This window comes from Bidens hawaiensis, unplaced genomic scaffold (assembly GCF_021521415.1).
Source record: "Bidens hawaiensis isolate Kalapana, Puna unplaced genomic scaffold, B.hawaiensis_p1.1 tig00028766_1, whole genome shotgun sequence".
NCBI classification, from domain to species: Eukaryota; Viridiplantae; Streptophyta; class Magnoliopsida; order Asterales; family Asteraceae; genus Bidens; species Bidens hawaiensis.
In genome coordinates, this window is record NW_027494713.1 from 111,765 (window position 1) to 183,853 (window position 72,089).

General features: G+C 36.8%; 1 protein-coding gene and 1 pseudogene across 1 annotated transcript; both read left to right on the forward strand.

The window, feature by feature from the left end:
- The first annotated feature begins 9,432 nt into the window (after window positions 1–9,432).
- On the forward strand, window positions 9,433–10,382 carry LOC143577686 (uncharacterized). The gene is made up of 2 exons (XM_077061450.1): window positions 9,433–10,049; window positions 10,305–10,382. Exons 1-2 carry the CDS (start codon window positions 9,495–9,497, stop codon window positions 10,380–10,382), a joined length of 633 nt encoding a protein of 210 aa, XP_076917565.1. The 5' UTR covers window positions 9,433–9,494.
- Window positions 10,383–11,993: 1,611 nt separating this feature from the next.
- LOC143577687 (carboxylesterase 20 pseudogene) lies at window positions 11,994–31,489 on the forward strand (annotated as a pseudogene).
- Window positions 31,490–72,089: the final 40,600 nt, after the last annotated feature.

The following is a 72,089-nucleotide window of genomic DNA, read 5'->3' on the forward strand; positions in this document are numbered from 1 at the left end:
GGCACCTTGGAGTTGATCAAAGAGGTCGTCAATACGCGGTAAGGGATACCGGTTTTTAATGGTGAGTTTGTTCAACTCGCGGTAATCAATACACATGCGAAACGATCCATCTTTCTTTTTAACGAACAACACCGGAGCACCCCAGGGCGAAGAGCTAGGGCGAATGAATCCTTTAGCAGTCAACTCTTGAAGTTGGCTTGCCAATTCTTGCATCTCAGCGGGCGCAAGACGGTAAGGAGATTTAGCTACGGGGGAAGCACCAGGGACAAGATCAATACGGAACTCGACTTCACGAGCGGGAGGGATACCAGGAAGATCATCAGGAAAAACTTCAGGGAAATCACGCACAACAGGGATATCACGAAGCTTCTTCTCTTCAGCAGGTTTAACCACATGGGCTAAGAATGCAACACACTTCTTCCGCATGAGTCTTCGGGCTTCGGCGCAAGACATAAGTTTAAGACCGCGGGAGGGTTTCTCGCCGTAGATATGAAGATCACCATTTTCTCGAGGTATGCGAATCATCTTCTTGGCGCAAATAACTTCGGCGCGATTCTTCGAGAGCCAGTCCATACCAATGATAACATCAAAGCTTCCAAGAGGCATGGGGATGAGGTCGATCAGAAAATCGTTTTCGTTAAGGTTAAGTGTGCAATCTTTAATCACCGAGTTAATTAAAACAGTTTCACCGTTAGCCAATTCAACTGAAAAATTTTCTTTTAAATCGTTGCGCGGTCGCGCAAGCTTCTGCTCGAAGGCGCGAGAGATAAAACTTCGATCGGCGCCAGTATCAAAAAGTATAGAAGCATAAAATCCGTTAAGCAAAAATGTACCATTAACTACGTCATTATTCGCTTGCGCTTGGTGCGCGGTTATGTTAAAAGCTCGTCCACGCGTCACTTGGTTCGAAATCTGGTTCACCGGATTTGCTTGTGTGATTTGCACTTGTAGTCTCGGGCACGCGTTCCGGAAATGACTGGGATCACCGCAGTTATAGCACGACCTGGGTCGTGGGTTTTGGTATGTTGGTTGTGGGTTCTGCGGGTAAACTGGTGGTGTTGGCGCAATTGGATTGGCGGGAAGGATTTTACAGAACTCAGCAGAGTGACCAACGCGGCCACATCGGTTACATTGACGACACGGGGTTTGGGTTGGGTGGTGAAGTCTACAGGTTGGGCAAAAGGGTTGATTTCCTGTGTAAGGTTTCTTAGGTGGCAGGGCAGGGAGTGCTGGATTGGTTAGGGCATAGTTGTGAACTACAGGAGGTGTTGGGTAGGCTGTCAGTGGGTTAGGCGCGTAAACTGGAGGTTGGTATGCGGGTTGCTGGACAATGGGCGGGTTGGTAAGCGCATAGGCCTTGCGCCTGCGCTTGAGGTTGTTACGGTTTGAGGGTTCAGGTTTGGTTTCTGTTGGTTCAGGGGCAGTCTTGGTGAGTTTGGTCTTCTCAGTTCCCCGCAGGAACAGGGTTCCTGCTCTGACATGGTTGTCGCTGAGCACAGCGGCCAACTCAATGGCGTCAGAGAGGGTAACTGGGTTTCTGGCCCATACAGAATCTTGAATTTCCATGGGGAGTCCCCCAAGGAATTTCTCGATTGCTCGGCGTGAAGGGGTAACAAGGTGAGGGACAAGCAAACTTAGTTCATGGAAGCGCGTCGCGTACTCGCGCGCTTCACCGCTGTACTGCTTAAGATTCCAAAATTCCTCCTCCAGGCGCTTAACTTCGTTGGGAGGGCAGAATTCTCGCGTAAGAATTTCCTTAAATTCCTCCCAGAGCATGCTGGAAGCAGCTTCTGCGCCACGCGCATGAGCTACTCCATTCCACCACGTAAGCGCTCTGGATTCCAGGACACTGGAAGCATATAGGGTTCGTCTGTCTGAGGGGCATTGGGTATGGAGGAAAGTGTTTTCAATCTTTTCGAGCCATTGGAGCATCACGGTGGCTCCTTCAAGACCTGTGAACTTTGGAGGGTTACCCGCGTTAAAGGACTTAATGTTATAACTGGAGGTATTATTTTGGCTCAAAGCTTGGGCTATTGCGGCGGCCATTTCCTGGGAACGTTGCTGTCTACGCATGCGCGAGGCTTCTCTTCTCTGAAATCGGCGAGATAGCGGAGGCATTCTATAAAAATTTTAATTTTAGTTAATATCTTGGTTTTAGCGCAAAGTTTTAATCTTATAAAGCTTGGTTTCACGGAGTCAGTTACAGTCAAAAGTTAAAGTAAAATAAATGATCCTAAATGCAGACTTAATAAAGGTAACAAATTCGAATCAAGAATCGACAATTCATGTATCACCATGACTTTCCGAATTCCCAATTTAAAATATACGAGCAAACGAGTATTGGAGATTGACGATTCATGTATCACCATGACTTTTCAATCTTCAATATAAAATATACAAGAAAATGAGTATTGGAGGTTGACAATTCATGTATCACCATGACTTTTCAAGTCTCCAACCTCAGAACATAATCGCAAATGGAAATTGAAAATCAACTATTCATGTATCACCATGACTTTTCGGATTTTCAAGTCCGACAAACGAATATGTAAGTAAAATCAATAAAAATCGAAATTCAGCAAAAATCGAAATATCGCGAAATAAAACATAAAATCATATACTGCGCAAGCGCGAGCATATTCATAAATAACGAGTAATTAACAATAAGCGCGCAAACATGAGATTTCTCTCATGCGCGAGAAGGGACTCTTAGGTATTCTAGGCCGTTACGTCTAACCACCTATCCTAAAGTCAACGAGCTCTGATACCAATCTGTAACACCCCGACCAAAGGCGGATTATACATCGGGGCGCCACATATTGTTTCATTACTCGTGACACTATTGGGTGTCAATATTTAATAAATACATTCATTCGCGCACGCGCAGGGTAAACAAGAGAACATAAATCATCATAAATCAATATATTATAAATCATAATATTCGAACAGCAATAACTTGTCTTGATACATTTTAATCTAGGTCCAAAATAAAGAAAACTTCCTATGTGTCCACAAGCTCCAAAACAGCTACTGCAAACCTGAACATGTGTTAAAATAAACGTCAAACACTTGCGTGTTGGTGAGAAATCAAGTTTAATACAATACATAGATAGCAATAAATCTGCGCGCAACATGTGTATGTCTGGTGTTTAACAAGGGTGCAATCAGATTGTGATCAAGCCTAAATAGATCATAGCTCATAGTTCATAGTTCAATCCGTGCTCCCAATTGAGCACAAAAACGAGAAAACATCTGTGCAAGTGTAAACAAAGAAAACCGTAAACGATAGGTCTCCCGTGTTCATCTAATGGATCCATGAAAACTGCGGAATAGGCCGAACAAAGCGGTTAATGATACACACATACAAATAAACAGCCAAGTAAACGTCCTCAACACATGGGATACTGCGCAACTAAAGTTCATAAACAAGTTTAAGACTCTAAGTTTGTACGAACACATGAACATCCCAAAACATTAAAAGTAAAAAGGGATTAGATACGAGATTACTCACTTGATAAAGATGCGATGATAGATAAAGCAAGAACCAAACAAGCAAGTTAGCCTATAAGTAAAGATTATTGTTTTAATGATTTGTTTTAAGTCTTGATTATAAGTTAGCATAATTAATAAGTTATTATATATAATATATTACCGGAAAACAGGGCAGAGGAGAGGAGAAAACGGAGGCAAGAGAGGAGGGAGGCGGCTGAAGAACAACGGCAGAGAGCAAAAAGTAAGTGTAGTGTGTGAAGTGTTAAGAAAATAGTACTATATATAGGCAAACCCTAGGGGACACAAACCCTAGAAAAGATCTCCAAAAGTAAAAGAAAAGATATCAACAGTAAAAAGTTCTGAAAAGTAAAGATATCAAAAGATATGGTAGCAGGGAAAAAGAGGAAAAGGCTGACAGGATTCAGAAAAAAGGCATGGGAGAGGACAGATAAAGTTACTGGTTAAAGCATGGCAAAAGCAGATCTCAAAAGATAATGTCAGTCACTTTTTCTACCAACCAATGGGGTTGGTACGCATGCTGCGCCGAAAGTAACTATTCAGACATTAGATAGGTTAGGTCAACAGCTCAGAAGAAAAGACATTTACAAAAGCAAACGGCTAGAATAAACAGAAGATACAAGGGTTAAGCGCGGGAAGGCTGAGTGCGCGAGCGCGAAGGCTGGCACAACAATCCTTAGCGCACTGCGGGAAGAATCACAAATTCTTAGCGTGCTGCGTGAAAAACTAGAATTCTAAGCGCATCGCGGGAAGAACATACATTCTTAGCGCATTGCGGGAAGAACATGCATTCTTAGCGCGCTGCGAGAAGAGTTCTCTTCACGCATCGCAGGAACAAGATGTCTTCACGCAGGCTTCCATGTAAGGAGTCTGGCGCGTGGAGCTGCAGACATCCTTAGGCGGGAAGAACCAAAGGACAAGCAAAGAGTTAGAAGAAAAAGAGGGAAACAAGGCGTAAGGGCGGGACGGCGACAAGAGGGAAAAGAAGGCGGAAAGAGAGAAGGAAGAGGGAGGGGACGGCGGAAAGAAAGAGAGAGAAAGAGGCGGGAAGGAAATATATATTATTATTATTAAAAATAAAATATAAGTACAAATAAATATTAAATCATAAAAGAAAGAGATCGGGTCAGAGAAACGGGTACCTGGGTCGGGTCGGATCGGGCAGATGTCACACCCGAGGCGGTTCGCTTCTTGAAGCGGGTGCAGAAGGTGGTCCACAGTGACTCTCAGAGCCCGAGGAACCAAGGATTTATATTTAATAGAATAGGCTTTGCGATTCAAAAGGGGATAGCGGCGCAGCTTGTTGCTCGCTTACCCATTATCTAGATGTAGTTCGGTTTGTGTTATATATAAAAGGATCAATATTTTACGTTAACATATTTTGTGTCCTTTATAGTTGTGGTTTTCGACCCCTATATGTTTGTGGTGCTGTTATCCAACCATACATACACGGCCAAGCAAGTAAAGAATATAATGGTTTCACTTGTCCGTATTGAGAAGAAGCTAATAGTTACAATGAGTGCAATCTAGTAGCGACACATCAGGCGCTCACAATGGGATGTCAAATGGCATCATATAACCGTCCCCATGCTTGGTGGCGTTTCAACCACGTACGATTATGACATGTAGGTTTTTATAGATCATGTTAGTTTTTCGATCCTAGTGCACAACGTGGTAATTGATATCATATCACATGACACAAAATTGAAGAAAAGAAAAGTAAAGGAAAAAGGATGTGTTCTAAGAACACGTGTAGTGAATGAAGCTTTCATGTGGCATAACGTTACCATAGGGTAGAGGATTTATGACTACAATTAGAGTAGTGAATGGGAGTCCATCCTAATCATTACCTCATTATTAGTATTTTATTTTTTTATTTAAAATAATTCAAATAAATTTCATTAAATAAAATAAATTAGAAAAACTACATAACATATAAGATAAAAAGCAGAATGTCGGTGCCACATAATCTCTCTGGAATATTAAGAGTTTAAATGAAATAATTGTCAAAATTCACAAGCCTAATCGTGTCAAAATTCACAAGCCTAATCCATTGTTCTGGTGGTGAGGTGCAGGGTTTTAAACGTTTGGCATGCTCTTCTCTTCTGGTTCGAATCATGTTGTGTTTTCTATTCTTTTTTTAACCATTTGTTTTGATGTTTTAAAATATACTGGTGGATCTATGAACTCACTCATTTTCAAATCTGAGTTTCCAAGGATGTGCACAAGCATCTTAACAAAGGTTTCGCGTCGACATGGCTACCTTAACGCTCAGTTTTCACCAATATTCGGGTTTACCGACCGAATAAACATTCTTATATATATATATATATATATATATATATATATATATATATATATATATGTATGTATGTATTTTAATTTGACGAATTTATTTTTTTATTTAATTTTGGTACCAAAATGAACGTAACCGATACCTAACTTTTTTTTGGTTTGTCACGAGTTTTGTTGCTGATTTTTTTTGTTTAGTTATATATATATATATATGTATGTATGTATTTTAATTTGACGAATTTATTTTTTTTATTTAATTTTGGTACCAAAATGAACGTAACCGATACCTAACTTTTTTTTGGTTTGTCACGAGTTTTGTTGCTGATTTTTTTTGTTTAGTTACGGTGCCAAAAACCAATACCAATGTATGTTTGAGAAACATTGATATATAAGCGGTAAACATTTTGTTTCATAGTTGCAACAAGTGTAATTCTTGATAACTTCCTTATTCACTTTACAATAATAAGTAAAATATATGACTAGCTAGCATGTTTATGTTTAAAATCCCCAAAACATGGTGGGATATCCCCTACCAACTTATAGGGAAAGAGCCTAACTATAGGCTAAGTTTACATATAGTCACGTAATTAGCTTTTGTAGACCCATTGTGAGAATAGATGGTTTTCCTATATGGTAATAATTTTATCACATATGACATCTTATTCTAGTAAACTATTTATTACGTCAATGCCTCGATACCCAAACAATAAAGTATTATAATTTTTATTCTTAAGAACTATTTATTATGTCAATGCCTCGATATCCATACAATAAAGTATTATAATTTTTATACTTATGCTTGAAGTCATAGGATAATTAGAATCATCCACTGCAAATCAATTAAAATCAAACTTTTAATATATTCATTGGATTTATTGAACGTAATAATAGATGATGGATGCAAATTGCAGGGGAGTTTCGGATGACATAGAGGGGGAGGGGGTTGCAATCAAGATATACCTACCGGTTTGTTAGCGTAAATCATGCTCTGATATGAGTAGTTGAAGAGCCTGAATATGGCATAGTAGTAATTGATTGTCCAACACGCAGATGAGACGTAAAGCCGCAAAATTGTTGTATATGACTATAACATGCAGTTTGACTTTACCCGGTCAAACTGCACAACTTTACCACTTTGTCAAACTATTTATAAATCTTCAATCCATTACCCTTCATAACAAAGACAAAGTGTTTAACTTATGTAACTAAGTTACTGTATCAAATATAATGAACATTTTTTTATAATTGTAACTAAAACATTAATGACATTAGATCTATCACCTGACCCATCATCTCACAAGTCAATTGTTGATTACATACTAGTTTTTTACCTCGCGTGTTGCGTCGGGCTAGTTGATAAAACGTGGTAAAACCAAGCATTACAAGTCATAAGTGTTGAGGTGGTAAGTCGACGTGAATACGGTCGGTTTTGATTACTTGTGTTATTGTACGGGAACTAAAACCAAAAAGTAATAAAAATTGAGATTGATCAATTTGGTGGCATCAGTTGGTAAAACTCAAGGGTTGTTGATCCCTGATGTTGATGTGGTGAGTCTATGCAAATTCAGTTGGTTTTTTCACGTCCGTTACGAAACCGGAAACTAATAAAAATTGGCATTCAGTTGGTTTTCGTTATTCATTAGGGTACTGGAACTAAAACAAAACGCGATAAGTCTACGCAAATTAGGTCAGTTTCTATCACGTTCGTCACCGTATCAAAACTAAATTAAAATAAATAAAAAACATAACAAAATTGATTAGAAATATAACTATCTAACAAGAAAAAGAAAAGCAAATTAAAAACCAAAAATTATATAAAAAACCTTGGCCTAATAAAGCATTGCCAAGTTAACCAATTATGTATCAACGTAACCAAACTTCTTTATATATATATATTAGTAATCGTAATATATAGTCATTAATATTGATGCAATGTTATTTGGGCGAGTCAAGTGATTGTGTAATTTTACCCTAAACTTTTATTTACTTTAATTGGTATATAAGGCTATGTGTCACTTGGCCACGTGTTAAAATATAAATTTCCTTTAAATTCCTTTTGTTTATGAAAAATGTTTCATTCAAGTCTAATACGTCAATCCTCTCATTTTTATTGAGTATAAATACACATGTTCTCTTGTGTGATTATACCATTAAATATACAAAATCATTAGATGTGTGTCACCTGAAAATATAAATTATAATTTGTTGTAACACGCAAGAGGCAAAATAATAAAAGAAAATAGACGTTGTATTCTTGTGTTGTAGCGAAGACTTTTTCTTTCTCTCTTTTGTCAATGTCTTTAAATTTGAATTTATAATGTTTCTTATATTTAAAATATGAATTAAAACGGGTGGTTTGTGTAACTTCCCTCTTAAGATATTCAACGTTTCAAACGTCCATCACTTTTGAAAAAGATTTTAATATGTTTAAATATTTTTCATTTATGTGATTGGAGAAGCATGAATCGAATAAAAGATGACTTTTGTACGTTCATTTGCATGCCTAAAAGATCAAACCGGAATCACATGTATATACTTTTTAATGGTATATTTGATATTTTAAAGTTTGATGTTATGAAATCAGCAAATTCTAAAATGTATATATATTTGCATGCAATTCTTCCTTTTATCGTATTTTTACCGGCCAATTTTAGTCACATATTAACCTTGCTTGTTCAAAAAAGATAACCTAAGATTAGAAATGACGTTTTAGGTTCAGTTTGAGATGAAACGAGCTAGGAATCAGTTACTAAACCAACTTTATAACTTATAGACTAATAAACGTTACACAATGACAACAAAATAAAATGATAAAAAATTAACCCGTGCACATGTCATTTTATTCTTTATCTATGAAATATTAATGTTATGATTTGTCATTCATGTGGTAAAAACACTTTTTAGATTGTTAACATGCCTAAAATTGTACTACACTTTGGTATTATTTCATAATGCATGTTTGTCGTTAACTATGCACATTCATCTGAATTACTAAATACAGAGTAAAACATATGAAAGATGTTTATTAAAGGACCTATACAAGTTTTGTGAATACATCAATTTCAAAGATGAACCAACCACCTATTTTTATTCTTTTGGATGGATGAACCAGCTACATGATTATAATTAATGTGGGCTTATGACCGTACACGTTAAAAAACGATAAAAAATATAAAAGTTGTTGGAATTAGAAGCATGGGTAGCCATTTTAAACACGACTTGCAATTGAAAATGACAAAATAATTATAATTAAGTTTCGGTTACCATATCAAAGCTATTTAGGTTTTAACCCGTTTAGTTAAACATGTCAACTCTAACCATTTTATGACTCGTTTCCTATTTCATTTCAACCTGATTAACACGTTCTGATACTATTATTACCCGTCAACCCGTTTTCACACTTAGATAACTAGATTAAACGAGTATCATTCGAATTATACAATTAACTATCATCAAGTCAAAGATGATTATTTTAGCTTATCAACTAAACACGATTATCTTATGACAACGAAAATAAAATCACCAAAATTCAACATGACCGTAAAAATCAAATCTCATGAATAACTCACGTGACTCTATTGTGTGCGTCTCTTTCTCTTAATTAAAGCCATTACATACTCACACCAAACACACCTTCACTTCCATTAACTCACTCATTCAGTTCTACTAGAGAGAGAACCCAACTCAATATGGGCTCCTATTCAGAACCCGACCCGTATTATATTCCGAGACTCTCACTCTTCTCCATCACAACCCACATTCCCGAACCCTCGGGCACAAAAACACCACCGCTGCAACCCGCGGCCTCGGTCCCGTTCCAGTGGGAAGAACAACCCGGCAAACCCCGACCCTGTACCGACATAGTCGTGGCGTCTACCCAACCGAATAAACGGTTGGATCTTCCGCCGCGACTAACCATGACGGACTCCACTAAACCGTCCTTGAGGTCGCCAACCACCGTCCTCGACGGGCCTGGCGACCTCGGGGGCAAACCGTCTTCGTTTCGGGAGTCGTTCAGATTCCCAAAACGCCGACGGAGACAAAAGTCACTTGATAGTAATTTCAGCGACCCGTGGAGTCCGTCGTGGTTACCCGGTGAACAACAGCTACAGCGGCTGCTGTTACCGGGTAGCAAAATTGATTCGCCATTGATGACGCCATCAATGGATGCAGGTTTTGTTGAGGGGAAGACTAAGATGAGGAGGAATTCGAGTATGTCAAAAGTTAGTGGGTCCCACATTTGGGTAAGTTTATTGACTGGGTACAATATTTGATGAATAATGTACAAGTGTGTGTTGCAGGAGAGTCAGATAATAATTTAGGTGGGCTCAGTTTAAAGTGAGAATGTCTTATATTATGTCTGGTCATTATGAGCCGACGACAATACGCCATGCATTACACGCCGGCTATATTTATAGTTGTGGTCCTTTAGATATATTGTTGAATACATATTCGTCCTTCACTATTAATGTTTTTTTTTTTTAAATTAATTTGTGTAGGCAAAGATTTATGAAGGATTTAAGCGAGTGGTGATTCCATGGAGAAAGAAGCCTAAGATGGAAAGCTTTATTTTTTGACTAAGAGGCAGAGGGTCGAACCTGGACCTGGTACTGAACCGATGGTTAAATTTTCTATTAATAGGAGTGAACTTTATGGTTTTGTTTTAGTTTGTCCCGCAAATTGTAACGTATAGAATAGTTGATGTGAATATTTTGATGTAGTGTATGTATTATTATGTAGTTTATGATTTTCAATATTATTATGTAGCTTATCTGCTTTGAGAATTATTGACATTTTGAGGGTATCGTCACACCCCAACCTAAGGCGGAAATGTCGGGGCGTGATCTGATTGTCACAGCTCATAAGGTTACTATCATGCAACATTAAAAGTTTCAATATCTATTTAATAATTTCAAATAAACAATTATTCATTACAATATCTCAAAACAAACACAAATAAAATTCATAAAATTAATTGTCTTATTGAATTTCTTCTAGCATAAGTCCTTAAACGATCTCTAACTTCAACTACATCATACGTTGACCTGCATATGCGTTGAAAATAAAATAGATTTTTGTCAACATGAGGTTGAGTGAGTAAAACACCAGATTTTCATGATTATATAATAATAATAAATAAGAGAGCAGACTGTGTCAAGTGATAAGCAATTTAACCAAGCATATAAACAATTCAATCAAACCATAAAGAAAGGGCTAAACCGCTGCCATGCGAATGGGTATTGGTTACCAAAAATGAGGTGTCGGTGAAACCATTGTCAATGCGTCGGACGCCGGCCACTACGATGGTCGTATGATCATACTATACTGAGATTATGTTGGACCTCTCCGAATGCGAAAGCATATAAAGCAAGTAAGCACATAAACAAGTAAGGTATAAATTGTTAAACACAAGTGACAACAGTTGCAAGTTGAGTAATATATAGAAATAAAATAAATAGAACGCATATGTCCCCAAAACAGTTAAAAGGGGGAGTGAGATACTCACCTGATCGGATGAACGAAACAAAAATGATGATGTGAGAAAGATAAATTCTTCTGGATATACCATCAAGGACTCCTTATAGTGTTACGAATTGAAGATAAACAAAAGCTAAACCCAGCGGCCATAGACGCGTTACAGAACACATATAAACGAGCTGTTATAACACAATTCGATGTGGGGTTTTTGTTGGCGATCCTCGTAACATGGTGCAGACTTGTTTAATTGAAATCTTATGAACCTAGGTGGTAAATCGCTATATGGGTATAGACGGTTCGTTAAATATGACAATACGTATCATAACTTATCGCGTTTCCTAATTAACTACGTCGGTGGAGTCGTTTTGGCAAAGTGTAATCAAAGGCGTGATTCAATTACCAATATCGCAACGAGAATTAAGGGCCAAGAAAGAAAACGGGTATGCTAGTTACGGGTCACGGGTTTCTAGTTATGGGTATTGGGTTGGAAGATGGGTTAAATTATCATAATGTTGCAGATTAGTCCCTATAGAGTGTAAATGGAATCACAATTGGGCAAAACTTTAGTTTAGGTAATTTTTATCATAATTTGAAAGTTATACATATATCTTATATAAATAATTAAACAAATATAATAATAATTAACTTACTCGATAAATGTGATATTTTTATTGATAAAATTTTTCTAAAAAGAAAACGTGTCGAGTAATATGAATTGCAAAGACCGAGTTGTTACAGGTATAATTATGATTTCCCTTTTTGTTATCAATTTCAATTTCAATTTCAATTTCAATTTCATGATATTAGGAGTGAAAAATGGTTGAAGTAGTAGACGATTTTGGGCAGCTGCTGATAGGCCAACTCGGCCATAAATTTTTGTTTTTTTGTAAAAGGTCCAATTTTGGGCCATGCTAAGCTGGCCCTTTTAGCAAATAGAACTACATAAAGAGGCCTCGTTTAAGATTATTTCAAATTTTGTATCATGTAAAAGCTATAAATTATATAATAAGTTTGAAAATATCAGTCATTTCATTCAACTTTAATAAATTTGAATGTAAGTAAAGAAAGTTAAGACTATTCAAATCTTTGATTATTTAATAAAAAGGTAGCTTGAGAAGAATATAAAATAAATAAATCACAAGGATGAGTCCTTTCTACTTTTCTTGTTCATAATTATGGCTTAAAACGAAACGTTTGATATTATACAAAATAAAATAAGGCAGAAGAGTTAAAATAATACATTCTATATTGTTTCAATTGGTCCATAACTTGTGAGATTAAACTATTTGACACTCATATCATACCCTTAATAAATATTTGTTATTACACTGTAGTTATCTATTATTAGTCATGCCATAAAACCTTGGGTGCTTAAATTTGTAATCAACGTTGTTCGTGTGTAATCATCTATTCATCTTGTCAGTTCGAATTTTTTATATGATTTAATGTGATTTATTTAACGTCACATTCTTATTTGACTCGTTTTTCTACCAAAAGTTATGAGAAATTATGAATCCGTCCTGAATCTCCTCCCTCCCTATTGTCTCCTTGGTATGCGGTGCCCTGAATCCTTCACACCTATCAATGCCTCTAATTTTTATCAAATTAGAAACATTTGTGTCAGCATTGACTTTTCATTGAATAGTGATCCGAATGCTGATCCGAATGCTGTATGTGAAGCATGCCAAACAAATTATGATCATATGAAGCAAAACCTTTTCACAAAATTGAACAGGTTAACCTGTTTTTTTGTTTTTTTTTTTTTGTCAATTGAAAAAGTCGAGAAGCCCCCTAATCTTATCAAAATCTTTTACATGATGTAGCTCAAAATTATTATTATATGATAAATATTCTCCGAAATTAGTTCATAACAATTTCTTTCGATTATACATATATGATTCTGAGAATAAATTTTCAATAGATGGAGTGTTCTCTGGTATGCTTTTGCACATGCGTTATTTTTTTTATTAAGTTCATTTTTTTTTTGGAAAAATTCATTTCATGATATAAATAAAATCAATTTATGTATAATGATAGAAACATATATGTAATACATTTTCTATATACATTATGTATTGTTTTATTTGTAACTTAATTATTTAGTTCATCATGTGCGTTACACGTACTCTAAAGCTAGTAAAATAAATATGCAAATACATAAACGTCTCTTCACACGCTATATCAGGCGCAGCGGTGCACCACGTATTATATTTTTACAGTTCCCATAATTTTATTCCTAAAATTAGCTGTACCAAAACGCATTTCATCAAACTAATGCATGCAAAGATCGACCAGAAAGATCACAAACATGAGCAATTTCAAAGTTCAAGCAACTATCTACATATGAAATGCCAAGTTAAGTATCCAAATTTGTACACTATTAACAAAACAACTAAACAAGCTTCCAACACTAAATCAACATCCATCCAATAGTCCACCCAAGAACCAAACTGGCATCAACAATCCCCAATTCAACCACAAAAACAACAAATTTTCCCGAACCACGTTCATATAGCCCAGACCCATGTTCGGTTCGTATCTTTACCCTTCGTGGGTCCCACCATGTGACATTCGTCAATTTCGGGTCCTATTTGTATTCGTTTATCATGTAACTCGACCCGTTTTGTAAACCGAAACCTTCGATATAATCAAAATGATGGATTTTATGTTACATTATTGTTTTATAATTGTCGGATCTCAAAAACACCCTTTTCGGTCCCTAAAATACCTTTAAAACGCTTAAAACCAACTTCAGGGACCAAAACTGCCATTTTACAAAGTTTGAAATGCCTGGCCGCCCACCCCATCACGATACGCAATAGGTGAGGACCCTCTAGGTAGTGTGGCGCGATGGCTTGCAAGTCAGCAACATGTTTTGTTCTTATTTGTGCTTTACAAAGTACTAAAAACGTAAAAATAAAAATAAAAATGAAATTAATGCAAAATTCAAGTGCTTTGAAATCCATACTATTGTTGTAAGAACTAACTATCCTGTTAAGAATGTGCTTAGAAAATCAGAAATGTCAGGTAGGATGGCCAAGTGGGATGTGAAGTTGAGTGCATATGATATTCAGTATGAGCCTAGAACAGCCATTAAATCACAAGCCCTTTCAGACTTCGTGGCTGATTTCAGTAGTGACATGCAAAAAGAAGCTGATCTAGAGGTCCAGCAACTAGAAGAAACCAAGGATCCTTTGATCCTCTTCACAGGATGGTGCATCAAATGTAAGAGGAACAGGACTAGGCATTCTACTAAAATCGTCACAGAGGGATATAATACCCCAGTCCATTGCCTGTGAATTCCAAGCTACCAACAACGAGGCAGAATATGAAGCACTTATTGCAGGTTTACTTTTAGCTAAACAAATGAGGATCATGTATCTTCAGGGTTTACATAGACTCATTACTTATAACTAACCATTTTAGCGGTTCTTACACTATAAAAGGTCAAAATATGATCAAATATTTAGAAATTGTGAAGGAGTTAGCAAAATCCTTCGAAACGTTTAGTATTGTTTAGGTACTAAGAGAAGAAAATGTTGGGGCAGATGCTTTAGCAAACTTAGCATCATCTTTAAAGATTCCAGATAACATAAAGATACCCATTATTCACATACTATCTCCGGAAATTGCGGAATATGACATTGCGGAGGTAACAACGGATTGTCCTGAAGGTTCTAAATGTCCTTCATCCTGTCCTGAAGTAGGATCCTGGATCCTTCCAATCAAGAAATTCCTCCAAGAATGAGAGATATTTGAAGGGGAAAATCCCAAAGCTTTCAGAATTAAGGTATCGCAATTTATTATTCTACAAGATACTGTGTTTAGAAAATCTCTTGCAGGTCCCTACTTGAGATGCATTGAAGATCCAGAAATACAAGAAGTGCTCAAAGACTTTCACGAAGGTGATTGCAGTAACCATACAGGAGGTAGAGCGCTGTTCTCCAGGATACTTAGAACATGTTACTTCTGGCAAACGATGAAGAAGGATGTTATGGAGTATTCATGGAAATGTGATGCTTGTCAAATACATGAGAACATTCTTCATCAACCAGGTATACCTATTTATACTATATTTTCATCATGGTCTTTCATGAAATGGGGAATAGATATTGTAGGCAAGGTCTTCATGATTTCTATGACAGATTACTTCTCGAAATGGATTGAAGCATAAGCATTTGTTCAAGTCTGTGAAAGGGAAGTTATATCCTTCATTAAAAGAAATATTATAACTAGATTTGGTATCCCATTTAATATTGTTTATGATAATAGATCCCTATTAATTGGGAAAAGAACTAATAACTTTTATGATCACTTCTACACAAGTTCATCCTCAAGCCAATGGTCAAGCAGAGTCAAGCAATAAAATTATCATCAACTTGAAGAAGAAGCAAGGATCCAAGAAAGGCAAGTGGGCTGAGAAACTTCCTTATGTTCTTTTGGTTGATACAATAACACCCAAGAATGCAACATGTCAAACACCCTTTTCATTGGTGTTTGGAACGGAAGCTGTGATTCCTACAGAAATGATGGTTCCTACTGCCAGAACAAGCATTCGTGATCCTTAGGCCAAAGGGATATATTATAACAAAGTTTTAGTGTTGTTGATTCCTAGGTGTAGTGCTTCTTCCCCACTGCTGCCTATTGGTATTAGTGGACTAGGATTGAAGGTTCATTAGTTTCATTTTATGACATTTATTTACTTTTTTTTGTCATTCTTTATGGTTTTCTGATTTCATAAATTTGAAACAAAAAATAAGGTGAAAGTCTTATCCAGGATCTAGATATTATTGATGAGCTCAGAGACTTAGCAAAGATCAGGATGGCTGCTTATCAATAAAGGATAGTTGGGGCATACAACAAGAACATCAGGATTCGAAAATTTCAAGAAGGAGATTTTGTCCTAAGGAAATCTTTACAAAAGACAACTAATCCTGCAGATGGAAAGCTAACACCTAAGTGGGAAGGGCCCTACTTGATTGAATCAGAAGCAGGGAAAGAGCCTGGAATGCCATCCATCTTAAGAAATACTTCGTTTAATCAGGATCAAAGATTCTTAAAGGATCAAGTATCCTAAAGTTGGTATAATTTTATCTTATTATTTATTTATTTCATATCTTTATTACTAACCAAAGGAAACAATATTCTTAACATTTACTTTTGCCAAGTTTTAAGTTTATGTAGACAATGCGGATTTCAATAAGGAATTCAACGATTAAGGGGTTGGCCACCTCTCTCCCACGTTTAAGGTATAATCCCTGTGATTATACCTTCTAAGGTTGAAAGGTTTTTCACCTTTCTCACGAATTAGAGTTTATACACTCTCGACTACAACGCACGCTATCCAAAGTATATTTCTGGGCAATGGGATCGGTACACGCGTAGTGGCTGACAATTTCATTACTTTCGGCTATATGGAGGATCCTACGAATTAATGGTAGACGTACTATACACAAGGTTTCTAACATTTTCATGTTAGCTCAAGTCCAAGGTTTCTAACATTTTCATGTTAGCAAAGGTTTTAGCATTTTCACGTCACTTACGTTTGGGCTAAATCTTGGTTTTAACATCCGTATCTTTGGGCCAAACCCCAGTTTGGGCCTGACCCCAGTTTTTAGGCTTGTCCCCAGTTTCTTTAAGTGTAACATTTGTATATTTGGGCTTGTCCCCAATTTGTTGGGCATGTCCCCAGTTTGTTGAGTTTAACCCCAGATCATATAATTATATAACTTAAAATCCTAAGATATTTGCATCAGGTATCCTAAGTCCATCTACCCGCATCATGGAAACTTTTGTGGTAACTTAGGTCTAATCAAACCTTATGGTATAATCTTTACTTATTAAGTTACATTTATTCAGATTATATCTTTAGAAATCGTTATATTCAAGGATCCAAGATGCTTAATCTATTTTTACAATGATAATTTATCTTTAAAATTTTTCAAAAAAAAACAACATAACAACTATGCTTTCAAAATGATAAACAATCAGCAAATAGTCAAAATATTTAAGTTATTATTAAAGATCACATGGATTTACCAAAAACATTAACCCGGATTTCACCATTTAAACATGGACCATCCACCCGGGTTAATACAGGTGTTACTAGTTGTTCATGATTTGCAGGGAGAATAAAAGGTGTTGGATATATAGTCGGAAGGGAAGTTCTCAAGGAAACTCTATAGATATATGATAATTATACCTAGCTTGTCAAATCTCATATGTTTTTGTAGGAAGTTTGAATTTAAAGGCAAAATGACAGCTGTGATCTTAACCCAACCGCCATTTTTAGGGCAATTTTTAGGGCACATAAATTTGACACTATGAATACGTTATCCTGGCATATGTTCTGGATCAGTTATCCTTAGCATGTGTTCAGGATTCTGTCAAGATCAAGGATCCTCAGTGCTTATTATTTACTAACGATTGTTCTCTTTGTTATATTGATATTTTGGCAGATACAACAGATAAAGACTTGGTCTGACCCACTATTTCGCAGTCCAAGTGGTCTAACACGTGGTCAAATGCAATGGCTATAGTGGAGTAGTGGCATAAAAATAGGACTTTTAGTTATATTATTTTTGTATTTGAAGGAACTATGATCAGTTAGGAACATACACATTACACACAACACACATCATACACGACACACTTCACAGAGATTATTCTAGTTGTATTCACTTGCACTCAGATCCATTGTATTCGCTGATCATAAATTCCACCTTTGTAATATCCTTTCTTGATCAATATAGTGGTGATAGACGATTTGTCATAACCCGGGGGTTTTGTGCCAGCGATTATAATCCGATCAAGGGATTTTCCTCATAACAATTCTCTATGTTCATCCTTATTTTAGTCACATAATTATCATTATTGTACAAACACTCTACCTCACAAAATCATATTTTGTTACATTATCCTTAAACCGATTTTTGACAAAAAAAAAAACAGTAATGACGGTGTGTATATTAAAGAAATCGAGATCATTTTTTATTATAATTTATAATTAGATTGTCTGTGTGAGTTGTTTATCCATTATCAACGATTTTAGGCGATCTTCCAATTATACAATGAGGATCACAGTACAAGGTATTAAACGGGTAAACGAGTTTGGGTTTGAAATTCGGGTTACGGGTTGGGAAGATGGATGATGATATAATAGTTTTCAAATCTTGCATTTTAGTTTTCAAAGTAAGTTAAAGTGTAGTTTAGGGTTAAAAAATATATATACATGAAAGTTATTTATGAATATTAATTAAACATATTAAACAATAATAATAAAATAAAATAATAGCTCGATAAATGCGATGTGTTGTTGATTAAAAATTACCCAAAACGAAAATAGGCTGTGTATTGGCTATTAATTTATTAAGTGACAACCCGAGTTGTTACACACCCCTTACGTCCATGTGCCTTTAGTCGAGCCTGCTCCGATAGCAGCGCGTCCCTTAACACCGCCACCTACTTTTGACCACGAGGTGAGCACGTCGGGTGTTAGGCGCGGACGAGGAGATGACGCCGGTCAGTGATCGGTCGTTAGGCGCATGGCCGACGACCACGTCGATGTTCAAGATGCGACGTTTACGGCCTACGACATCGACGACACCCCCATTTTTATAGTTTGTATATATTTTGTGTTATTTTGTACAAACTCAATGTTTTGTATATAATAATGTTTTGGTTTGGAGTATATATGTGTTTATTGTTTTGTTTTGAAATAGTTTTGTTATAAAAACACATCTTTAAAAAAATTATTATATAAAAAAATAAATAATGAAAATAGATGAATAAAATTAAAACATAACACATAAAAAGAAAAGGAAAAAACATAAAACATATTTAAATAAAAAACATAATAAGACAAAATGATAGGTTTTTCTAAAAAAAAACCTTCAATATGCCGCATAGAGTTCTATACGCGGCCTACAGAGGGGTTTTTTTTAGAGAAAAAACCTCATGGTGTCCTTAGAAAATGTATATCAATAAGATTATATTAGGTTTTTAGGTAAAAGATATCAATGTCGGTTGTAGCCCGTTGTTAAAAGTTTTAAACACTGGTTAGTTGCCCGTTCTAATTCTTTCTCAACAACGTCAATGTTTCGTTGTATTTAGTTACATTATAACAGTTTTCTAACGTTGTAATTTACCAATATATACACCGGTTTGAGGCCTGATGTAAATTTTTGGTAACCCCATTAAGTGTTAACTACCGTTACATATAATACACCGGTTGTTGAACCATTTTAAATATTAGATTTCATCTTTTGCATCGTAAAATCTATAATATATATAAACGAATACATAAAAATCATATGTGTCGCGATGTGGTCGCTTCCCCTATTTTTGGAGTCATCAGATTTGCTTGATTTTTGAATGGAGTCTTCTCATGCATTTGACCCGAATTTACGGGTATGGGTCTTACCAAACCCATATATTTCTTAAACGGGTTATAACATCACATTAAATTAAAAATTATTCTCACCAAATTATTGATGTGAAAATCTATAAAATAGGATATACTAAAAACTATTATATGATTTTTTTTATAAAAAAATATTGTTTATAATTAAGAAACAATTTTATAGTATAAAAAATAAGTGGGTCTTGGGTCTTATCAAATCTAGATAACTTTTAAACCGGGATATAACATCTTAGTTATTTGTGAAACCTTTTTATCATCAAACTCTAAGTATATTATAAATTTTATTACAATAAATAAAATTAAACCCAAAAAAGTATATAAATATTAAAAACGAGTAATATAAAACAGTTCTGTAATACGATGGATAAAAACTAATATATATATATATATATATGTTTTCAGACCGTTCCAAAAACCCTAAATAACTGTTTTAAAATTGTCATTTTCTGTAATAGTGAAATACTAATTTAGATAAAGATAATTGAATAGCTGGGTATGCGTGATTATTAGATAGAGACAACGAAATCAAACTCCTAACCCACATGCAAAATAATAAAAGATTAAACAAATGTATTATGTAAAACAAAATTAATAGTTTGGTGTGTTGGTAGCTGGCAATAGTGTGACACTGTTTTAAATAATTATATACATAAATAATTATAAGACGTTGAATCTATTAAGTGGTTTGGTTATTTAAGCCAACTTATCATCCCATTCATCTCCATTCTCAATATCAGTCCAGATCAATGTCTGATCAAACCTTACTAGCCGGTTGAAGAAACACTAATTGACCCCGGGCAGATTACAGATAATCCGTGGGTTAAATAGATGTTTCCCACGAGGGTTAGTTCCGGCAAAGATAGTTGTTCTTCTGATGACCTGCAAAACAGACCGTGAGCTCGTCACTGAGAAGGGGGGGGGGTACCTCCTTGTGACCACCCTGCGGCGTGAGAATCAGACTAGATTGCTCTTGAATATAAGTGTATATTAAGAGAAATGACTAGAGCAGATATGATGGTACGAGATGAGATGATAATACCGTTCCAAGGTGTTGGAGTATTTATAGCCGAAGGTAGGTTTCCAAGAAGATACAGCCGGCTGAATAGTATTCCTGTTCTGCCAACTGTGGGCTACGCACGTGCCATGCTGGTGGTTGGTGGGTAGGCAGCGGCTGATAGTGACCAGGCCGGCTGTGTACTATTCCTGTTCCACCAACTGCAGGCCACGCACGTCCTCCGATAGGTTGGTGAGTAGGCACCGGCTGATAGTGATACAGTACAAGAGCGTGCTGCTCGTCATACTGTTGTCAGTGAGCTGTCGTATCTTTGGTCAGATCTTTTATCCATACCTCGTCAGGTACAGTACAAAAGATCCTCCAGTATCGTACGGACTGGCTCATTTGTGCGGGAGTGTCCCCGGCTTTGTGCGGGAGTGTCCCCAGCTTTGTGCGGGAGTGTTCCCGGCTTGCTCACTCCTTCTTCAGGTGACATTACTGAATTATTTAAGAGTTAAGTGCCTTGTGCGTGTAGCCTTGCTGCGCGGGTAGCCTTCCCTGATGGCTAGTATCCGTTGCTGCGGGAACAGGTGGAGTACGTCGACCATTGGGAGGCTTTTCCTGCGGGAACAGCTTGCATACTGCGCGTAAGGACGTCACGTCTCTGAGCATGGTGGGTCTTGTGGATCCAGTTGGTTTCTGCGCAGACGTCTCTTCAAGGTGAGTTGCGAGTTTAGCCTTTGCGCAGACGTCCCTGTTGAAGGTGAGTCTTGCGGGTTCAACGGCGCAGACATCCCTCTTTAAGGTGAGTCTTGCGGGTCCAACTGGGCTCTGCTGGGACCTACCTCTTCAAGTCCCCCCAGTCCAATGTTCTTCTCATGAATTGTTAATAAGTGAGGTGAACTTTTGGACTTAAGCAAAGGGTTTTAAAAAAGGTTTTAATTCTAAGGTTTTCCATGGGGATTCTTCCCGTGGAAGTCCTAATGTCACGCAGAAATTCCCGACTTTTCTTCTTGATCTTTGGGTATGATGCGGGTAGGTCTGTAACCTCCTCGCAAGTTAGGAGCGTTGAGACCCACTTGTATAGATTCTCCATGAGGTTTTGGTAGTTTTGAACATAGTGATCAATTATGTTAAAACAACCAATTCCATCTTGGAGCTTCAAACAATCTAGTTCTCGACGTTCCTGCTATGCGGGGATGTTATTCCCGATTCCGCAAGCATGGCCCAGAAGATCCTTCTTGGTTTCAATTCCCTGCGGAGTGCTAGGTATGTGAAGGGTTTCGCCTTGACACTGTACCCGCACTCGTCTTATAGTTACTTTACTTCCAAGGTATTCCTGGCTTCAATTCCCTGCAGGTGCTAAGTATGTGAAGGGTTTTGCCTTAACACTGTACTCGCACCTGTTCTATAGTTACTTGGTTGCCAAGGTAAGGGGTATAGTCCCGCTTACTTTTGAATCTTTTTTGAATCTTTTTGAAATTCGAAGAGTTGGTGAAAGGATAAGAACAGTCCAAACTGTTGAAACATCGTCCGACGGTTTCTTCTAGCAGTGTCAGGACGTGTAGAAAGTTTTGGCGACGTGACAGTATATGGTCATTCCAGACGCTTTTTCAGGCGCGTGGGCGCAAGTTTTCGGGCGCGTGGCCGCGAATTTTACGGCACGCGTCCTATCAACAGCTGTTGCCAGCTTGCTTTATCCACGTGTCATAGTTTCATTGCACCAGTGTTTTCCTCTCTCTTCCGCATTAAATTCATCGCATTCATTGCGATGAGTATATAAAGGGAGGAGAGGTTGCATCTCAACTCACAGTTTCACCTCTCTTCTTCTTCTAAACGATTTCCGGCGAATACTCTTAACTTTTCTGTCGAGCATTCTCCTGAAATCGTTCTTCTTTACATCCAAAACATGTCTTCTGTTCATGATCTTGAGGCTACCGCCGAGGAGTCTGACGTGTATGCCGAGAATCCGTCATCCACGTCGGACAAGGATGACAAGAGTACTGCTGGCGAGTGCCATTGTGCTCTTCCGGCCGACCTCTATCAGTACGTCGTCAGGAAGTTCATGCTCGAGTCTTTCGAGCCTGAGTTTCCTGCACCTCATCAGACGGTGTATGATGCCCCCAAGGGCAAGATATGGGTGTACGCTGCATTCTTCGTCTATGGGAATCTCAGGTTCCCATTGACGAAGTTTGTATACCGTGTTCCGGAGAGACACGGTGTGCATCTGACTGAGGTACACCCAATGGCGATCGCCAAGATCCGCCATTTCGAGTGGGTGTGTCTCATTCTGGGTGTGGAGCCCCATGTTGACCGCCTGATGACCTTCTATTCCTGGAGGTGCATCCAGGGGTGGTATACCTTGGTCAATCGGATCAAGGGTTTGAAGATCTGCGCTACCGAGCGCAGTCTTCGATCTTGGAAGCGGGAGTTCTTCTATATCTCCGCTCGCGTCGTCCCCATAGCGATGACGTTCAAGAATGGGAGAGCTCTCTCGAACCCTCACGCCTCCAACTACCAGGAGGCAGAATGGTTCTCCAAGGTTTCCCAGATCTAGTCTCCGGTTTACCGCTTTGCGGAGTCCGGGATGGTGATGCTCGGGATGAGCCGGGTGTGGAAGGAGGCGTCACAGATTCCCATCGTCCTTGAATACGGTTTGAACTCTGTCCCTTACGGTATGCTTCATATTATCCGTTAATTTAGGGTTTTTGTTCTAACCGTTTTTTCTTTTTGTTTTCAGAGGGAAACGACTTCCAGTCTCTCCTGCAGCCGCGGGAGAGTGATGGTCCCGCTCGGATGGGTACTCGTGCTCTAGATGAGAACGAGTTGCCCATCCTTGAGCAAACGGCGGATCGGTTCGTGGAGGTCTACCCGCCAGGCCACGAGATCCTGAGCGTCAGGCGGCCAGGTAAAGAACTTTTTGACCCTCGCCCTCTCAATGCTCAAACCTCTGCGGGAATTCCTCTAATTTTGTCATCTTCTGATGAGGAATCCGCAGATGGTCCTTTTTTGGCGAGGAAGAAGAAGGCTGCCGGCGGGAAGGGCAAGGCGAAGGTTGCCTCCACTGCCGATCAGGGGAATCGGTCAGAGTCGGAAACCGAGAGTGAAGAGGTGGCGGGGAACCCTGGTGGTGATGAGACCACTGCTCCGGAGGTTGAGTTGGCTGTCACCTCCGGGCAGACCAGTACAGCGACGGTGACCGGCGTAAAGAGGCCGGTTCCATCGGGTTCGTCCCCGCCTGTTCGTACCTTCAAGCTCAAGAGGACTCGTAAGTACAAACTTCCTTTACTTTTAACTTCATATCTTTCCGCCATTATACTAATATATCGTCTTCGTGTAGGCGTGGATGCTACCGCATTCCAGGGTGGAGCGGGGAGGAGCTCCTCCGGACCCATGATGGTAGGTTTGGTCAACCTACCTGAGGCGATGACCCAGGCGGCTGCGCCTGCTTCAGTTGGTTCAGTTGCTCACTCGGTTGAGGCAACTGCCCCAACTGTGACAACGTCTCCGCCGGTTGTCAGTGCCATATTCACTGATTCTTTCACTGAGCCGGCGGTGAGTTTTTCTGTGGTCTCTTCCGCAGCAACGACCGCGGTTGTGAGTTCGCCTCTGGTGAGTTCACCTCCGTTGGTCTCTACCACGGCGGCCTCCGCCATGCCTCCTCCGGCGCCGGTGACTACGGCCGGTCCTTCAGGTATTTCCGGGGTTGCGGCGTCTAGCCAATCTCTGCCTCCTTCCCATCTGCCTGACCTCTTGGATGGATATCCGTTAGGTTCAGGTGATGGGTTTGGCGGCTACAGGCCTGTCGTCGACCCTACAGGTGCGTAGGGTTATTTTGGCTTGTTATGTTTTTTTTTTTATATCATCTTTTCCTAACTGCTTTTTGTTTTTGCAGTGTCGGATTCGAATGAGGTGTTTGTTCCGCGGTGGAACATCCGCCGGGGAACCACCCTTCGGACGGCTGTGGACTGCGTCGAGTGGGCGCGCCACGCCGCCCCCAGTGGTGCACTGGGAGAAGCTATGTCAAGCTACCAGGAGGGTAGGTTGACAAACGAGCTTCGGATTCTCCTTGCCCGGATGCAGCCGCGCGTCGAGCTGCTTTGTCGTGAAAACGACAAGTTAAAAGCAGCTCGTATCCAAGAAGTAGCTCAAGCGCGGGCTGTCCGGGAGGAGAACAGGAGGCTCTCTGCCGTTGCTGCGGAGAAGGAGAAGGCCTTCAAGGCCCTTGAGGTTGAAGTTCAGGCCCGTCTCGAGGCCCGTTCCAAGGCTGCCAAAGCTGTTAACGAACAGCTTCGGTTAGCTAAGGAAACCGCTCGGAACGCAACTGAGAGGGCCACCAGGGCTGAAGCTGTTGCTGAGCCTCTACGCACCGAGAATGAGGAGCTTAAAGCCAAATTAGAGAGGCTCCAACAGGCTCATGATGCCTTGGCCATGGAAGACGCCAAGAAGCTCCAAGAGATCTTGGACCAGAGGGGCGTGCTTGACCATACTGAGCGTAAGCTAAAGGGCGTCGAAGAGGCTGCGGCTAAAGAAGTGTTGCTTGCCAACCTTAACAAAAGTGAAGCCGAACGCGCCCGTAACCAAGCTCAAGCTGCCCTCCAGGAGGCTCTGGTTACCAAGGAATGGCTTTTACGAGAAGCGTTGTCGCAGGTAAGCTTAGCTTCATAACGTCTTTACGCTTTTCTTTGTACTAAGAAAAGGTTTTGATACTTGTATTTTTTCTTGTAGGTTGTGCATCGGGTCTTCACGGACACATCATATGACGATGCCATGAGCGCGGCCCTCAACGCTTCTCATGAGGATGGGGAAAAGGCTGGCTTCCTGCTTGGTCTAGGGTTCGTTGAGAAGGGCATCCCGCCTTCCAACTTCCCTTTGTATGATGTGGATACTGAAGCTGCTTATGACCAAGCAGTGAACCAGTACGCTGCCTTCCCGCATCCAGTGGTGGAGAAGGTGAACGAAGTTGCTGCTGCTGATGATGGGTTAACCATTCTCAAGACCTTCCTTGAACCGCCACAGCCAACTGATGGTGCGGGTACAAGTGGGTTTGGAGGGAGTGGTCCTGAAGCTTGAACCTTTAGATCCCTTCCCACTGTTAGGGTAGGTTTATTTTTGTATAGATTTACTCTTGTAGGCGGGTAGATACCCGGCCATTCTTGTAATACTTGAATTTTTATGGAATGTAAATCTTTTGTGCGGGCAGGACCGTCACTCCTGCTTTATAAACGTTATACGACTTGCTCATGCATATTATAGTCTAATTTGGCACTTGTTTTGCCGCATAAACAATATATGATTCGCTTGTGCATACTTTAGTTTAACTTAGCAATTTCTTAAAGTACTTTGAATAAGTTAACCTATCAGCGTGGCAGATAATAGGTTAAAGTTTTGCTTCCTCTTTCATGATTGTGCGGGTAAGACCGTCACTTGCACTTAGTAGGATGGCTAAACTTTACCTATATCTGACCTGCGTGGAGGTTTTCCTCATTTTTTCCTTGAAGATATTTTCCAAGTGTTCTGGATAAGTTAACCGTTCGACGCGCGATTGCCAATAGGTTAAAGTTCAGTTTCCTCTATCATGATTTGTGCGGTTAGGCCCGGCACTTTCATTTAGTGGGATGACCGAATTTCACCTATGACTGACCTGCGTGAAGGTTTGCCGTTTTTTGTGTTTATGCGGGTTTTGCCGCCTTCCACACGCAACGATTTCTTCACACTTATTTATACGGTGAAAACCGGCATCAGTGTTTTGAATAAATTAACCATTCGACGCGCGGTTGTCAATAGGTTAGTTCGTTGTCGTCTATCATGATTTGTGCGGTTAGGACCGGCACTTTCATTTAGTAGGATGATCAAACTTTACCTATGACTGACCTGCGTGAAGGTTTGCCGTTTTTTGTGTTTTATGCTGGTTTTTCCGCCTTCCACACGCAACGACTTGTTTTCCCACTTATGTATGTGGTGAAGACCGGCATATCAGCGTGGAAAGTTCATTAAGTATAAATATATGACCATCAGCATCAATGTGATAAGGAGAATCATTTCCATTAGAAGTGGCTCTGGGCCTTTTCTTTTACAAGTTTGGAATTGATCTACATGCAGACTGTGTAATTGAGCTCCATTCCATGTTCTTGGGAGTGTCATCGAGCCTTTCGAGCCGATATGCAATTGGTTCGGAATCTCGTTGTTTACGCAGTATGTAGTCTCCAACATTGAAGCTGTAGTTTTATTCGTGTTTTCCCCAACTGGGGTTCTACACGCATTAGCCTGCTCAGCGTTCATTACGCCACGAGGTGCGTGAGCGTCCCATCTCTGACAAATGCTTCGACGATGTCCTTCAAGTCTACGCATTCCTCGGTGTTGTGGCCTCTTGTCCTGTGGAAGTCACAGAATTTGCTCTGATCAGCGTTGTGACGCTCTCGGATTATTGGAGCCTTTGGCCATGGGAGCCTCTCGGTGTCAAATATTTCGGTGACGCTTTTGGTGAGTGGCGTCCATCTGGAGTTCTGGTTCGATGACCGCATGTTATCCTTTCCGCCTAACCGAGGATGCGAGCCGGATGAGGTGTCAAAGTTTACCCTTGACTGCCAAATGCCTAGCTTCCTCTTTTTGTTTAGTCGGGCGGTAAGGACATTGTTTTCTCTTGTTTTCTGGGTGTAGAGGTTTGTGCTTTGGGGAAGATCTCTACCCAGTTGCTTTTCCGTTTCCGCGAAGCGTTTAGCTGCTGTCATGATGGCATCCCATGTGGATGGCATGCCATCTTTACCCGTTAAGGTGCGGATGAGCTCTGGGTCTTTTGTGCCCTGGATGAAAGCAGCGCGAACAAGATCTTCGCTAATATTACCCAGACTTTGCTTCTTTGAGTTGAAGCGAGTGATGAAGTCTAGCAAAGATTCATCTTCCTCTCGAATGCAATTGAGGATTGTCCATTGCTCTTCGGTATACTTTCTTTGTTGGCTGAAGTGTTGGCTAAACTTCTGTTGGAAGTCTGCCCAATCGTAGATGTGGTGGACCGGTAGACGGTCAAACCACACTCTGGCTGCTCCAACCAGCGTCATCTGGAACATATAACACCACGTGGGTTCCGTCCAGTTGCTGACGGTTTCCCCTGCTATGAATCTGTTCAAATGATCGTCTGGGTCAGATATACCATCATAAGTGCCAATGTTGGACATCTGTTTGGCACTTCTTGGGGCGATTGCTTCCGCAATGTCCCTTGCAAACTTGGAGGTTCCCGCATTTGCAGCGGTTGGTCTGAAGGTTTTAGAGAAGTCACGTGGGTTTCCACCCGCGTTTTTTGGTTTGAAGGTTTCTCCAAAATTCCTTCTCGGTTGGAAGTCCGTTTCTTTACGCTTCCCTTTCGCCCTATGGCGAGGGTTTGCGTCGATGTCTGATTCCTCCGAATCATCGTCCAAGTACTCGCACTCATTTCTCAAATTGAGCTGTTGTCGAGTGCTTTCGAATTCATCAGCCTGTTGGAGTGAACGTAAACGTTCATCCAACTCAGCTTGGAATTCCCTTTGACGTTTTTCCGCCCACGCTTTAACTTGTTCAAGTGTTTGGCGGGGGAGTCTCGTCTGTTGTCTTTCCACCTGGGTATCAATGAATCCCAGGGGATGATTGTTTACTGCACTTGCCCCGGCTCGGGTAACCGGGGTAGTGTTCGTAAAATTTACTACACTTGCCCCGGCTTTAATAACCGGGGTAGTGTTCATAAAATTCGTGTGCTCGCCAGTGTTCCTCCTAGTAGCTGGGGTTGTGGTTACCGGGGTTTCTTGGTTACTTCCTGGCCTGGGGACCTGAGTAACGTTAACCATCTTTTCGGAGGTTTTGAAAAAACTGAATAAATTAGTTCTAGCTTTTATGCACGGATGGCGCCAATGAAGAAACACTAATTGACCCCGGGCAGATTACAGATAATCCGGGGGTTAAATAGATGTTTCCCACGAGGGTTAGTTCCGGCAAAGATGGTTGTTCTTCTGATGACCTGCAAAACAGACCGTGAGCTCGTCACTGAGAAGGGGGGGGTACCTCCTTGTGACCACCCTCCGACGTGAGAATCAGACTAGATTGCTCTTGAATATAAGTGTATATTAAGAGAAATGACTAGAGCAGATATGATGGTATGAGATGAGATGATAATACCGTTCCAAGGTGTTGGAGTATTTATAGCCGAATGTAGGTTTCCAAGAAGATACAGCCGGCTGAATAGTATTCCTGTTCTGCCAACTGTGGGCTACGCACGTGCCATGCTGGTGGTTAGTGGGTAGGCAGCGGCTGATAGTGACCAGGCCGGCTGTGTACTATTCCTGTTCCACCAACTGCAGGCCACGCACGTCCTCCGACAGGTTGGTGAGTAGGCAGCGGCTGATAGTGATACAGTACAAGAGCGTGCTGCTCGTCATACTGTTGTCAGTGAGCTGTCGTATCTTTGGTCAGATCTTTTATCCATACCTAGTCAGGTACAGTACAAAAGATCCTCCAGTATCTTACGGACTGGCTCATTTGTGCGGGAGTGTCCCCGGCTTTGTGCGGGAGTGTCCCCGGCTTTGTGCAGGAGTGTTCCCGGCTTGCTCACTCCTTCTTCAGGTGACATTACTGAATTATTTAAGAGTTAAGTGCCTTGTGCGTGTAGCCTTGCTGAGCGGGTAGCCTTCCCTGATGGCTAGTATCCGTTGCTGCGGGAACAGGTGGAGTACGTCGACCATTGGGAGGCTTTTCCTGCGGGAACAGCTTGCGTACTGCGCGTAAAAACGTCACGTCTCTGAGCATGGTGGGTCCTGCGGATCCAGTTGGTTTCTGCGCAGACGTCTCTTCAAGGTGAGTTGCGAGTTTAGCCTTTGCGCAGACGTCCCTGTTGAAGGTGAGTCTTGCGGGTTCAACTGCGCAGACGTCCCTCTTTAAGGTGAGTCTTGCGGGTCCAACTGGGCTCTGCTGGGACCTACCTCTTCACCGGTGAAAACCCAGCCTTCCTTATAGTTAATGAGGACGGGTCATACACTCGTCTCATATCCTTCCCATGCTTCCTTCCTACACAAGAGCAGAATCCCAACACTCTTGCCATCTCCAAAGATGTAACCATCAATGATATAAACAAAACCAGCTGTCGAATTCATGTCCCCAAAGAAACACGGAAGGAAAAGCTCCCCCTAATTGTTTACTACCGTGGCGGTGGCTTTATTTTCACAACTGCAAATAATACCATGGTACACGAGTTCTGTGATCAACTAGCCGCACACCTCCGGGCTGTGGTGGTCAATGTAGGCTACCGAAACGCACCGGAGCACCGCCTTCCAGCTGCCTATGACCAGGGGCGGACCCACATATGTTCGATCGGGGTCCCGGGACACCGATGTTTTTTAAAAATTACTTAGAGACGGTATATTAAATTTTGTAAGGACCCCATAAAAATTAATACTTGGAACCCATACTATTAAGATTGAACTGGTACAGTGGAAAGTCCCTTGTTTTACTTGTGAGAGGTTGTAGGTTCAAGCCCCACCATACTCTTTTTTTGTTGTTTTTTTAATATCCTAGTCTTAGTTATTCAGTTAGGGTATTTGTGCTTTTTGTTAGTTTCTCTCATATAGTCATTATCACCATGCAACATACATAATGTTAAACATGGATTTTGCATATTCTTTTATTATTTACCTTGTGTATGTATATTATAATTAATCATTTATTTGTGTTAGAGTTATTTTTTCATGTTTTGGTCAATTATGTAAGACCATATATATAGATTACGTTCATGTTTTTCGGGTATGAATTAAAAGTGTATGTTTCATCTAGTTTGTAATTTAGATTCTTTCTACTTACTCGTTTCCAATGACACCATAGTTCCGTGTTTTATTATGTTCCTCGCCTCGACCCGACCCGAATAACGACCGACCTGAAAAATTTTGTAAACCGAAAAAATTGGGACCCCATTAACAAAAAATCCTGGGTCCGCCACTGCCTATGACGATGGGGTGGAGGCTTTGCATTGGATCAAGTCAACCCAAGATCCATGGCTGACCAAGTTCGCTGACTTGTCTAATTGTTACCTAATGGGAACTAGTGCTGGTGCAAACATAGTTTATCACACAGCATTACGTGTATCCCAACAACAACTACTTAAGGATCTTGAGCCCTTAAATATTAAAGGTTTGATCCTTCACAATATTTTCATGGGGGGCTGGAAAGGACGGAATCAGATATTAGATTGGCGACCACCGGCTCTAATTTTTCGTTACCCTTAAGCGATACGATGTGGGATTTCGCTCTTCCTGTCGGTGCAACTCGTGACCATGAGTATTGCAACTTGATGATGGGTAAACCGGACGATATCACTCGGATCAAAGACGTTGGTTGGCCGGTGATGATGGCCATTCGTGACGGGGATTTGATAATCGATCTTCAGGTTAAGTTTGCAAAGAATTTAGAGTTAAGAGGTATAAAGTGCACATGTTTCTACAGTGACGGTGAACATGGGATTGAATATTTCGACAAAACCAAAGCCAAAGAGTTGTACAAGGAGATATCGCGTTTCATGGCTTCAATTAATGTTAGAAAACTTGAGATGTTAACAGGTAATTAATTAATGATACCAAATGAGTTGATCATATAATGTTTATCAGTTGCTCTACTATTTTCATTTGCAAGTTGGTGTGTAATTTCTATATCAAGACATAGTTCTTGAGTTGTTTAAAATAATCATTGTAAGGTTGTGTTTCTACATATTTAATAATATATTTGAATGGGGTTACGTTACTTACGTATAAATATTATTTCTTTACATGATTTAATGTTATAAATCGATACGGCCACCTGTCTAGGTTTGACTCAAGACAATATTTAATGTAAGGATCAATATCATGTGTATCTGGTGATCTTGTTTAAATTATTTTAAATATGGCAAATCAGTATATCTATTATATGCATATATATAAAATTTTTATTTTATTTCAAATAGGGCAAATATCTATATAAAACGCCGGCGCGCACCACCCCCCTGGCTTTTTGTTGGGAGAGTTGTATACACAACGTTAGCATCCAGGTTTTTGATTTTTTTTTCTTTCTTTTGTCCTTTTCCTTTTGTTTTATTAATAAAAATAAAAATTCAAAATGCCCCCTCCAGGCATTTTGACTACACCCTCTTTTTTTAACAGTCAAAATTCTGACCGGGCATCCCATGACGCAGAATGCCCAAGGATAAGGCTTTTTGACTACACATGGTCTTAGTGAGATTTTATGGGTATATCTCGATGATTAGGAGAGAGGGTAAGATATTTCCAAAAAAATCTCACAACCTTTATAGTAAGAGAGAAATTATGGAAATATTGTCACACCCCGATCAAAGGCGACAGAACATGCTGAGGCATAACATATTAATTGATTGGATAGTAGCTCAAAAGTCACTAATTAAAGTGACGATAATTATTTAATTTTTGTAACATTATAACAAGTACACAACTTCGATAATCTAAACAAATACATCGTACTTTGTATTTTGAATGAATATTCTAAGGTCAAACTAATGTCTTCGCTCTTGAACAATATCAACTACTTGTACTTGTAACATGTGTAAAAATAAAGTTTTTCAACACGAATGTTGGTGAGAATATATATATATATATATATATATATATATATATCACAATTCATATGTAAATAGTGAGCATTACAATACTTATAAAAATGTAAATAACTATATAGATGTGGATATGTTCTTATTGATACAAAATCAACGTACTTGGTAAGTGTATGATCATACTAGATGAGGATGGGATACCAACCACAAACATAAAATAAATACTTAAGCACCTAGAAATAGTCATAGATCATGCAATTATCACATATAAACATATATTGAATTGTGATTGAATAAATATGGTCAAAACATAAGTAATGTAAATACGGTATTCATGCTACCTTGAAAATGTGCAAAAGATAAAACAGGGTATGTAAACTCACATGAAATATATAGAGGGCGATAATGAGTTGTCGATTTAAGCGAGTTGAGTGGTACACGGAAAATTCCAATGGATTGTTCTGATATGAACACAAATTGAAGGTGACAGGCCAATTAGGGTTTTCGATATGAATACGAATTCAAAAGGATTCAAGAACTTGTTCTCTATACAATTTATGTTAGGGCTTAGTTTAACGTTGATGTATGGAGTGTGCATGTGAATTTAATTACATTATAATCACGTATTTATTGGTGAATTGGATCAATGTTAGTCGCGGTTCGTGATAACCATGATTTGATGCCAATAAATTGTCAATTACCACAAATAAACCCTTATTAATTACGCGTATGAAACATATAAAGTTGGATAAGATAAATTTCGTGATATTCGGCGTAGATTGTGGATCAAGAATCACAAGGGAGGAGAAAATATTCGGAGGTGACAGGAAGGAAAGGAAAAGAGGTTTTAAGTATTTGCAAACTAATCCCTAGTCTTTGGCTTGTTGATCAAAAGATGAAAGAACTAAAGTGTAGGAAGGTTAAATGCACATAATCGAAACTTTAAATGCAAATAATTGTTAGGTCACGGATAATCTGTACTGAGTATATGTTATTCTTGAAGACGTGTCTGGATCAGTTATCCTTCATGAGAGTTCCAGAATTATGTCAGGATCAAGGATCTTCAGTATTTGTTATTGTTATGATTTTTTCTCATGTGTAGGTTTGTAATTAACAGGTCTAACCGCTATAAGACCTAGTCTACCTATTATTTCGCTACTGGACTCATTCAGCACGTGCAAAAGGCATGGACGCAACTAGTGGGAGAGGGGCGCAAAGATAGGACTAGTTGTTAACTTTTATTTTTTGTATTTAATTGAGCTTATGATCAGTTAGAAAACACTGGACACTTCACGATAGCTAGCAATACTCAGAGAACTCTCTAGCAATATAATCACACACATAGCAATTATTGTATTACTGATCATAATCTCCAACCCTTGTAACACCTTTTATGATTAATAAATAGGCGATAGACGATTTGTCATCACCCCGGGTTTTTGTGTCGGCGATCCGACCAAGATTAAGGGTTTTTCCTCGCAACAAATCACTGTTTTCTTGCTTTCATTCATTTCATAATCATTATTATCATTCAAGCGCTAAACCTCAATTTAAAATTTTGGTTACATTATCCTTGATTGATTTTTTACCAAAACAATAATTATAAAGAAGATAATATGATTAATAAGAATACGTTGCTTTAATAGTTAAGTGTTGATCCGAATATAAAAGTTTTTCAAATGGGTCCGGTTTGAAAACATATGAATGCTACAAATATCTCACCCAAATATATCACCATCCAAAATACATCTTGAGGTATAAGAAAAAATGAAAATTATTATTTTTGCCTATTAATAAAATAGAAATAATATTTTTTTCATTTTTAAAGGGTTTTCCTAAATTATTGATCCCATTCCATTTTCTATTTCACATAATACATTGTTAAACATTAAACTTTGATAAATTATTTAGAAACTAAAATAATTGTGACAGATTATTTAAAGGGTTGTATTGGGGTCACCCTAGACATCCCTTAATAAGCGGCCTATAACACTATATGCCCCTATAAAGAGATGTTGTCTTATATGATGTACCCGATAGGCCGCATATAGCACTATACGCGGCCTATTGGTCCAGTTTGAATAATAATATTAAATAATAATAATAATAAATATTAATAATATAAATATTAAATAATAATAATAATAAATAATAGTTAAATAATAATAATAATAGTAATAACAAATAATAAACAATAAGAATATTAAATACTAATAATGATAATAAATAATAATTATTATTAATTATTATTATTTATATATAATTATTAATTAATTATTTTTTTATTATTTAATTATTATTATTATTACTTAATTATCAATATTATAATTATTTAATTATAATAACAATTACTATTTAATTATTATTATTATTATTATTATATTATTTATTGTTATTATTTTTTAATAATAATATTTGTTATACTTATTTATTAAAGATGGAGGACTAGGTGGAGATGGAGATTGCACGCGCCCCTTGCGTCTATGTGCCTTTAGTCGAGCCTGCCACGATAACAGCGGCGCCCCTTATAACCGTCACCTACTTTTGATCACGAGGCGACGGGCGTTAGACGTGGACTAGGCGACGACGCCGGTCAGGGATTGGCCGTCAGACGCATGGTCGACGACCATGTCGATGTTCAAGATGCGACGCTTACGGCCCCCGACATCGACGACACCCCGTTTTATAGTTTGATTATATTTTGTACAAACTCGATATTTTGTATATAATAATGTTTTAGTTTGGTGAATATACGTGTTTATTGTTTTGTTTTGAAATAAATTTTGTTATAAAAACACAGATTATTAAATAATAATAATAATAATAATATTAAATAATAATAGGTATAATAATAACAATAACAATAATAATAATAATAATAATAACAATAGGCCAGCCTCTTTTGCTGAAAGAGAGTGTTAAAAGGACCTCTATAAGTCGCGTGTAGTGGTATACACAGCTAATAGGGTCTCTTATAACCCTTCTTATCACCAAAAGGGATCTCATCTACACAAAAACAAACATTCAAACAAACACACGTCTATCGCAGTCTATTACTTCTTCTTTATTATTATTATTATTATTTAATTATAATAATTATTATTAATTAATGGTAATATTTATTATTATATATTTATTAAAGACGGAGGATGGAGGACGAGGTGGATATGGATATCGTCACGTGCCCCTTACGTCCTTGTGCCTTTAGTCGAGCCTGTCCCGATAGCATTGATACCCCTTATCACCGCCACCTACTTTTAACCACAAGGCGAGCACGTCGCGCTTTAGATGCGGACGAGGCGACAACGTGGACGATGCCGGTCAGGGATCGTCTGTCAGACGGGGGGCCGACGACCACGTCGATATTCACGATGCGATGTTTACGGCCCCCGACATCGACAACATCTCGTTTTTATAGTTTGTCTATATTTTGTTTTATTTTGTACAAACTCGATGTTTTGTATATAATAATGTTTTGGTTTAGTGTATATACGTGTTTATTGTTTTGATGTATATGTGTCGACTGATATGTTTTGGAATAAATTTTGTTATAAAAACACATCTTTTTAAAAAAAACTTATTATATATAAGCAATAAAAAAGGAAACAAAAAAATAAAATTAAAACATAAAACATAAAAAGAAAAGAAAAAACATAAAAAAATTAAAATAAAAAACATAGTAAGACAAAATGGTGAGTTTTTCTTAAAAAAAACCCCTGAATAGGCTGCGTATAGTCCCTTGTAAATGGCTAAAATTAATGTATCATGAGTCCGATATAAACAAGTAAACAACCATGTGATACTACGGGGGTGCCAAATGTATATTCATGTCGGGTAGCAGGTTAACGAGTTACGGACTTCCGGGTTGAAATATGCAACCCAGATCCAACACATATAACTAACTGTTCTTGTAAAAGATCTAGACCCTAACTCGCGCACAAAAAATCCGAGTTGACTCAAAAACAACTCATTTAACCTATTTATTAAAAGAAATTATATAATTTGAAGTTAGTTGAGTAAATGAGTAATATGAATATTGTTTTGTTAGAAACTTTTTAAAAATAAATTAGAAATTAAATGTGTATCTTCTATGAGAATGGAAAACGAAAAAAAATAGAAATATAAATATATAGATGTTTGAATATTTAAACGAGAAACAGTCAACTGTAACCCGGCCTACTTTTTATACGGGTCAACCTGGACCCAACATGCTTTTTAAATAAGTAATACTAGTTGACTCAAAACCTTTTTTACTTGTTGGGTTAGGTTCGTGTCAACAATTGCCACACCTATGCGTTACGTATCAGATGATAAGAATTTAACATTTAAATAGGAAATTTGATTATTTTTTTATGTTTAAATACAATTTTACCTACATTAGATAATAATTTATCTGTTTTTTACCAACCAACAAATCCTAGCCACCCGGGTGCACTCATTATCAAAAGGCCATCCACGCCTACAATCACAGACAACGCTAGTGATCTAACCTGCCATCAATTTCAGAGTAAATACAACGCCTGAATACCCACTGTGGTAAAACCTCTGGCTCACGCATAACTTTTTGTCACGAACGTGACTCGAATCAATGACCACCCCTTGAGAAAGTCTTTGGGAAAATGTTAGGGCTCTGTCCTTTGGTAATAATTCAGTTCTTATAATAAACAACCTTGTTAAAAGTAAATTACAATATGAAAAAGAAAATTGAAATAAAGAAAAAGCATTGAACATAAAAGGCCGATTGACTGAGATTCCATGTTCAGCGCGAGTCACTTAAAACAATTAACATGTTTTTCTCCTAGACAGATGCATGATTTCTTCTTATCGAGTGACAAAAACGAGTTGAACCAATGCAGGTCACACAAAATCTCTACTATTAAGACAACAAGCCCAAAATTGAATTAAAATAAAACCAGTGAACAATGAAGGGTGGTCGACTTAGAATTCGTGTTTAACGCGAGTAAGTTAAAACAAATAGCATGTTTGTCTCTTGATATGTCTTCCAAAATTTTTACTATTGAGAAATAGACAACACTTTATATTTTCTTCGGGTCTGATTAATTCAATTGCTTCATTTGTAATAACTAATGATTTAGCCTGAAACTATTAATGGCATTTATAAGGCCATCTTCATGTGCCACCAACCCCTAAAAGCAAATCTGCAAGTATTTTTATATTTAAGAACGATAATGCTTTTGTTATATCTCACATTTACCCTCATTCGTTTTTTTAGCAGTGGAAGAAATAGGTGTCACATGTACTGTGGATAGTTTCAGTAAAAGAGAAAGTTGGTCACAAAATAAAATAGGTTTCAAGATTTTTATATATATTAGATCTTTGTGCTAAAATATTGGTGATTTACTTCTGGTCAGTTGGCTTTGTTTAAGTTGGTAGGTGGTGTTTCCCTTGATTTGGCCCGGGTTCAATTATTGGCCAAAGGAAATATCTTCTATATTTTTATTTTTCATTTGTCTCGTTATTAGCCATCAAACATATTCTGATTATTTAAGTATTTATAAAACATATTTATTATAAGTCCAACTATAAAACGTATGAGTTTTACCGACCGACTAAATATCGTTTTATAATATTTTATTCGTTTATATGTTAATATATTTATAGGTGAATTAAACGAATTTATTTTCTAGGTTTTAACGTATTTGTTTTACCAGCTTTGTTTATACCATAATACACGTAATAGCTATTGACCGAATTCGCTTCGACTTTATTTTTAAACTCCCGGGCTTCAAGATTCGGGTTTACCACACAAATAATAATTATTTTATTATTAATTATTATTATTATTTAATTATAATATTTATTATTATGTATTTATTAAAGATGGAGGACGAGCTATGGAGATGGAGATCGGCACGCACCCCTTACGTCCATGTGCTTTTAGTCGAGCCTGCCCCGATAGCAGCGGCGCCCCTTACCACCGTCACCTACTTTTGACCACGAGGCGAGCACGTCGGGCGTCAGAGGTGGACAATGCGATGAAGCCGGTCAGGGATCGGTCGTCAGACGCATGGCCAACGACCACATCGATGTTCAAGATGCGACGTTTACGGCCCTCGACATCAACGACACACTGTTTTTATAGTTTGTATATATTTATTTTGTACAAACTCGATGCTTTATAAATAATAATGTTTTGGTTTGGTGTATACGTGTTTATTGTTTTGTTTTGAAATAAATTTTGTTATAAAAACACATATTATCGTTACTATATATAAAGCATGAGTTAGGGATCTCTTAAATTTTAAGATGTACCTCACTTGTTGCTTATTACACAACATGCTATGCATAGATTTAAAAATTTTTAAGGGTAATGTTGTCTTTGTAGCAATACATGTACAGTTACTTTAGTTTCTTACATAATAGTTTCAATTTTTGTTCTCTAACTTTAATAAATTTTTTGTTAATTTATAGAATAATTACACATCTACCCCTTATTTAAAACAAACTACCTCCACGACTTTCATAGAAAGATTTTTCTTTATCTGCTTGAAATGAGCAAGCAACATTTAAGCCTCAGCCAAATTGAAGGATACCATAACCCCTTTGAGGGTAGTAGGGGTGTTCTTCTCAACCAAACACTCATTGCAGGATTTTTGGGTGAGCTTTACCATTCCTATTATAGAATCCAACACTTGACTATAAAGCTAAATAAAAAAAATTATGTGTTTTGGTTTTTATTAATCTCAACTATCAATTTTTAGTCGCTGCCGGACCCAACTAACGAATTGGCTTATAAGGATCTTACATTTTATCATATTTGTTTCCAACAGTGAGCAACTAACCAAATGCTAATACCATTAATTATAGGTCGCTGGAAAAACATTTTTTGCCGGAAATGTCACATTCTTTTTCTTCAGAAAACTAAATATTTTCGTGCCAAACATCTTTCTAACCTTAGATGAAACATTTGGGAACTTTTTTCTAGTAAAAGCCCCAATTATTGAGGTCATCATAACCGTAGAACCATCGTCGGAATTGGTTGGGGTGCTCAAGTGGTGGTGGTGGGTCCGATGGTGAGTCGGTTGTTGGTGGTGTTAAAGTTAGGTTTACCGGAAAAAAGAGTTTTTCCGACGATCTGCAATTAAATGTGTTAGCATTCTATTAGTCGCAGACCGTTGGAAACAAATATGATAAAAGGTGGGATCGCTATTGTAACATCCCCAAAATTTCGGTCCAAGTTTGACAAATTAATAAAGATAAAGGACCAAAAATATTTTCAAGAAAAATAATAAGAAAATAAAATAAGGAAATAAATATATATTCAATATTAAGAAAACAAGGAAATAAAAAGATTTCCTAAGGTAAGTCTTCCCACATGAAGGAAATAAGAAAAAAAAAACTTCATCCCACATGGAATGTTGTAAGAATGTGAAAGCATTCCATTTGGGTATAAATAAGAAAAATGGAGGGTGAAGAACACCCGACGCGCAGGCCCGCGGGCGAGGACGATGGTGACGGCAACGGCGATGGCGAAGGGCGTTGGGCGCAATGTGGGGCTTTGATGGCGCACTTCGCACGCTCGCATCGCCGCAAGCCGCTTGAGAACCGCCTTATTGTTTTTGGAAAGTGGAAACGAGAACAGGAAATGACAAGATTTGCAAGTGCAGGGACTAAAAAACAAATTCTTGAAATTTACCCCCATCGCGATACGCGATGGGGATAAGGCAAGGGATCGCATATCGCGATCTGATGACGGCAAGGCGAAACACGTCTCAAGCCACGTGTCAACACATGGCAGTGTGATAGACCACGAGTCACCACGTGGTGTGACCTCATAAAAGGAGGCATCGCGATACGCGACGTAGTTAAGGCAGAGCCCATCGCGTATCGCGATGAGACTCAATTTTGGCTATAAAAGGGAGGGTCACGACCATTTCTCCCACACACCTCCCATACACTCTCTCTAGAATACTTTCTCTCTCTACATCGTTTTGTGTGCCAGTCTCATAGTGTGTGCCAAGCTCCGAGGTTCTGACTGTTTAAGCCACGATACGCGATATAGAGTAGAACTTCCGCTCGATAAGTTTTAAATATCTAACTCCGAATACCCGTGTGAGGTAGGGGTTCTGTCTATTATTTTATTATTACAAATGGTTTAAACCATAGTCGGGGGTATAGCCCAAACCTTGATTACACTTAAGCATTATATAACTTCTCTTAAGCGAAGGTTATAGTCAAAATATTGTTTCTTCTTTTTTCGAACAGTGACTTTCACAGTTAAGGTGTTTCACTACGCGATCACATCGCGCCTCGCCACCCCACTCAGGCCAACTATGTTGACATGATTGGGATCCACGCTGGCATCCGAGTTTGGCTTGGCGTTCCCGGTGAAACCCAGTTGGCTCACCCCGCTCGAAGGCTCGACAGGTTTTAATGCTCTTGTAAAATCCGGTCGGAATCAGGATTCGAACCCGGGACATCCGGGTCATCCATCATGTTCCTGGCCATTGGAGCAAGCCCCGCTGGTTGAATTTTTTCTTCTTGATTAAGAAACGTAAGCATGTATATAAAAAGGGTAGAGACAAAATAGTATTTCTTTATTATTAAGAAATATAATATTTATATAAAAAGAGTATAGTTAAATTAATGTTTCTTCTTGAAGAAGAAACTCAGTATAAATGTTTCTTCTTGAAGAAGTAACGTAACATGAATATGGTATATAAACATAAGGACTAAAGAAAGGTTTTATAAATAAATGATTTTATCAAGGTTAAAGCTATACAAAACAGACTAAAGGTCTAAAGTTAGATCAATGATCTAGTTATTTATACAAAAGTTATTCTCATACTATATGTCCAAGGTAACAAATCAAGAAGCAGAATCAGAAAACAGAAATCATTATCAGAAACTGGTTATAAATAAAAAAGGTGAATACGCCCTAAACTTTTACAAACTATTTTAGAGTCAGAATGTTTGCATGGGATTTACGAATCCTTAAAAACTTGTGTTACAATAATAATAAACAGACACTCTGATTAAAGTTATACATGTGTCTGGATCCATTCATACATGGTGACTCGAAGTTCCCCGAGGCCATGCATATCATCAACATGCCTCTGAAAGTCTACAGGATTGTTTAGAGAAATGATATTGTGTATATAATTAATTGTACATGTACTTAGGGTAATTTTATCCCAATTGAGTTGTATGCCTAATGAGTAGTTACAAAGGTATTATTGTTGGTTTCACAAAGGTATTAAAAAGATTTTACAACAGAGTCAGCGTCATTCACCAGCTGTGTGCTGACGTATTTTCTAACCATTTTACGGGAAAACAGAAAAGTTAGAACAGACAAGCAAGACAGAATAGAAGCTTGGAGATGTAGTCATTAGATGCTATCTGGTGGCTCAGATATTATATATTAAAATATTATAAAGAAGGGTCAGGCTAAACGTATCCCCCTCCCTTGCTAACCATACACCCCCCCCATAAACTTTCATTTACCCTTAACATTTATAATTGACATTATAGTCCCTCTTATTTTATTTTATTTTATAATTCTCTCAAAATATCAAATAAAATAATATTAAGTTTTTATTTTTGTTTTACAAATTTTTATATATTTTTGTTATTGATTTTATTATTTTATTTCATTCAGATCTTATTAAAAGTTTGTTTATTTTTTTACACGTATTAAAAAGTTTTGTATGGTTTCTCTAGCTAGTTTTTTTTTATAAAATATATTCAAAACAATTTGATTTTTTTTTGTTAGGTTTAGATACATGAGTTAATGTTACTTGAGAAAAGAGCCAAATTTGTTTATTAAGTTGTATGTTATTTAACCTTTTTATTTATAAAAACTAATATGATTTTTATACAAGAATGTAAACTCTTTTAATTTAAAAAGAACGCTCTTCAAAAAGATTAAAACAAGTATAGAAAAAAAACATTTTTTAAAACAAGAAAAACAATGTTTATTAGATAAGAAAAAAAACGTTTTTCTAAGTAAGAAAAAATATGTTTTTATTAAAGGCTTTTAAATATACATAAAATGATAAATAGAATAATAAGTTGTTAAATAAAAATTGAATAAAAATGCTTTTATAAAAATAATAATGATTATAAAAGATAGCAAAATGACAAAAAAAAGCAACAAAAAAGTCTAAAACGTATTAATGTAAAACCAAAGGGAGGGGATATGTTTAGTAAAAATGGATGAGGGTGGAGTACGTTTAGCAGCACCCTACAAAGAATTATGTTTCCTAAAGAAATGTAATTGAAATATCAAACGGGTAATTAAACCCGAGTTTCTAAATATAATAATACTTTATTCAAGACTCTCGCTGAAAAGAATATATCTTCTTAAATAAAGCTTTGTAAATATTAAATGAGTATTTAACCCGGTGTTTTATAAATGAATATTTTATATTAAAGACTTATGTTAAAAACAAACCCGCAACTCTGATATATTTACAAAACATGTACCAACTATTGGTTACACGTCTAGGCTCTAAGACGAGGTGTGACAACTATCAGCTAATTTTGTTAGTTAGGACTAGTAGTGGTCAAAAGATAATAGTTATGATTAATAAAAACAAATAAACCATTTTATTATTATTATTATCATCATCATCATTATTATTATTATTATTATTATAAATTCTACTTGCAGATATTGCACATGAGTTACTCAAGGAGTACCCTGAACTAGCTTTAAGAAAGGAACATGGTGTTTCGCCTTCGATATTGGTTATTTCAATTGCGTCGGATGCGTATCCGAATGGCCAACAATACAACTTCTACCAAAGATTTTTTTTACTCTTGTACACCTATTCCTTCACTTTGTCAAAATTCATTACATGTTGACTTTAAAGATGTGCCATGTCTTTTTTTTTTCTTTACTTTTGTCATCACTTCAATCATGTTGACACTTTTTCTTTTTTTTTTTTCCTTTTTTTTTTACCTTAGATGTATAGATTATAACATAACTAAATTTACTTTTCATTTTTAAGATGTGCCCACAAAGGATTATGGCTTAGGCGACACATATACGATTCCAGATGTTGAGAACCAAGAGCCATATTGTGCCAATCCTCTAACCAGCATAAAGAGCTACATTTACATTGGTATGTGATTCAAAAAGTTTTATTGTCCTGGTCTCTTCCGAGGACAATATGTTCTCACTTGTGTTTTGCAAGTCCAAGGCAAATGGCTAATGTTCATTTTGATCGGGTCATTGTCAATTATGTCAATTAAATTGGTGTTTTGGTTTTTATTAATCTCAATATGGTTGTTTCTGGTTGGTTTATATCTAGTTGTTTCACGATTTGAAACCAGACGGGCCACCGAGATTTCTGCCTTAACTGGAATATGTTTTTTGCCATAACTTTGGAACCCTTTAATTAAAATATTTGGAATATGTTCACGGTCCGGTTTTAAAGGTTTTTAGGTTAAATTGTAAGCCAACTATTAGTAACGGTTTTTAATTGTTGAAAATCAAAACTGAACTGCTGAAATTTAAAAGTGAACAAAACATAACCACTACTAAATGTTTGCTCCGGTTTGGGTCAAAGACAATTCAAATGAGTACTCAGTTTTTGCTACCACAAAATTACCTTTATGTTCTAGGATTGAAAGGATAATCAACACAAATATGAATTTATTTCGATAACATCATCACTTAAAATTTGTTATGCATTTAATCTTAAGGTTTAAAACATATTTATAAGGATATTGGTTTATAATACTCTCAACTTTTACTCATTGGATGATATCATTTCCAACTTTCAATTTTTTATCCACCACTCCTAACTTTCAACTTATTTTCTTCCACCACTCCCGAATTTAACGGACCTTAACCCCGTTAGTTGTTTTTGCATTTTTTGATGACTAGGCATGCATTAGTGGCTTTTTTATATAAATATCTGGTCCCACGCCACCACTTCATTATTAAAAATTAAAAAAAAACTAAAATAAAAACAAAATATAATCTCTCTAAATCTCCCCCAATTTAAATCCACTAGTCCCCTACTACCACCACCACCACCACCACCACCACTTACCTTCCCTCCATGAAGTTCCAGCCATAAACTTTACCTCTCTTCCAGGCTTCCAGCACGATAAGTTAACCACCACCACCACCACCACCAGTGGATTGCCGCCTCCAATCCACCAATATGTAGTTCCGATGATCACTATGCACCCCAATCTGAACCTCGACATCACCTCCAGCAGCCCCATCTCAACACATCTCCTCTTTCTATCGTTTTCTACCACAAGTGTCTCCACAAAATCTATGTTTTCAACACCGGAAAAACGAGATATACATCATACGATGACCTGCAACCGAATGAAAAAGTAGATCGAGAGAGATACAATGGATGAAGTCAACTTCTCTATTTTTGAAAAAAATGAGATCTATGACCACCTGCAAGCAAATCAACTTCTCTATTTTTGGCTGTTGATTGAAGCCCTAATCAGAGAGCTGAGAGTGATGGTAAGTTTTTTCTTGGTGTCCAGGGTTTGGGGGAATGATATTATGATTCGATTTCATCTTGAGCAAAGATGGTGGTTGTGAGGTAGCTATGGTGGTACTGGTTATTTTTTTTCCCAGATGGTGGTGGGTGGTAGAGGAGGATGAATGGATGATGAGGTCTAGATATTAAGGTTGATGAGGTAATGGAAAAGTGGATTGGGTCTAATAAATTAAGAAAAGAATAAAAAAAATGCCACGTATGCATGCCAAGTCATCAAAAAAAATGCCACGTCAGCAAGAAAACTACCGGAGTTAGGGTCCGTTAAGTTTGCGAGTGCCATAAACAAATACGGTGAAAGTTGGGAGTGGTGGGTAACATATCGAAAGTTGAAAGTGATATCATCCAACAGATGAAAGTTGAGAGTATTAAAAAACAATATCCCTTATAACAACTACTTATCAATGGAACTACAGAAACAATGTAAACCTGAAGATGAAAAATTAACTAAGCCCATAACCTTAAATTCGGTACATTACATATCAATACATATCAACTAATATGAAGTCCACTTGTATACAAATAATTAGTAAAGCTCACTGTTCATACAGATAACTAGAAATATATCTTGACCTTTGGATCAAGGTAATTGATGGTTTAGATCTATAGGGTACTAAAAAATGTATAGTATCCACTATCCTATTTACATGGTGTGCTTTATTTTAAGCCTTCCTAACACTTCCTACAAAACAATTATTTCTTATTCAAACTCTCCTCTATATACGTAGGATGCGTGTTGGATCAGGTGGTTATGAACACTTACAGTCAAAGTAACTTGACAATTAAACAAACTGATCTAACTTATATATTAGACTATCTGCTTGCCTTGATCATTCACAAATTGCAGCAGATTTAAATTAAACAAGCTAAGAATCCATATGAGGCAAACACCTTTTTTATATTGCAATAAAAATATTACAATTAAGATTAACCCCCCCCCCCCCCCCCTTCTCATATGTAGCTCATATACTCGGATTTTTGAACGAATGAGTACTTTAATCAAATATGTATAAAGTGTTATTGAAGAAGAGACTCTCCTTTTCATTTTATACAAGTGAAAGTGCTTATGAGTCTTAGGGTGAGAGCAACAACTAACTAATCACTTATAAACAACCGATAAAATAGAAAATACATAAAACAACTGATAAACCTATTCTAGCTTTAAACAACTATGAAGACCGGTAGTAGTTCGACTTCATTCTTAATTCTTCAATTGCTTCATATGTTTGCATGATTCGTCATTTTGTTTTTAGCACTTTGAAAGCAATCTTCTCTTTCTTTATAAATTAAAGTGGAGAACCAATAATTTTGTATCAGATGTTTGGTTTCTGGTTCAGTCATTTCTAGGTTCAACAATCTCTCCCAAGAATAATGATGCAAAAACCATTTGTTCAAAAGGCTCTGGTAATTATTTCTTGGACAACCTTTTTCCAGCTAACACTTTGACCTGTTTCTCAAAATCAGCTATTAAGGTGTCTCCTTCCAAATACGTTGAAAGGTTTATCAAAGTCAGCTCTTTGAACCTATTCTAGCTCTTTGTTTCTCAACGTCAGCTCTTTGAACCTATTCTTGCTCTAAACTGTTCTATTTCGCGTGTTACGAAGAGCTTAGGCTCGTGTTGCAATGTGTGGCGCGGCCTGGTGTCGACTGATCTTGTATCTTCCTCACATATCATAGAGGGAAGGAGAAATTTCCCCACGACGTGCGGCGATAGTTAAGTTCTTTTGGCAGTTTTGCTCCTTGAACTTGGATTAGATGCAAAATTAAGTATACAACACATGGAATTCGATTTAATGAGTATGCAACATGATAACAATGCAACTAACATAAAAAACATAAATACTCAATAAACTCGCCATTTTATTAATAAGTATACAACATGGAACATCTGATTACAAAGCGGGTCAGGTAAACAAATAAAAATACAGGATCGAAATTGACAAATGTCACATTAAGCTCAACATTTTCTTTCAAGAAAGTGGCTGTAACCTCTTAAATTCTAGAGCTTTCTATGATTGGTAGCTTTTGTTGGGTGACTAATTCGTGTATAGCAGATTTATATTCACTTCTTACGGAGGCCAACAATTGGGTGTGATCAGAGGATTGTTGGGCTTGAGAGTGAGACATGTTGGTGATGAGTTACTTGAGCTCTAGGACCTCAGTAGTTCCTTGATTATTGATTCATCAACCAAACTAGTGGTCTCATTTGCATCCCTACTATCAGTAGTTTTGCGTACATCAGCATTTCTGTTTGTATCAAAATCAGGATTTTCATGATGATAATTTGGTACTGGGACTTCCAGTTGTGTTTAATGTTATGAACATCATCGGTTGTTCCCAAGAAATGAGTCCTACTGATGAAACTACTTCCCAACTAAGAAACATTTGTTTCAACAGTTGTCGTAGTTGCTCAAATTCTTGCATCCAAAACACATGCTTGTATGCAACCCAGTAGTCTTAGGAGAAGTTTGTCTTTTAGGTTATGTGGTGATAAAAGGACTACATTCTTGAGTTAATACTTTTTAGAAACTGCTTGGGCTAATGTATCTAAGGGATTTGTGAAAGTGAAAGTTGAGTCATCTTCATCAACAAGATGAAGTGGGGACGTAGGTGCAGCTCTGGGAGACGGGCTTGGAATTGGAGTGCTAACTAGCTCGTCAACCAACTGATGAGGTTCCCCTATGCTTACAACAACTTCCTTTTGTAAGGAAAACTGAAAAGTTTGTTTAGGTGGAGGTGAGATCAGTTGAGAGGAAATATCGGCTTTCTTTGTAATTTATGGAATTTGTGTTACCACTAGTTGTTCAGACACCTTAACCTCCTGAACTAACCTTTTGGGTTTTCTAGGGGGTTTGGTTTTTGTGATGGAGGGATTCTTTTTGGGGAAGGTGCGGGTTTCACAATAGTAGGCTTCTTACTGTGATCACCTGGAGCAGTGGGCTAAGTTGATGGCTCAGTTGATTCCACCTTAATATGAATTGATGATTTAGAATTAGTTTTCATTCGAGCAAAGATCTCATTACTGAGACTATGACTACGGATAGATAAACCTTCTTTCAAAGCATTTTTAGGTAATACCTGTTGTAGGTGTATCTTAAGGAATCTGAAGAAAATATATCAAAAATGGTTTTCCTTTTAGTGATTATGTTTCTTTTACATTACATATGAAATGTTTATAAGTGATTTTGAGATTTTTCTTTAGTTAAGATGGAATAAACTAGATTTTAAAGTTTAAAGGTCCTTCATTCCAGCTAGTTTTTTTTTTTTTTTTTTTGCGAGAACAACACTGAAGTAGAGTGTAATATAAAAACTTTTAAAGTGTTTATATATGCCAATGTTTCAAGAGCATCATCATCACACAACTCAAGATGTTTGAGATGAGCTTTGGTGTTACGGTTACCACAATGTCTTGAACATTTGAAGTAATGGAAATTAATTTCTTCTTATTGCACTATATCATTCCGTTTCTCCAGAACTCGTTCAAGGAATGGGGTAAATATCAAGGTCGATTGTCAGGATGTTAAGGTATGTAAAATCAATAATGGTTTTGATGATTGTATGGTTTTCAATGTGATTGGCATATGGAATGGATGCACATTATGTGAGTTTTTGATTTGAAAGGTACAAGATTGATCGTCATTGTTGATGTGAAGGTAAAGGAGCTTTTGATTTGTAGAGGTTCCTTAAGAATGAAGGAAGTGAGAGAGAGAGAGAGAGGTAGAAAGATGGAAATAGCGAAGTTTTGGGCGTTTTATAAGTGAAGACGATGGAAAAGTTGTTATTAACCGTAGTAGTTAGGGGTGAGCAATAACCGAATCGTTAACCGAAACCAGATCGAATATCGACGAAACCGAACCGATATAACCGAAAACCGAATTAACCGAACCGAACCGAACTCTTCATTTTTAATATTTTCAAGCCTTTTTTTTCCTATTTCATGTATTATATGCATTAATAGTTTAATACTATCATTTTTTTTACTTATATCTCCATTTCATGTACTAATATCTCAATTTCATATCATATATTTAAACCTTCATTTCATGTAGTTATGCGTTCATTTCATGTACTTTTTAAGCAAAATTTTAGCCAAAGTTTGATATTGGTTATTAACTGAAATTAACCGAACCGATAACCGATCGGTTAGGTTGGGTTAATGCTAATAACATAATATTAACCGAAATTAACCGAACCGAACCGATAACCGATCGGTTAGGTTGGGTTAATGCTAATAATTGAACCGTGCACACCCCTAGTTGTTGTGAAACAATGGTTACAAATCCAAACAACTATTGGTAAATGAAACAACATGATTATCAAATTTACCTCTTAACTTTATTTCAAAAGGCTTTTCCTAATGCGTGTGTGATTTTCGGTTCAACCTGATTTAAACCGTCAACAATTTGTGTTCTTTAAGGGTTATGGTGACTTATTTTAAACGACTGTTTCATATACTAATATTATACAACTACAAATCAATATATACTACAAAATGGTACGTTGATTGATTTAACTCTATTATAATTTTCATGACTTCCCTATCGTCGCTTAAATTTCATTGCAAAAAACATAAGATTTATGCAAAACCATCCGTTCATAGCACGTTAAAATTTAAAAGTTGTTGAAATATATAAACATCTATTTATATTTGTAAGTTTCTATAATTTTCGCTTGTGTTATACACAGGTCCCTAACCTAATATTAGATATAGTTAAAATATAATTGAACAAATTCTTTTTCAATATAAGTGAGTTTAGCTATTACAACTAAAAATTAACCAAATTCTAATATTTTTTTATAATCTTTGTTCTTTCTATTATTTCGCTACCTATTTCCTTCATTGAGGTTTACCATTTATGTGGCTAAAATTATCATTTCTCTTGTTATGATCATCTTAGTATTGTGTTTGTGAATGCTTAGTTAAAATTGATGGTATGGTTATATTAATAACTATTTTAAACTAAATTTATTATCGAAGCTCAAACCGTGAAACCAAACTGGAATCAGACTGTTCGCAACAGTTCGGTTTCGTATTTCCATGGTACAATGTTGGTTTTTGACGACAACAAATCATTACTAACAGTTAGTCTCACATGTTTAACTTAAAAACTGTCAAAAATGGCCGTCAACACTCCTACGTAGCTATTAATATTTTTTTAATTGAGAAAACTATAGCAATACAATACTCAAATTAAAAAAAATAAAATGTTTATGTTTATGATGCAATTGTTTTAAAAAATATATGAACAAATGAAAGTGTTCTAGCCATAAAAAATCGTGTTGTTTTATTATTATTATTATTATTATTATTTTTTTATTTTATGTTTGTTTTTGGAGGGGGGGGGGTATAAAATTGAAATTATAAACAATATATCATCTTTTTAAATTTGTGGACAAAACTTGTAAGTATTCTTTAATTATAACAGAACTTAAAGTTGTGGGTTAAAAGTTATAAATATTTTAAAGAACTGAAAGTTCACATGAGTGAATTGTGTTTTGCTCATTTTCACATATGCAGTTTATGCATTAATATTTGTAAAATTCTTACGCATTGTTCTTGAGTTTTTTAATCAAGGAAAGAAAAAGAAAGGAGAGGAAACGATAAGAAAGGGAAGGGGATGGAGGAAATTTTTTTTTAGTTATGTGTGTTTTTGAGTTGGAAGGAAATTAGAGGAAAGAAAATAATAACTATGTTAAAAAATAGTTATTCTTAGTAATCATCCCATTTTTGGGATGATAACTTTTGGGAAAATACATTAATTTAATCTCTCCTAACTCCTCCTACTCATTTCCTTTCCATCCTAAAAAAAAACTCAAGAACACCAATTTTTTAACTATCCTTAGTTTTCCTTTCCTTTCCCTCCTTTAAAAAAACTCAACTATTCTAGTTTACCATTGTTATTTATATTATAATATAGTGTGTGTGTGTTTTTATGTTATTATTGGTTGGGACTGGTTTTCAGTATAAACCGTAAAACAAACTGTTCAACACGGTTTGAAAATTTTAAAAACCGACTGACTGAAAGTAAATAATGGAAACCGACCGCGAAATCAATCGACAACCGGTTTGGGTGGTTTCATGTTTTTAAGTCAAACTATGAACACCCTTATACCGTAGATGATTTGTTAACATATAACTTTTGTGAAGTTATATATCCTGATTATGGGTAACTTCTTTCGTAGTCATCAATAGGATTTATGCTAAAGTTTGGGAAGCTGCACTACTATGAACACCCTATAGTCGCCGCTAATACTAGTGGCGGCGACTTGTCGCCGCTAACATGTCGCCAGCAATGCTTCGTCGCTAATACCTTAATGTCGCCCTAAAATCTTTTTATGTCACCGCTAAAAAGATGGTGCCACATGGGATAGATGTCGCCACTAATAGATGTGCCACGTCATCAACCATGCCATGTCATCGCCACGTCATCCTCGTATTGGTGGCGATATTTGTCGTCGCTAAAATCCTTTTTTGTCAAACTGATTTTCTTGCTAAAAGTCGCTTCATATTTTTTGGTTTTTCAGTATTTGCATTTTTTCCCTGTAATTTTCAGTTTTTTTTATTCAATAACCTGCATATTTTTTGGATTTTGATACAAAAGCACTAATTTATAAAAACACATCATTTGTCTTAATATACATAGAAAACTACATAACATATCGATAATCACGGTTATCTTGTCTAGTTAACATAAAACATAAAACCGCTAGTCATCATCCACGTCCAAATATCTTATCTAGTTAACATCTTACCATAAAACCCCTAGTTTATCTCATCATCCCCAGCGCTATCGTCACTATTATTTTCGTCTGCCAAGTGTGATGACCTTCTCGAACTCATAAACTCATCAAAGCAATTTATGAAGACCGGGTCTTGAAACATTAGCTTGATTTGATCCTACAATATCAATGAAGTATACAAATAGTAAGTTAAAAACAAAATTACTTCACATGAATACAAACATGTCCCTAACGGGCCAAAACCGGGTAAGTACAATTAACAGAAACATTTTTATAAATATCAAGTCTTAAGTAGTTGATGTTCGGCTCAAAGTAACATTAATAATGCAAGTCATTTTAACTAGTTGCAGGTCTTAACTTGTTCGGCTCAAAGTAACATTTTTAAAGGCTGAGTTGATGTTAGTAAATAAGCGAGTTTAACCTGTGTGATAGGCTGAGTTGGTGCATGCCCCTCTTTTTCATGAGCCGAACATGTCGATGTAAATCCTAAAGGCGGTTTGCGCCGAATCCCTCTAATAACCCCGCGTCGGGAACCCATCTCCTTTTCAAATTCTGCAACTTCATTTACTTGTGACGGGCCACCTTCTTCATCAAGGGTCTGAGTTGGAATCTCATACTCCCGCTCTAAAGCATGCTATATTTTACAAAGATGCTCTTAATAACTTTATTTATACGCGTATATATAAATAAATATATGTTACGTATAAAGTATACTTTAAGTAAATACTTACATAATGTCGTTCTGTTTCCTCGTCATAAAAATTCCCAAGTTCATCAGTATTAACATCATGATACGTTTGGAGTCGGGTTTGATTCTGTTTAACAATTAGTCAATATATTATACATTAAATACTTCGAAGTAAAGAAAATTTTTTGTTGGTTAATTTTCTCTTAAAGTTTTCTGTTTTATAAAACCCCATATAATGATTAAGGACTAAAAGCTAAATACAATAGTTGTATATAAGACGACTACCACGGTACCACCACCTACGCGTGTGCGTGGTGCGGTACGGTGCGGTTCGGTTTTTGGCTAAAACCAAACCGAAAACCAAAACTTCGGTTTTGGAGTTTTTGAAACCGTTCGGTTTTGGTTTTTTCGGTGTCGGCTATTCAGTTTTCGTTTTGGTTTTGGTTTTTTTGGTTTTTGCCATTTGAGCTTGAAAAGTTTAGACCGACAAAAAAAGTTGACAAAAAATAATGAATGTAGATATAATTAATGTTAATTGTAAAATAATAGATTATTATACATTTGATAAAAAACATTGGAGATACATATTCATTAAATTCTTATAAATTACTTAATATAAAATATAAAAAACAACAAAAATTTAGTAACTCGGTTCGATTCAGTTTTATTACATGCAAAATTGAAACCGAACCGTTAGTGTGGTTTTTACAAAAATATAAAACCAGATCGTTGGTTTTTGTTTCGGTTCGGTTTGGATTTTTTCCGTTTTTTGATTTGTTGCACACCCCGACCACCGCCACAATCTTTATTTTGGTAATAATTAACTAAACGGAACGTTTTCTGTTAGTTAGCTTTCATCAATAAATATAAAGTTTTCTATTTTTATAAAACCCAGAAGATAAGGGTTAAATCATCAAATACAGTATGAAAGACGACTATATACTATTTTGGTAATATTTTGATCTACAATAATCAATAAATCATGTTACTTCCAATAATTGATGGGTACTTATATGGTACAGAGTTATTTAGCTTTCGTCATTAAATATTTAGTTTCTATCAGTTGTCCGCAGGACCACATATCAAACACCTCCACGATGACAAAGTGAAACACAATTATGCTCTTACGATTCTCAAGTTTATATGCGAAGAAGTTAGTAAATTAGAGTCTGGTCATCGTGAACATTATCATATGGGACTTATTACCTCGGTGAAAAATAATACGCACGAGGTAATACGTCAGATCATTCAAACGTTTCCATACTCAATCTGGAACGTGGACTTGTTGGGTTACAAACTTAGTCAACTTTCAATAATGCACCGTTGTGAAAATGTTTACAACGTTTTGGTACATGAGGTGACTCAAGAGTCAAGACAAGTATTTGCTTACTCTAACCAAGGACAGACATAATAATAATCTTTTGCATCTGGCTGGACAATTGGCACCTATAGACAAACTTAGTGTTGTTATTGGTTTTGCTCTACAAATGCAAAGGGAGTTACAATGGTTTCAGGTGCATATCTTATGCTCTATATTCAAATCTCCGTACTAATAAATAAAAAAAAACTGTAGCACATGTCATTCATTTATCTTACCTAAATTTGTATGTTTCCCGCCTAAACTCAACAATCTCATCAACCTCAAATCTCGCAATTTTTTTTATTATAAAATTGTTTCATTTCTTCCGCTTTAAATGTCTATAGTAACTGATAAAGGATTATATCGTTTTTATACGAAAGACTTACAAATTTAACAATCATAACGTATTTATTATCTAACCCGTATAACGCATGGGTCTATTAACATATGAAAAATGAATTTTTTTCAAAATGGTGTATATTTACGAAATAAAAAGGATAATGGAAAAGTAAAAAAAAAAGGATTATAGTTAATCCGCCACTGTAAATGACGAATTAGGAGAAGCTTGGTATTGTGATCCGTCCATAGCAATGGCGGATTGCATTTACCAATGATTGGAACCTAATCCTTCTATGTGAATAGCGGATTAGGAGAACAACATATTCAACCCCGTTATGTCCGTTATGTACCACTTAACCAAACAAACGAAAAAACTAACCACACTAATGAAACTACTAACCTAACTAACCAACTTTTCTTTCATTTCCACTGATGTGGTGGCATACTACAATTGCATGGCTACACGGGAAATGATAAATTTGTCACTTACCACACGTGCATGTTCGTTCTTAGAATTCTATCGTATACGAACTGAAGCCAGATTCATTTGATGTTTGTAGGGATGACTCCACCCGGTACTGTTGAGGACGTGCTCTATAAGGGAAGACTCGGTGTTGTCAAGCCCTGATTTCACAATTATGGTAGACTGTCCACATGCGGTGAGGGTAGTCCGTTGAACAATTATACGCGGTTGTGTAGTGTATGGCGCATTGCTCAACTACTCTTTTAAAGGTGTATTCAATTAATGTTTTTATTGGGAGCATCCTGGCACCGCGTAAAAGATTGTTCATGCTTTACGATATTTTCGTGGTGAGGTTACCCCATCGTCAATTCTCAATGTTTTGACTTAAGTTTTTGTTATAGGCCCAAATATGGCTCACACTAAGCTGAGCCTTTTAGCCAATAGGATTAAATGATTAGGCCTTGTGCCTTTGTTTGAAATTTTTTCAAATTCTCTTTCATGTAAAAGGTATAACATCAGAAAGCATAAAATTATAATAAGTTTAAAAGTATTAATCATTTCATTCAACTTTGATAAATTCAAATTTAGGAAAAGAAAAACTATTCAAACTTTGACATTTGAAGAGTGGCATGAGAAGAATATAATAAATAAATTACATATGATTTTTTTTTATGTTTATGTTCGGGCTTTGGTAACAATAAACTCCATAGACCATACACAAGATAACAGTGCTGAAGATTGGGCAGGTTGTAAGTCTTGAAACCGGATCTATGCAATATGATATCAACCCAAACACGATGTTAGTGCGGAATCCTAACACCGTGGTGATTCAAGAAAGAGAACAGAAGAACAATATAAATATGATGAACACAATAATACTCCAAATGCACACGATTATATTAACAAATCGTCTGGTACATGAGTTTGCTCTCTTGATGGTGGCTACTACGGATTAACAGTGTCTTTTAATGTGAACAACCAACCATAAACCCTATACATGTTATCTATATATAGAGAAACCAAAACAACCTAGCCCAACAATAGCCCAAGCCCAACCGAAATCCCTATATCCATAGGGATTTTGGTACTACATCTTCATAACCATAATGCAATTCTTCAACTCGTCTTTGTTTATGTCACTTTAGTCTTGATCATGTCATAACCTTTTGATATGCGTCAGTCTAACCAAATTATGACCCAACAATCCCCCCCTTAGACTCATCAAAACCTTCAGAATCTTTACTTGAACATGATCAGCAACTTCAGCATCTGTATCCAATACTCTACAATCTCGCCCTTTTTGACAGCATCATCCAATTTGAATCTCAGATACTTCATATGCTTTGTTTGAACCCTGAATCAATCACCATAACTATAACAGATCTTGGATCTGTGTGTATTTGATTAATCCTTAACTCGGATCTAGCTCATAATTACGTTTGATTATATTTTTTATGTGTATATATTATCAGTATTAGTAGTTGTATATGTGAATAATATTAAGGTGAAGATCGAGAGCGATTTGGACAACACTTCGTTAATTAACTCTCAAAACTTAAATTAAACGTGAACAGTGTTCACCTATAAATAGAAGACGGACCTAGTTCGTTAACATTCCCTAACGAACTAGAGTCCGCTTCGTTACATACATTACAAAGTAAAATATTTTAACGAATCACCCCCTGATTCGTTAACATCCCCTAACGAATCAGGAGGAAATAAATTTAAGTCTTAGTTCGCTAAACAACCTTAGCGATCTAGACCATACATTAACGAACTAACTAAATAAATAATTGTTTATTACATTAAACAAAACGACAAATACGTTAAAGATAAGAACAAAGACTCGAGACGCAAAACCGTACACTAACAGACACCCCCTTGTCTTGAGCTCTTTGTCTTTAAATTACTTGAAGCGCTTGGACTGCCAGTCTCTGCAACTATGAATTCCGTTTTCATAACAAACACGCACAACGCGTTGGAATTGCATAGCCAGGTCATAGTCTTCATTGCGCTCAAACAAAATCCTGTTCTTGTGTAGCACATCATTGTCGGTCTCGGTTAAATTGACCAACCACATCGGGTCAATGATCTTTATCAGCTCAGTCTTCAGCCCTGTACCAAGAACAATGACGGCCTCACCAGTACGATTATCGTAGTACCAGCGGTTGAAGGATAGAGACATGAGTTGGTTCATTGTCTTCACTGGCACCCGCTTCATCGTCTTTGGCGGCTTTACTTTAAGAACCAACTTCTTCCAACCAGTCCTTGGGTCAATCTCATTGAGACGCTTACGGATGGGAATCTGTGGTTTAAAAAATTTGAACCCGTGGTTCACTTCAAACATCAAGTGTTGATGAAACCAACTTGCATGTTTATTCCCACCTCTATTAATGAATGCACGGTACGCCAGAGTACGTACGTCCCACCTCAGTAATGAAAGAACATCATACATCCTTTCATAGTACTGGATGCCTTTCTCCCATTTGACAATGCATACTTTAAGATCAGACTCAAACATCCAAGAAATAATATTACGTTGCACCTTTGACACGTCCTTAAATGAAGTCTTCTGATTGGCCTTGGCTCGTGCAATAGCTTCGTCTTTCTTTCTTGATCAACAAATCTGTATGCTTTGATAATCTTACATGCTTGCTTGTGTCTGAACCAACTGTTAATCTCCTCAAGAGACGGGTCGAGAAGCGAATCAGAATATACATTTTTGCCCTTAGAATTCTTCTCAAGATGGTCTTCTGCTTCTTTTACAATCTTCTCATTAAACACTGGAGCACCCTGATCAACATTGGTGTGTTGAAACAGATCAGGGTAATCCTCAGCAGTCACATCCTCCATCTCAACTTACTCATTCTCATAAATAAAATCTGTCCTCAACTCCACAGTAGGATCATTCAAGATCTCGTCATCATTGATTACCTCAGCATCATGCTCAGTCTCTAACACGGCCAACTCATCTTCAATTAGATCAAGCAAGATCGCAATCTGCTCTCGCGTCAGCGACCTATCAACAAACTGCCCCACATCTATCTCATCAGCATTCACCATGCTCCTAATCACCCCTGACCATCCATAAATATAACGGTATCGGCCTCAATCATCTCAATTGGTTTGGCAGCCGAATGATTATGATAAACAATGATCTGTTTGCCCGAATCATCAACAGAACTCGTACCCGCACCAGAAGCTGGGTCTTGAGTTTGTTTAGGCTCACCACCAGCACCAGACTCATCAGGATCTTCCTCATCATTCTTGATCTTCTTTAAAGCATCATCTTTGCAAGTCAATTGTAAGATCAGATGCTCTTGTTCTTTAAGTTTCACCCCCCTGAGACTCAACAATCTCACGTAGGGCTTTTGTTTCTTTTTGACAAAAAGAAACATAACTGAGAAGCTTCTTCTGGTTCTCCATCAATCGTTCTTGATTCATACGGTCAGCAGACATTTGGTTTTCATACAAATAAAGAAGATTCAAAAGCACGTATGTCTGACGGTTCGGTGGCATAGCATACAAAGATGGATGAACAGGCTGGATTGGTCCCCGAGGCTTGGTAATTCTCATAAATGAGAGATCACTAGGTGGAGGAGGCCTCATTGACGGTGTTGTAAGAACATTAGAAGGTGTAGCAGAAGGCATCGGTTTCTCAGTTAAGGCCATTTGTGGAATCATACCCAACTGCTCATGAGGTACCATCATCGTTGTCAATGTAAGCGCCGGAGTACTAGTAGTAGTTGGCACAACCGGGCGTTGAGAAATTGCAGGACGAGACGGTGGAACACCAATAATTACACCAGCTCCAGCTGATACTCGTCTCTTTGCTGGAACTTCAGAAGCTGGTGCTTTACCCTTTCGTTTCCGTTCATGTTGAGCTACAATGGAAGCAGCCAACGCAGCTTCAACTGCAGCTTGTTGCTCTCTCAGAGCTGCATCACCATTACCACCAACGTCACCATCATCATCATTACTATCGTTCCCACCTTCTCCTCCCTCACGCTCGGAATCCGAGTCATCATGGATCCAGCGATCCTTGGGAGGACATACATAATCCGGGTTAATGATATGACCAATTATCCGTTTGTCCCGTGGCCTCTCCTTACGGTAAAGCATCATTCGTCATACAGTGTCGGCCTTCATGTGTTCTAGATCAAGAACATCGTCCACCAACGTTTGATCAATCGCCAGGTTTGGAATAAGGTCTTGAATTATCAACTGTAGAAACCGAGGATACAACAAGAACTTCTTTTTCTGAGTCGTTTGCTGAACTTGTTCTTTCAGATGATCAAAGACTAGCTCAGAATAGTTAAATGGCTTGTTGAGGATAAGTGCAACAAAAGCTGATTGCAACTGCTTCTGTATTGGTCAAATCCACCACGACGACCACTCATACAATGAATCAAGACATGTAGAAGATACTTGTATGGTGGGCATAATCCATTCTTGTTCAACATTGATTCATCAATACCCCCACCGTAATGTAAACGAGTAAACAAACCCTTGATTAGCTGCTTGTCAAATTCACTTGGGTTGTCATCATTGTCACCAAAACGAAGCACACGGCGAACCACTTTCACATCAATTGTAATAACAGTTCGATTTATCGTGGCTCGAATGTGATTCTCCTCCTCAACATACTCAGAAGTATCCCAAAACTGGCTAATAATGCTTAGATAAACTTTAGGTCGAGCATTGATTGCATAATATGTCACTGAACGTCTTAAGAATGTCAACATGTCTCCAAACTCAGCAACATCAGCAACATCTTGATCAACATAAACACAGATGTTGTGCTTTGTAACCTGTTGTGCTTGAGGTGGTTGTTCTTGATGCCTTTGATCACCAACCGGTGGATCTTGATTCAATTGATCAGCCATTTTACTGAATAGAATTTAAGCGAGCATAAGTAATGTGGAGATATAATTTACAGTTAGCATTTATATATATATATATATCTATTTATCTCTAGATGGTGTGTTTAATTTTATATGTCGTGTGTAATCAATATATTTACGCGGTTAGATGGTTGGAATAATTTATTAAATTTCAAAGGTAATTAATTTTAATTAAATAAGAAAATGTCATTCGTGTGATTATCACTCTGATTCGTTACCAATCTGTAACGAATCAAGTGATTCGCTATCATGTAAATAGGTTAACGAAATAGCCTTAGCGAATTACTATTAAAGGAACGAATTAGAGTCTAATTTGTTATGATTTGACGAATCTACATCTGATTCATTAGATAACTTATTTGCTAAGCTAATTCGTTTGAATCTTTAACGAATTGAACACGAAAGAGTTCCAATACGCTAAAGTTAACGAATGGCAAGAATAGATTAATCTTTGACTGTCCTGGTCAAAGTCAAAATTACATAAGAACACCGACGGTCAACATGATAAATCCAGGTTCAATTATCCCATACTTATCGTTGAGTAATCGAATCTATAGGTTTAGCCAACTCGGAATTACAATACTAAGCACATGGTGTTGAGATTGAGGCTTAACACCTTGAAATAAATAAGAATACTTAGAGAGTTAAACAGAGTCTAAAACCCCGAACACATACACATTCAATCAACCCAGCAAACAATAATCAACCTTTGATTAAAATCTACCCAAGGTCTCGGAACGACATTCCGACCAAAATGAAATCAAAATAAACTATAATAACACAGTATGATGTCGATTAAGCAAAGATTCAAAAACTCGTAAAACCCCAATAACAAAATTGCATAATTAACCTATCAAAACAGTGTCATTTTTGACGTAAAGCACAAAGATGTTCTTATCTATACCTTAGCAACACAATGGAATACCCGAAAGTTCGGAATTCAAAGGTCGAAAATTCAGAGAAAAATTTGAAAAGGGTGACTTTAGGTATAAGGAAGGTGAAAGAACAGTGAAGGACGAATCGTGTAACAGCTGTCCTTTATACACAGTCCTTACACGCATCCCTATGTACGAACCAAACAGATTCGTTAGAGATTTAAATAACGAATCAGCCGATTCGTTACCCTTATCTTAATACGTGACATAACGAATCAAAATTCAAATCGTGTCTTGATTCGTTAAATATGCATAACGAATTGGATGTATTTCGTTACAGAGTGCGGAAGCGAATTAGAGACACGAACTAGACTGTAGTTCGTTAAAGGATACCCTAATTCGTTATCCATAAATAACGAATTAAACATTATTTAATTTTAAAAGAATAAATAACTAATTAAATGAATTAAATAAAATAAATTAACGAATTAAAAAAAATTTAAATTAATTTTAAAAGAATTACCGAGGACCTTTATCCCAATAATCAAATACTTTAAAAATTCGTTTCACTTTTTGAAACTGATAAATAAATTATTTAAATAATATGTAAAAACGAAATGAAAAATATTTTTGGTATTTTGTAATATATCAAGAATGTATTTACAAAAGAATCCGAAACAGAAAATATAAAATCTTTTTGAGTTTTATATGATTTTCAAAAAAAAATAGTACCTATTTTTGGTATTTTTGTTGAGTTTGAGCAGAGAATCATATTAACCAAATTGCCCTTCCATCACAGTTTTATATTTCAGCGATATTATGACTGGTGTTAAGTCGGTCATTGATATTGTTGTCCACTTAAATCTAATAACAAACTTTCAAGTGTTTTTGTGATATGTTTAATTGGTTCAATTAGAGCACAGAATATCAGAAACTATCAGCCTCTAATCTTGGTTCAAGCTTAATTTGATTTTTTCCATATCACCCCAACTTGACTTAAACCATTATATTGTTGATCAAAAATTATTTTTGTAGAAATTTATGAGCAGTGCATTGAATTTCTGTTACTATGAGTGAATATGCACAAGTCCATCTGTCGGCTTTCATACATTGTATCCCCTGGGGTCCGTTTCTTAATGGTATTAAGACGCGCGCAAGGGAGGAACAATGTATGACTAACGGTGGATTTTGATCAAGTCAGTAATTTGGAAATTTGTACGAAGTACAGCAGTGATCAAGTTTAATGACTTTAGGTTTGCTCGAAAAGCGAATGAGATATTCATGCAAATGAATACCCAGATGATTAAGCCACATAAAGACTCACAGTGTCCAAAAACTCAAAGCTTGTTATTTGCTTTATTTTTATTTTTGGTTGATCAAACAAGTAGAAGGCTTGAGTATGACAGGTTATTACATTTCTGCCATCCTCACCGAGACTTTTTGCTAGAGACTAACACCTCTTTCAATTTGGCGTTTCTTTATGTTTATATCACATAATTTACTCTACTTGTTTGTTTTAAGACCTACCAATGCAATTAGGCACACAGTCCTTTAGGCTTATTTATTGCTGGATTTGGAGTCAAAATAGTCAATGTACTATCATTTTCTCTTTTTGCTTCAGAAACTCAAAATTTTGAGGAGCATAAAATAAAAATAAAGATAAATTTAATCGCCCCAGTTAACTTAAGTCTATAAATAAATGGCTGTTCTATCAGTTTAACAAGTGAATAATAGGACCAAAACATGCAAGCATGATTCACAAACTTAAATAACCGACATAATTTTCAACGAGAAAACAATCTAAAAACGCATAACGAACGCCCCAACTATTTTCCATTAACAGGTGAATGGCTAACCCAATCATTTACAAGTAAATGTCAGGACCAAACATATACACGTACATGCCCTTCAAATGGAAATAATTGACATGATTTTCAGCAAACATATGCAAATAATCTTTTTTGTTTTTCTCTATACATACTTTAAAAACACAATATTTTTCTCTTTTTCAATTTTCTTATAAACAAAGTAAACTTCACAGTCTTTTTGGATTTTCAGATTTTTATGTACAAACTGAAATTACAATCTTTTGGGATTTTCAAATTTTAAAATGTTTTTGGTTTTTCAAAGAAAATTTTAAAGAGAACAACATTAAAGAAAAGAAATCACTATATTTTTTATTTTTCTAAATTTTTAATGTTTTTGGATTTTATCTATACAAGAGAAAAGCACAATCTTTTTGTATTTTCTAGATTTTCACCCCCTAAAACCAAAATAAATTTTAAAAGAAATAACAGAAAATAAAGATAGTCATCCTTGTTTAAGAATATCAGCGAGGGTCTTCAATTCATTTAAACCAAGCAAAAATTGAAAACGCGTTTTGTCAAAAACTTTGATAAACAGATCGACTTTCTGAAAGTCAGTATGTACTTTCTCAAGGCCAATCAACTTCTTCTCAAAGCAATCCCGTATAAAGTGATATCGAATTTCGATATGTTTTGTTTTCGAATGTTGTACGGGATTCTTTGTGATAGAAATTGCAGAAGAATTATCAATCAAAATAGGAGTAGTACGAAACTTCAAACCGTAGTCGCGAAGATGTTATTGTATCCATAAAACCTGGGAACAACAACTCGAGGCTGCAACATACTCAGCTTCAGCGGTTGAAGTGGAGACCGTTGTCTGCTTCTTACACTGCCAGGAAACAAGCCGGTTTACTAAAAATTCACATCCTGCAGTCGTTGATTTGAAGTTGATCTTGCAACCTCCATAGCCCGAGTCTGAATAAGCAGTAAGATCAAAAGTATCATCCTTGGGGTACCACAACCCGATGTCTGGATTTCCCCTCAAATACTGAAGTATTCTCTTAACCGTAGCTAGGTGAGTCAGTCATGGACTTGCTTGAAACCTAGCACAAAGAAATACGGCAAACATAATGTCAGGGCGAGAAGCCGTTAGATACATTAAAGAACCGATCATGGCACGATAGAGGGTAGGATCAACGATATCCTCCAATTCATCCGGTGATAAATTGTGACCCACGGGGAGAGGAGTAGAAGGGATTTTTCCGGCAGATATCTTGAATCGGCTTAAGACATCGTTCACATACTTTGTCTGATGAATAAAGATTCCGTTAGCAGACCGGTGAACTTGCAACCATAAGAAGAAATTCATCTTTCCCGTCGAACTCATCTCGAACTTTGTTTGCATGGACTTCTCGAACTCCTTACACAACGTGTCGTTTGTAGACCCAAAAATAATGTCATCGACATAAATCTGAACTAGGAGAAGATCGTCACCAATAGTTTTATGAAATAAAGTGCTGTCGACAGTCCCTCAATTGAAGCCATTATCGGTCAGATGGTTGGCGAGCATGCCATACCAAGCTCTCGGGGCTTGATGTAGACCATACAGAGCCTTGTTTAATCGGTAAACTCGGTCAGGATAATCAGGATCCTCAAAACCAAGAGGCTGTAAAACAAACACTTCCTCTTGTAGTTCACCATTGAGAAAAGCACTTTTAACATCCATTTGATAGACCTTGATATTCTTGTAAGTAGCATATGCCAGGAAGATTCGAATCGACTCTAATCTTGCAACTGGAGCATATACCTCTGTGTAATCAACACCCTCTTGCTGATGAAAACCTTGCACAACCTAACATGCTTTGTTTCTAACAATCACCCCTCGATCGTCTTTCTTACACTTAAAGACCCACTTTGTCGGAATAGCTTTCTTGACTCTAGCAGGTTTGTCGATTAAGTCCCAAACACCCAAACGTGCAAATTGCTGTAATTCGTCTTGCATAGCTTCTACCCAAGAAGGATCGTCAAGTGCCTTATGAGCCGTTGTTGGCTCAACTTGAGATAGAAAGCAAGTGAATTTTGCAAGATTTACAATTCCCGATGAATGTAAATCAGCATATGCACACAATACATTATTATCACTTGACGAAGCAACTTGATGACGTGTACGAACTCCCACATCAAGTTCTCCAATGATGTTTTCCTGTGGATGATAACCATGAATCCGAAGAGTAGGATTCTCAGGAACAACAACATTATCAAATAAATTAGTATAATGTTCACCAAGCTCGGGAGATGAAACATTATCACTATCAAGTTCAATAACTTGATCATTAACTAGCTCATCATCAGAAGAAGTAGATACATTATCAAATGCAGCTAGAGAAGCAACATGAGGTTCCTCAGTTGGAGCTATAGTTGGAGCTTCAACCATTAGAACTTGAAAATCTTGGAATGGCCAATTGATCTTCAAAGTATGCTCGAACCAGATCTTCGTTTATGTGTTCAGTCGATGGAGTAAATGAATTAAATAAACTATCGTAGTCAAACATCCAGTCAGGACCTTTCCCTTGAGGAGGAGTTGTGTACTTTTGACAGTCCACATGGTACCATTCCTCAACACAACCAGATGTGAAGTTGAATACCCTTTTCTTTGGAGATGCATATCCCAAGAAATACCCTTCGATAGCTTTTTCTTCAAATTTTGCCCGCATTCTTCTTCAACATTGTACATAGACACCCAAAAGGTTCCAGGTACTTTAAGTTAGGTTTTCGATTATTCAACAACTCATAACTTGTCTTCTTGAGTTGTTTAACAGTTAGAACCCGATTAAGCGTATAGCAAGCAGTATTCACCGCCTCATTCCAGAATTGGACGGGAAGCTTAGAATCGGCGAGCATAGTTCGTGCAGCTTCAATTAAGGTTCGATTCTTTCGTTCAGCAACACCATTTTGTTGAGGTACATAAGGTGAACTGTATTCTCGATGAATTCCTTTTTGAACACAAAAGAAATCTAATACAGTGTTTTTTTAATTCAGTACCATTATCACTTCGGATTCTCCTCACCTTTTGTTTGTATAGTGATTCGATCTTGGTGATAAGGTTTTGTACCAAAACCGGTGTTTGATATTTCGAACTCATAAATAACACCCATGAGTATCTTGAATAATCATCAGTCACCACAAGACAATACCAATCCCCAGAAATACTCGCACGATTCACAGGACCAAACAAATCCATATGAAGTCGTTCAAGAGGAGTATTAATGGAGTTTAATAACTTACAGGGATGTGTCTTCTTCTTCTGCTTTCCCTTTTTGCATGCAACGCAGTGATCGGATAATTTAAAATTCTTCAATGAGACACTTCCACTAAATCATTAGCCATTAAATAGTTCATCTTTCTAACATGTATGTGACCCATTCTACGATGCCATAGAATCGAATCTTTCTCGGTTGCTTTCGAGACAAAACATGTTTCGATCAATGTGGATACTTTAGAGCTCATGTTTAAGACATAAATATCATTTGATCGTGGTGATCTCATGACAACCATTCCTCGGGAATCACATAACCCGGTTTCAAGATGAGACATTCTTTGTCAGTAAATATCGTTGTGTACTTCTTATCACAAATTTGTGATACACTTAATAAGTTATGATCCACCTTGTCACAATAATTTACTTTCTCAAAAGTAATGTGACCATTTGAAACTTCACCTTCTTGTGTGATCATTCCCCCAGAATTCCCAGCAAACACTACATAACCCCCTTGAATATTTCTCACGTTGGTTAATAGGTCGAGATTCCCAGTGATATGACGAGAACATCCACTATCCATTATCCAGTTTTCACCAGACACAGTCTTGGATGAACCCTACATACAAAGTAAAGATGATTAGTTCAAAAAGGCAGCCCATGCCTCAGTCTTGGGCACCTTTTGGTTTTCTCTTTGATCATTAAATTTAACAGACTTCAACTGTTGTTCAGCCACTTGTGAATAAGTTACCGGCTTCTTAGACTTTCGTCTTAAGTAAGCTGCTTGAACCAAATTTGAATTTTCATTCTTGCATAACGGTGCAATTGGAATAAACTTGGGTTTCACTTGACCATGAGTCTCATTAACATGAATCACCTTTCGAGGATTCACATTAGAAAACATAATATGAGTATCATCAGCATATGACACAGGTCGTTTCAGAATCTCCTTTACCAAAGGAACCGGTTTGGAATGGTTTTTGATAAAAGGATGAAGATTCTGATAACTCTTCTGACTACAATTTCTCACTACATGACCATGCTGACCGCAAAGAAAACAGCTTCGCATGTCCACACGATGATGTTAAATGATGCAGAAGATTGATGATGGCTCACATTTTTGGTCATGCTCTTAGAAAACTTATCATATAACTCAGATTTCTGTTTCAAGTAAAAATCTAAATTAGAGCTGTTTGAAAAACTTTTTAGAGTATCTGTTCCAGTTGACTTTACAAATTTAATCATGTTAGAATGTTTTAAAACTTGCTTGGCTTTAGTCAATGGATCAGAAGAAGCTGATGTTTTTGCTTGAGCATACAGACGTTCAAGTTCTTGAACTGTGATGTTTCATTGTGAAATACACTCTCAATCAGTTCTGGTTTAATGATACTAATTGGAATGTCTTTCTCAGTAAACATTGTGTCAATTCCTTTCAACTTGAAAACTCTAACAGTTGATGGCTTAGAACTAGGAGGATTAATAAAACTCATTAAGTCCTCATCAGAAATATTTTGTTTATCTGACTTCTTTGCCTTCATTGGTTTAGGTTTCACAGTTTCTTCCTTTTTCACTTGAGACTTGAATGAACCATGCACAGCGTCCTCAAATTCTTGAGGCTCACAAAGAATATGATTAGAACTTGGAATGTTCTTATTCTTGTGTATTACGTCAGGTTTAAACACGTCTTTGATAATTACTTTATCAACATTTTCAACAAAACTTTATTGCTTTCAACATGAGGTTTTTGAGGAACAACTTGGGTTTTAACAGTTTCTGTTTTAACTGGTATAGATTTTTCAGAAATCACAGATTCTTTTTCAATCAAATTCTCTTGTTTTCTAGCAAAAGGATTAATTTTATAATCATTGTGAAAAGGTTACGGAATTTTAACAAAACCGATACCTTTCTTTGAATCTTTATGTTTTCAAGACACTTCAATAATTTCATTCAATAGAAAAGAAGAAATTCTAAATTTACCCAATTTGTTCTTCAACTCAAGAACCTCATTTTCAAGCTCGGTTATCTTTGAACGATGTTTCAAGATTTATTGGAAATTTTGGTCATTAATCGTCATTTTCATAGATAACTCAGCTTTGAGATCGTGGTTACTTGTTGACAATTCTTCAATCTTTTCTCGAGATCTCATTTGAGATTCAAGAGATTGTCGATAAGTATCCTTCAGAGAAGCAATTTCTCGTACTAGATTATCATTATGAGTTTTCAAAGATTCTAACTTAGGTTTGTTAGATTCACAATCAACACATGATACTTTAACAGATGAAGTAGCAGAGATAGAATGACTAATCTCATTGATCTTAGCCATGCAATCAAACACCGTTGGAGGATTGTCACAAGAGTCGTCAGAATCAGATCCAGAATCATTATCAGAAGACATCTCACTTCCACTTGCATCTTGACAATATTTATGTAACCCAAACATAGCCAGATTTGCTTGAGTTTCATTACAAAGTAACCGTTGTGACCAATCATTTCCATCTGCCAACAAAGCTTGTAATGTAGAAGTAGATGGTTTCTTTTCAGCATCACTACCTCATGGTGTAGAAGAATTTTGATGTTGACCACGAGGACCAGTATACTCTTTCTTCGGTTTGTCACACTCCTTTGCAAAATGCCCGAACTCTTGACAATTATAGCATTTCACTTTTAAATTGTCAAATCCCAATTTCTTGTTCAAGGCCGGAAGATCCTTTCCAGTCCTTTGCATGAATCTTTTAACTTTATGGACGATCATAGCCATGTTACACTTTAAATCCATGATTTCCAAATCAGCTGGATCAATCTGATCAAAATCCTCATTAGTTAGATCACTTGTGGCAATCTTACTACTTACCAAGTTTTCATATGAAGACATAAAGGCTGTTAGAAAAACAAAATTTTGTTCTGCTTCTGTCATATTGACACTTGGTGATGAAGCAAATGGATTAGTAGTAGTAGAACTTCCAGAACCACCAGATGATCCAGAATTACCACCAGTGTAAAAACATGCTCTTGGATCATTAAAGATAGTTGATTCTTCACTTGCAGCTTGAGTAAGAAAAGCAGTTATCGGAGAGATAGTTGAGCTTAGAGGCATACTACCACCATAGAAAGCAGGATCTTGACTATCCTTGGAGGACTTTTGACACTTAAGATCATATTCTCTCGCTTCAATCTTTTGCAAGAATTCAATGGCAGTCAAGTCTTCATTCAAGAAATAGTTATTTTCTTTCAAAACCATTAAAAATGTGGAGTAAGAACTTGGTAGTACACTCTTAATTGTGTCAATCTTATCCATCTCAGTAACTTCCAATTTCATTTGGTCAATTTCAGCAATTAAGTGATTAAACCGTGTAATCATCTCTTCAATAGTTTCTCCCTTCAATAGATTAAAGTTTCGAAACTGAAACTTGAGCATCACTTTCTTATTCTCAGCTGTGTTTCCCATACTTCTCATACGAGGATGTTGGAATAAGGAAACACATCTCTTTATGCTACCCACTTGATGAAAGATATTTTTTGGTAAAGCCATAGTAAGAGTAGAATAAGCCTTTATCTCGATCTCTAATGCTTTTTTCTCTTCTTGTGAATATTGAGAAATAGCTTTGGGAGTAAAACCAGTAGTGTCATCACCAATCATTGGTGCCATATAAACCTCATCTAGACAATACGAGCAATCAGGGTGAACGAAACCCAAATGAGCACGAAACCGAGGTTCCCATTTTGAAAATCGCTAAATTTCATCAACCTAGGACATTTTGAATGTGAACCTATCTCGGTATCAAGTTGTAACATTTGTTGCATCAACATGTTTTGAAACTTTAAGGATTAAAAGTAAACTTAGGTTAACGAATCTGTAAACAATGTAACGAACTGTAAACAGTTATAGCGAACTGTGAACAGTAATCAACAAAACAAATCTTACCGAATCTAAGATTGATCAGGTAGCGAATCAAGATTGATCTTAACGAATCAATCCAATGAATCAGATAGTTAACGAATCAGAATCAATAGCAAGTCAAACTAACAGATTAACTAACGAATTGACTAGCAAATTGCTAAGTGTAACCTTAACGAATTAGAAGATTTTCAGTAACAAATCGCTAAGAAAGGCTTAGCGAAGTAGATAGCGAATCAGCTATAGTTGATCACGAATCAACTAATAGAGAATCAGGTTGTTACAATGGTTTGTAACAAACTCTGACACCGAATGCCACGTGGAAAAGGTTGTTGTGACATAAATCCCAAGGTAGACACGTGTCACACGAGTTTGTTAGACACGAATCAGATGATTTAACGAACTGATTAACGAACCACTTGGATTTTATAACGAATTGACTATCTTAGATAACGAATCAATGTGACCAAGATAACGAATCACCATAAAGATGTTAACGAATCAAAGTCATCTTCAAATCTTCAAAGATAAATTCTAGATTTTTTGGAAATGAAGAACAAGAAACCCAGAAACTCAAATCCGTAATATGCACTCAAATCTTAACCAAATTTCACAAATAACCTACCAAAAGACTCGCAAATCAATCGCGAATCCAAAACACCAATACTCGTAACCGATTAACCCCTATCTCAAATCCAATTGTACCAAAACCAAGCCTCTGTTTCGGCCATAAATAAGAATCAATACCGAATCAAATAAAAATCAAACCAAACTTCAATTCCAATCCTCCAAACCTTTCCTATACCTTAACCAACTCAAATCCAGTCCAAACCTTCCATAATTCAATCGAATCACCTCAAATTGATCCAAATTTACCCAAATAGAACACTATCAATACATAATTCTAATTAATAGTTCAATACTCTAATTAAACAATCAAATCAAGTGTAATTGAGCCCCGAAACTCTGATACCACTTGTTTGAACCCTGAATCTAACTATAACAGATCTCGGATCTGTGTGTATTTGATTAATCTTTAACTCAGATCTAGCTCATAATTACGTTTGATTATATGTTATATGTGTATATATTATCAGTATTAGTAGTTGTATATGTGAATAATATTAAGGTGAAGATCGAGAGCGATTTGAACAGCACTTCGTTAATTAACTCTCAAACTTAAATTAAACGTGAACAATGTTCACCTATAAATAGACGACGGACCTAGTTCGTTAACATTCCCTAATGAACTAGAGTTCGCTTCGTTACATACATTACAAAGTAAAATATCTTAACGGATCACCCCCTGATTCGGTAACATCCCCTAACGAATCAGAAGGGAATAAACTTAAGTCTTAGTTCGCTAAACAACCTTAGCGAACTAGACCATACATTAACGAACTATAAATAATTGTTTATTACATTAAACAAAACGACAAATACGTTAAAGATAAGAACAAAGACTCTAGATGCAAGACCGTGCACTAACATGCTTCCGTTGCAAGAAATCAGTATTGAAAGCACAGTCAACTTTGATAGAAAGATCAATTAAAATATTTATAAAAAAATTAAATAAAACAAAATAAAACAGACATATTTTTGTAATTTGTATTTTTCTGTTTTTTTTTATTTTCTTGAAAAAAAACTTGAAATGAGATCATACCAGCTAAACCAACTATAACACAATAATCGATATCAGATTTCATGAATTGAAGACAACAGCTAAAACAAACTTTAAAACGATTTCTTAACACATTTGTTTTGACAAGAGTAGTCAAGAAGAAAAAAATAAAATAAATGAAATAAAATAAAACCAAAAACAACAAATAAAACAAATTTAATCACCCGGTCTTCTTGTAATTTGGCAAAAATTTTGGGATCAAATTTCAGTTTTTGATAAAAACTGCTGCCTTTATGAAAAGATCCGAACATTGAATCTTATTGATTAAGGTGCTTTCACAAAGATTCATGTTCAACGTTATTATGACATAAAGAAACAGCTTGATAGCAGGTATAACAAACTTAGCATGATTTTCATTGTGTCAATGATATGGATTAGGTTCAGTTAGGCATAAATCTCAGATGGACATCACCCATGGACCTGTGATGCCTCCTATCTCTTCTCAAAGCGTAATTGGCTTTCCCCAGATCACCCCAATTTGACTCCAACCTCCTACTGCTTGATCAAAAGATTTTCTTTACATAAAGAAACTGTTAAACTTCAAGGTTGAACGTTGGACTTAAATACATTTCATTCAGAGTGTTTAGGACTTATTTGAATGCCCCACTCTTGTAGTTCTAGTTTGACCCTTTAAGCTTTTGAAATACCAAATTTTTAACAGCATAATATATATATATATATATATATATATACTCATAATAAGTTTTTTTTAATTATTTTTTTTCGTTTTATTTAATAATAAACATAATAGCACAATATTTTGGCGATCAAGACACTAACGGGCTCGTGTATGACTGAGTAATTGTTTTTCTGCCTATCATTCGGAGAGATGCATGACATGCACATTTCTTCAAAATGACTCTCCATAGTAAGTTTAACAAATTTAATTTATATCACTTTTACTTTTATGCATCATGGAAAGCTACCATACAAATCAATGACTGTTCTAGAGCCTTTTAAGCTTAATAAATTCACCCGTTAGCCACATAGAAACAATTTATCTATCATTTTCCAAAGGTTGGATCAATTTTCATTTGAAAATATTTTGAAGCTTCTAAAAAGCTATTAACTGAATAATCATATCACTTCCCAAGGGGTTACAGAAAACACACATGTTGAGAGCTCAGTCACCCCGGTCACTCTTAAGTTTTCGGGTAAATGGCTATCCCGTATGACCACTAGTGGTTAACAGGACCAAAACACATAAGAGAATACGTGTCCCTCCAACTTGGAATTACCGACATAATTTTAAGTGAAAGAATTCAAAACACAAAACACATCACAATCGCCCCGGATGCTTTCAGTCTTTACATAAAT

Excerpts from the sequence above, each read along its gene's own strand:
- LOC143577686 (XM_077061450.1), top strand. The coding sequence starts at position 9,495 with ATGGGCTCCTATTCAGAACCCGACCCGTATTATATTCCGAGACTCTCA. Across the intron at positions 10,050-10,304 it reads TTAGTGGGTCCCACATTTGG|GCAAAGATTTATGAAGGATT; the intron begins GTAAGTTTATTG and ends TAATTTGTGTAG.